Here is a 72,089-nt window from a genome sequence, read left to right on the forward strand (position 1 = left end):
CCCCACGGCCAAAAAAATAGATAGGCGCCTATGATTTTAACTATTCAAAAGTACTAACTTATAAACATGATTTATTTTTTACTTTTTTGTAACATTTTCTTTGTTATATTTTTTCTTCATATCTTAAATTTTTCTGAAGGTGATGCAACCTTGCCAAATTTCTTTCAACTCAATAACTTACTTCGGTCACAAGCACGTTTTAACGTTTGCGTTTTGTCGCTTCTACCTTTTTCTAGACCTTTGCTATGTTGACGTGAATTGTTTTTGATATCATGATCAGAAATATAAACAACTGAACTGAAATGACGAATTCAAGCACGTTTTAACGTTCACGTTTTGTCGCTTCTACCTCTGCTATGTTGACGTGTATTGTTTTTGATATGATGGTCAAAATAAAAATAACTGAACTGACATGACGAATTCAAGCACGTTTTAACGTTCGCGTTTTAATAATAATAATAATAACAACATTTATATAGCGCCACATCCACAGTCAAACTATGCTCCTGGGCACTGTACATGACAATGGTGATAATTAATACGGTAATTTCAGTCATAATGTTCATTGAAGTAGAACGTTTTCAAGCGAGTTTTGAATTCATTTAAATTTTCTGCTTCTTTCACACAAATAGGCAAACAGTTCCAGCAACTGGCAGCAACAACTGGGAAGGTACGATTTCCATATTGTGTCTTATATGAAGGATTGCACAAGAGCAATTGATGTTGAGAACGCAAAGTTCTGGCAGGTTTATAATGAACAAGCAAAGTGTCCAGATAGTTTGGAGCAAAACCATGGAAAACTTTATAAACTAATAGACATATTTTGAAGCGAATACGATACAATTCTGGAAGCCAATGCAGGGATTTTAGTATAGGAGTGATATGCTCACGTTGACGTGTTAAAGTAATTAGCCGAGCAGCAGCATTCTGAACTCTTTGAAGATGCAAAATAGTACAATGTGGAATGTTATTTAACAATGAATTTGAATAATCAAGCCTGGACGTCACAAGTGCATGAGTTAAAGTTTTACAAGCATCAACATTAATAAACTGTCTGATGGAACCAATATTTCTAAGATGAAAAAAGCAAGATTTGACAGTGGAACTGACAAAGTTTTCTAAACACTAATGTTGATTTAATGTTACACACTCAGGGTAAGGGTCATGTCATTAAACTTTGAAATACACCGTTTCGGAGAAAATACAATAAACTCACATTTTTCTTGATTCAGTTTCAACATATTATAAGACATCCAATTTGAGATATCAACCATACATTTTTGGAATTTTGACTTAATACAACACAATGAATCTTCATCAGTAACACGCAAATACAATTGTATATCATCAGCATATGAGTGGTATGAAAGCCCATGTCGCTTTATGATGTCAAACAGAGGTTTGATGTAGAGGCAAAACAGGACAGGGCCGAGAACAGAACCCTGAGCAACTCCAGAAGAAAGGATTGTTGCAGAAGACATTGAGTTTTCAATTGCTACAGATTGAGTTCGATCATAAAGATAAGAAGAGAACCACTCAAGTGCCATTCCTGTAATGCCAAAATCTGATTTGAGACGATTTAGAAGAATTTTGTGATCAATGGTATCAGAAAGATCAAGAGAAAGTAGAACAACGCTGTGATTACACTCAAGTACGGTAGCAATATCATTATGGATTTTTAGTAAAGCTGTTTCTGTGGAGTGATGTTGACGATAAGCAGATTGATTGATATCAAATAAATTTTGCACGTTTAAGAAATCATTTAACTGTCTGCCAACTACTTTTTCCAATATTTTTGACACAAAAGATAGATTGGACACAAGGCGATAGTTCTTGAACTCTTCTTTGTCTAGACTAGGTTTTTTTAAGTGTGGTCAAACAATGGCATGTTTAAGTTTTGGGGGAACAAGACCACTTGTCAAGGATTTGTTTACGATGGAGATCAGAAAAGACAGAAAAGATGATGAATGCTTTTTGAGGAGCCATGAGGGTACTGGATCTAGTTCACAAGATGCAGATGATAATGCAGTTAAAATGTTAAGAATTTCAGTCTTGTCTGTTTCAAGAAAACTAGAAAATGAAAAATCAATGTGAATATGGTTACAAGGATCTGCTGACTGAGTTCCTCCAGTTATATGGTGAAGACATGGAAGAGTATTCCTAATTAAACTAATTTTGTTTGAAAAGTATTGGTTAAATGATTCAGCAATTTCTTGAGCAGACTTTCCAGTTGGATGAACACTTCTGTTATCTTTGCCCATCAATGTTTTAGAAAATTTGAAGAATTGTTTTGGAGTTTTGCTTTCACTGATTTGCTTAAGATAGTAATTTAGTTTTGTCGCTTCTACCTTTGCTATGTTGACGTGTATTGTTTTTGATATGATGGTCAAAAATAAAAATGACTGAACTGACATTATGACGAATTTTAATTTAATAGTTCAAACATTTTATTTTTATTCCTTTCTGCACGATTTCAACGTTTAGCGACGTTAAAACGATGTAAAAACGGCAATTGCAATTAGGCTACGGTACCCGATAATTTCCTTTTAAAAATTTCAAAAACTTGCCGAATAGGGCACTCGCCGAAAAAGGCTCTTGCCGAATAGGGAACTCGCCGAATCGGACTCGCCGAAACGGGCCATTCCACCGCACTGAGGGGAAGGCAGCAAACGTTGGTGAATATTCATGTTATTAAATAGGATACAGACAACCATGACATCAGCAATGCGAAGGAAATATTGATTTTCGGAAATTTTCTGAAGCGATTACAAACTAAAACAAAAAATAAAATTTTTGGAAATTTTCCACTTTTTCTAATATTTCAACTTCTTTGGGGCAACCCAAGATATTAAAATTTTTGAAATTTTTTTTTTGTGTTGTGTTTACAATGTCAGTGCACAACTTTTCCGCGCTCTTAACAAGCGATTAAAAACTAAAACAAAAAATAAAATTTTTGGAAATTTTCCACTTTTTCCAATATTTCAACTTCTTTGGGGCAACCCAAGATATTAAAATTTTTGAAATTTTTTTTTTGTGTTGTGCTTACAATGTCGGTGCACAACTTTTCCGCACTATTAATAAGCGATTAAGAAAAAAAAGTTGAAAAACGATCCACCCTACTGAGCAGCTATCTCGGCGGACATATTCAGTCTCACGGCAGACACACCAGTTTTAGCGTCGATTGTCAATTCGTCATGCTTAATCACTTCATCTTGAAAATTCTTTGCCATTTGAGAAGGTTTAGAAGACTTTTCAAAATTTCAGCACAGTCACTCTGAAAGGCTTTCATTAGGCCAACGACGAGCGCTTGAAGAGTCAAAGCGCTGTGTAGCTGCTCAATACGAACGAGGTCGTGTGGCTTCTTGCGTCACAATGATCTGGGCACGAGTCGGAAAAACTTCTACACTAATTCGAGGCCTGATGTATGTTACTCAATATTACTCGGAGATCAATACCAGACATTTTGACAAAAAACTTGAACAAAGTTGTGCTGATTAGTGTGGAAGTAGGCCTACTCATATTCCCATCGATTCTTAGCAAAGAATTCACCTTTGTTACCCTGATTCAATGTCATCAATTGTTGAAGCAACGTAAAAATCGAACGTTTTCCTGCTTGAATGGAAGCTACCCAGACAACAAAATCTATCACTTTTACATTGATTCAACGTCTGTGTCTACATTGAATTGATATAAGAATGATAGATTTTGTTGTTTGGGTGAGAGATACATTATTCACATTTTCTAGATGCACGCTAGAATGCGCGGGAAATTATATTCTCGCAACAATTGTTAGTACTATGCAATAACGGTTTGTATCGCTAGTTCTTGTGTTATTTCTCGGCGGACAAATATGACCGATCTAGATGGTACTTTCCGCTGACATCACATGCTGCGACGGCGGACATGTCCGCCGTGAATTTCGAGGCCTGGTGTATGTTTGGCTAGAGTATTACCAGTACCTTAAACTGATCCTCTTCTTGTGGTCGATGTTGAAATATTATATTTGTCAATGTTTGTACCATCAGCCTTCAATACTTACAGCAGTGGTTTGATTGTTACCGGTACATGAAAAAATAATTTTTAAGGTAGGTGAAAGGGTTTGGACGAAAAGTTCAAAGTTTGTTTACTAGAGGTTATAGAATATATTATACTGTTGTATCCTAAAATCGAAGCTAAAGTCGGCTGCATAGCCGAGTGGTGAGAGCGCTGGCACGGCATTCGAAAAGGCGCCGGTTTGACATCGCTCATAAGCATGTAGCTGTGTTTTTGGCAGGATATTTAAAGGCATGTCTGAAGGTGGACACGAAGATTGGCTTCCTTGCCTTCCCGTCCACTTAATCTAAATCTTCAACCACCAGGTGTAAGCCTGGATACAAAAATAAAATCGAAGCTAAACTTAGATTTGAAGAATTACCCCACTTTTACCTTGCTAGACGTAAACCCCATTCAAATTTTCCAAAAAAAAATTGTCTGGGTTTTTACGCAATTTTACCAAAGGAATTAAAGTTAATCTTTTTTGCTTATACCTGCAATACTGTCATGTGTAGATTGTTTTATATTTTGGTATTACGATATTGTAAACATCAACAGCTTTCCAATAATTTTTTCTTAAAGATAATGGAATCGCCTGATCGTAACAAACATGCTGATGATGATGCTAACAAGCATTCTGAACTTGACTTGATCCCAACAAAAATTACAGCATTGATCCCTGATCCTGTATTGTTTGTTACACCTGAGAAAAGAACGTTGATAAAATTGAAGAGAGACAAATCAAATCCAGCTCCTGAATCTTTAAACTCTGATGTTTCAAAGAACTTTATTGTTTCTGACCCTGCACTTCTAGTCACACCTGAAAAATCACAAGATTTTCTAAAATCTAACCTAAGGGTTGCAGACAAAAGCCAGATCACTAAACCAGCTTCAAAAAATAAAGTGAGATTTAATGTGCCTGATTCTAGTGATGATACAACTGCTGAATCATTATCTCTTGAAATGAATACTGAGTTAGAAGAGACATCTTCTTCTACTGATGATGCTACTGACTTTCCAAGAAAAGCTGGATTGTACACTCAACGAAATCCATTAGCAGATATAACAATTGGGTCAAGTCAAACCTTTGATTCATCTAGCAGCACTGAAACATCCGAGGGATATTCTGGCAATTCTAATCAATTTTCCAGTACTGTTGACTCATCCGATTTTCAACAAAACTTTTCAAAAATTTTGGACATGAATGGAAAACGGTTTACCCAAAAAGGAGCTATCAAAGATGTTGAGCCCATAAAAGATCCAAATAAAACATTAATCACAATTGCTGGACGATCAACAGGCCATAGACAAAAAACGTCAGCACAGACAAAAATCGACAAACTGACAATTGCTTCACAAAAAAGTTCAGTGATAAATCAATTGGTTGAAAATGAAAGAAAAACCCCTTGTACATTTTTGAAGAAAAAGTCAGGATTGCAAAGACATCAACATTCAATCAAATATATGAATAGAGAAGAGCAAAATAAAATTCCTAGCATTCAATTAGAAGAAGCTCAGTACAACTCATCTGTTATCATAGGTCAAAAGTTGCAGGTACAGTGATTTATGGTGTTGATTTGGAATTGCTGCATCAATAGGTTCATATAGCGTGGTCTGCTACTATTGGGAGAATCCGATTCGGTGAGAAATGGTATGAGTAATCCCTAATCGGAGACAGCCTTTTTTGGAGAATTGTAAAATCACAGCGGGATAGGTATATTGAAAGGAATTAGCTTATTTAGAGAAATGAATGATCACCCAATGGCAGTAGTTTCCAAACACTTTTAGCCGTTTTGCAGCATACACAAACACATTCTGAGAAACTCTGGGCTATAGAATCGATATTGTTTCATCCACTTTCTTTGCGTCATGTTTATGTCATTCGTCATGTCATTCATTTCTTAAATAAGCCTTTTGCTGATTTTATATGATATTTCAATTAGAGATGTACCGATACCAATATTTTGGCCGATACCGATCCCGATATCACTTTTTTAGGCCGATACCGATACTGATACCGATATTTTGGCCGATACTTTGGTGTTACAAAAAGAAGCAATTTTGGTATTTGCAAGGAATTATATCAAATGCTAAGTTTTACCTTGTTTGCATAAAACTATTAAAAAAAGCTTTCAATTGGCATAATTTATTAAAGATTCAAGAATCCAATCTCAACCACATTGTTGTGTCATAATAGTAAGTTTTAGTAATGAAAGGCCACCGTAATTGAGGAGTGGGGTATAAGGGAAGAAACATTACATCATAATAAAGTGTTTGCGCAAACTCTCCAAATAGGCTATCACAGTGGTTCTTAACCGGGGGGGCGCGCCCCCCCAGGGGGGCGTGAAGCATCTCTCAAGGGGAGCGCGAGCTTTACAACAATTTCAATTTTTTTTAATTACTTTATTGTCCTAGGACCTATCCTATATGCTGTTTGTCATTTTTTGTATTTTATCTTATTTTACATTGTATTCAGTAATTCTTGCTTTATTAGTTAGACCAGAACTTTACAAAACAATTTTGCGCTGAACTTCAGATTTATCAAATTTTCTCGACGCTGCTTCATTTTTACTTTTTTGTTCAAATTGCTTTTTTACAGTTTTATTTACTTAATGCTCGATTGCTTTTTTACACTTTTATTTAATGTTCGATCACCTTATCAGGTCCCTAATTAGGTCACACGAGTGCTTAGCAATAAACCGACAAATATGCAATTTTTTTGTATGATACTTATTTAAAATCCAGGGGGGCGCGAAGCACATGACAATTATTGAAGGGGGGCGTGATAGAAAAAAGGTTAAGAACCAATGGGCTATCATAATTGATAATAAGATGTAAAATGTAAACCAAGTGATTTGTGTAGTTGTACAAAAACTATTTGACAAGTAATGTGCAACCTAAGGGCGCTTGTCGTGTGGTTGAAAAGCTTTTGCCAGGCCAAGACTACCCAGGTAGGCTCAAAATGAAAGCAATGGGACTACGAATCCTCACTAAACTAATCCATAAATGGTCTTGTTGCGCCTAAGATGACAACCTCATTGTGAAGAAAGGAGTGTCCTTCCCGGCTATCAGCACAAGGCTGAGCACTCATTAGTACAGCGAGCTGTTGCAATTCGCTAACCATAACGGTGTAGCTTCCACGCTAGCCATTTAGACCATCCAATCAACTATATGTTTCTCGGCAGCCGTTAGCTGCTGTTGAATTACTACATCCATTCACCGATCATGCCATCAGCACAGCACACTTCATGGAAGATACTTGGAATGCAGCGTTGTGCGCCACCGACACCAAACTACATGGTTTTATACCCCACCCGGTGGCGCGCCCCCCTGGTATGGACCTGCCTCGGCCGACTTGGGTCAAGCTCAACAGAATCCGAACCGGAGTCGGTCGCTTCCATGTATCCATGGTTTAGTATCGGCCACAGTATCGGCCAAATTTTGCCTATACCGATACTCAAAAAATAGCCGATATCACCGATACCGATATATCGGTACATCTCTAATTTCAATTATATCTCATCCAGTGTTTACTTTTGCCTGTAAGTTAGTATTTTGAACAGACTGTTCAAAATTGACGGGTTCAAAGCGATCCAAAAATCAATGAACATGGAGCACGCATGATAGCCGGCCATAGTCCGCCACAAAAGTTGAAAAAATATAGAGATGCTGACAGCATCAAGAAACTTGTCGTTTGCTTCGATGGGCATAGCAATGTTCCACCTCAGTCCATGTGGGACTTCGTATGTGGTACAGTATTAGCCATAATTTCCAAATGGACGCATGAACTGTTATTTTTTGTTTGTTTTGTTATTTGACATCGATTGTATCATCTCCAGCGTTTTTGTATTGACTTGTTAAACTAGGGTTTGGAATTTTCTAATAGTTGAGGATTTGAATATGCGACCGTTCAAATATTACGTAACGCTATCGAGGGGGAGGAGGGGTTTATAAAAAGCGTTACGTTAGCGTCACATCGGGGGGAGGGGGATCAAGCAAAACGTTATGTAACGCTTACGAGTACGGCACGGTAGGCCTAGTTTACTTGTGCCGGCTGGTATCGTCGTTTGGATACTAAATTAAGCTGAAATCATATCCAACAGCACCTATTCACCACCAACAACATCTCCATCAAGGGTAGCGAATAACAATTTCAGCCATTTTCAGAGCCCCATAACTTTTATTGTAATTGTGGTAGAAGACTAAAAATTGCTGTGCTAGTTCTTTATAAACTATACTACACAATTTAATAGAAAAAAACAACATCTCTTGATGCATAAGTGTTAGGTGGGTAGAGATGCACAATACAGAATACCTGGGTATTCTAGAATATTCTAGAATACTTAATTTCGAATCTAGAATTTCGAATCTATTCTGAAATTACACGGCAATTTTTTCCAAATAATATCGAACAAAAAGCAAAAATATTTGTACTTTATTTTGAATTGTATTAGTATCACATGTCAAACAGAGTACAACATATGATAAATCAAGCATCATACGATGCATCATCAAGCATCATCATACGGTCACACGGTAACGCACTGCGTGTCTGCAGTTCTGATAACTGCGCAAACCCTATGAAGGAAGAAAAAAGTCGCTTGGAACAAACAGTCCATGAAGAAAACAGTTGGCGCGCAAGACGTAAAATATCAACTTTACATTTGTTTAACGTCGCACACTGTTCATTTAACTTAACAGATTTATTTTTGAATCCTGATATCCGAAAAGAAACTGCAAATGCGATTCGAATACCTTGAGATTCGAATCTCTAAGAATCGATATTCTGTATTGTGCATCCCTATAGGTTAGGGTGCATAATCTCCCCCTTATTTTGGAAATTGAATTTGTTCCATTAATAAGTGGTGTCCATTTAAGGTCAAATATCACCAAAAAAAAATTTGGGGGTCAGGGGACCCCCCCTACCACCACCGCCTGACACCCCAAAATCAGCTTTTTGAAAATCGCCATAACTCAAAATCCAAACAAGATAGACAATAGACATATAGACAGACAATCGATAACAACTTAATAACATTGAATTGCATAATTCAAAATTAATACACAAATGAAATAAAGACATAATTTCAAACGTTTTCGGCAAAACTTTCTGCCCTCTTCAGGAAAATATCTTAAATCATCTAAACAAAACAATTATTCGTGAAATGTTAATATAATAAATGACTGAAATTCAATAAAACTGCACTGACCTGCGTACAAGCAACAACTGACGAACAAACACAAAAGGTGGTAGCAATTTGTCATAATTATGCGGGAGTGTGGTTATGAGACAAGATAGTGAGCGGACAACATAACATAAAATAAACGTTTAAGCTAATACAAGTTCAACAAAAAAGATGCCCCTCCAGCGAATAATTGTTTGTTGAGCCTGGGGTTGTGCTGCTTAATTTGGAGTGCCTCATGAATTTTAGTTTCAAACTCTGATTGACAGTTGCGAATTATCTTGAATGAATCTAATGTAAATTTGATGTTGGAACAAATGCTGCAGTCATAAATGTGGTCTTTGATTGCATTGTGTCTTGAAATTATGTCTTTATTTCATTTCTGTATTAATTTTGAATTATGCAATTCAATGTTATTAAGTTGTTATCGATTGTCTGTCTATGGTTTTTAAAAAGTACCTCTCTACCAAAGCTATAGATAGACATATGTTGTTTGGTATCAAATTTATTGTAACTACATCATTCAATTCAAATCTGCACAGAAAATGCATATTTTATTATGATATTGCATTTTTTATTTTGTAACCGAGCTTCCGGTTTGTATGTACAATAACCACAGTTTCAAAATCATCAAATTTTTCAATAGAACTTAGCCACGGTTTGTTTTGTTTTAATGTGCAATACTATGTATTTAGGCCCATGTCATTTAAATTCAAAGCATAAGTGTGTGGCCAAACTGTTAACTGGGTCTTACCAAAAACAAAGCGAATATGATACATGGCATTGATTTTCTGAACACAAATCAACATGAAATTTGTCAGCACACTACAGGCATTGAAGAATCTGTTGGATCTTATGTATGTGGCCTTTTCCTCAAGTTTGGCATGCTGAATTTACTTTTCTCCACCACTTGAAGTGTATTCTCAAAGTTTTTTTGTACTTGGATGTTTGAAAATCAGAAGGCAATTTGACTCCTTGTTCGGAGCAGTCGTTTACAAAGTCTGTTATAATTTTCAATTTCTTTCTTCCAGTGACGTACTGCTCATCTTTTGGCCAATCCGTAACATCTTTTTTCAAAAAGTCTGTTTCTATGTTGAGCAGCTGAAAGAATTACCACGAATCTTCTCCTGTTAAGTCGGCTAAGGAAGATTTTTCATTTAATAAGTCAGAAGTGAAGTCCCCAACAATACTCCCAACTAACAAAACGCAAAGTGAAGAAATAGTTCCAACTAAAATGTGGGAGGACTGAAATGATGTCACTGCCCTATCACTCAGCCAATCACATCAATGGAAATTGCATTATGCAGGAAGTATGTCAGTAATTAAGGTCACTATGTCTGCTGTAAATAAGCACAAACCTCGAAGTAAATAGCACAAGTTATCAACTGCTTGTTGCATGTGAGTTTTCTTGTTCACTACAATTATTATTTACACCAGGGGTTCGCAAACAGTGGGTCATAAAACGGTTTAAACTTACCATAAATATAACTTGTATGGCAAAAATAAATACAATCATATTATAGTCTTTGATGTGCTGAGTTTTGTACAATTTGGTAGGCTACAAGAAAATTTATACTTTCGATTGTAGTACAGTAGTTAAGCCCACGGTTATATGGCCTGGAAGACAGCTTGAGCCAGGGCATGAAAACTCTCTCAGTTTATCTCCAAAACTGGCAACTGAAACTCAGCGAAACCAAAACTTTGGCGGAAGCTTTCCACCTACACAATCGAGAAGCTGATCGTGAGCTACATGTTCAGAACAATAGAAAACCTCTGTCTTTCTGCCCCGAACCAAAATACCTTGGGGTGATATTAGACAGATCGTACACTTACCGCCACCATTTGGTGTCACTGCGCAAAAAATGACATGGCCTGGCAGGCTCTAGCTGGGGGGCTAGAGCTGACACTTTGCGTATAGCAGCCTTAGCCCTTGTCTACTCTTCAGCAGAGCACTGTGCACCTGTTTGGTGCTGCAGTGATAACTGCCATAACATCGACACTGCCATAAACAGCGCCCTGCGCACAGTTCCCGGATGCATGCGTCCCACACCATTGGACAATTTTGCCATTCTCGCTGGCATCCAACCTGCTGAGGTTCGTCGTGAAGAAGCCACTCTGTTTCTTGGCCAACGGGCACTAGAGCCTAACCATCTTCTCCAGCACAAGATCTCTGCTCCCCCAAACCAGCACCCCCGTCAACTAAAATCAAGACACCCATTCGTGCCAGCCGCTCAACTCTGATCAACGAAGCAGATGAACTTCATCTCTGCGGCTACTTGGGCGGATTATAAATGGAATTCTAAAGGGAAATCAAGTACAAAGTACCACCAGACTCCATTCGTTCATCCCTGAAGCCGACACATGCCCCATCGGCCTGACACTGCAAAGACAAGCATGGGTGCGCCTCAACCGTCTTCGTACAGGCGTCGGGCTTTTCCGCTCAACCATGCGCCATTGGGGAATTGGCCTCTTCCGATAAATGTGGTGCCGAGGAACAGACCACAGACCACATCATCAATGACTGTATCATCTTCAAGCCACCTAACGGAGTGGAAGGTCTGCGTGTCATGGATGATGAAACTAAAGACTGGCTGCTCTCTAGTAGCCTTCCAGTGTAGTCCGGGAACATCTTGAGTCTGAGGTGGTAAAAGGATAGAGTAGACCATCGGCCCCAAAGGCGTGCACGACGACGACGAAGCCAACTGATAACCTGCAAATGTTCCGGAGCCGACAGCAGGGTCTAAACATTGACAAAAAAATTTTTTTTTGCATGCCTTCATTTTTCAGGCATACACAGATATTTAGATATCCCCCAATTTGAAATTAAAAGTTTACCCTAAAAGGGCGCAGCTTACTGAGATACGGCTTTATTTCTTATCCCTGAACAAGGTCAATTGTCACTTTGCGCTGGAGATAGGGTTTGATTTGGATGCTTAACTTCTGTATACTTTAACCCATCAATGTCAAATGATGTGAGAAAATAATTGAAACTTTTTGTGCACTGTAGGCAGTTTGGTGCAATCAAAACTTGTATCCACTGTACATTATGGGTCTGCTACTATTCGGGTAGTTCCCTATTCGGCTACAGTCCAATTCGGTTAGTCCGATTCAGCTAATCCGATTAGTCTCTATTTTAGGGAGCAAGTCAGTTAGGCGCCGGTCAAATAGGCGCGCACAGCCGCACACTGTGGCGTCTGGGTTTAGGTGCAGAGCACTGTGGCGCTCATTCTTTTAGGTGTTATTCCTAGTAATAGGGGGGTGTGTTAATTGTCGATTCATACCGTACGCTGCTAAAAATTTGTGGAGCAGTATCAAAATCTAGAATATTTATAAAAATTCGACATACGATCCCCCTAACCCCCATGTACATGCCCCCTGAATATAAAGTACCCCTATTTTTAGAAAAATATAAGATTGTTGGCCTTTTCACCCACTATACTTGCGTTTTGGTGGTATCTATCTTACTCATGTGGCTTTTCGGGGTCTGTGTGTTCAAATATGACATTAGAAAATCCTAAGAATTTTCAATATGGCGGTATTTCAATATGGCGGCCGAAATGGGGCTTGGAATGGGTACTTTTGTAAATTTTGACCAAACATAGTTGTGTGATATGTCGAATTATACGTTTTCGAGGGCGTAGAATACGAATTTGATTCCAAAAGTAGGCTTATTCTTTCCTGGCATGCGCAATAAATATACCTGAGTATTTATATATGTTCATACTGATAAATTATGCTTGTTATTTTGCATTGTGTTTTGCAATATCCTCAGGATATGCAGAGTATCGACAGATCGCGCCAGACGGCTGTCTTAGAAAAATCATACTTGGAAGAGAAAGCAGAGATAAGTGGCTCCTCCGAACAATCAGCTGAAGAAAACCGAAGCGAGTATGAAGTAAGTGATTCCGAGGAAGTTTCAAGAGGACACAGAAAGAAACGAAAGCTCAATTTTGGTCTCAGTATATCTGATGAACATGATGACATGCCAGCGCAGTATCGTCACATTCGTATAGGTGAACTAAAAGTGCGTCCGGAGATTTACGAGGCAATGGACAAATTAAAAAGCGTCAACCACATGTCAGAAACACAGGCGGCAGCGGCCGTTGTGACCATCGGCAATATGGTTTTTGGTCGAAAATGGAAACTTCATAATGAGTCTCCCGATGAAATAGACAGAGATACGTTGCCTGATAAGCGCAACGTGAAACAGGTGGGGCAAAGTTTAGAAGCTTTGGCGTTAGATGAAATCGTAAAACAGATGATGGACAGCGATGAAAAATCTGCAGTTACGTACGCAGATGACGGATCAAAAAAGCAAGGAGCTCCTTCTCAGTTCAGGGTGTAACGGTAAATGGCATGTTTCGACCACTACCAACATTGCCAATTGCATCCGAGACTTGTGAAAACCTAGCAGAAGTGAAGATTGCCGTGTTAAATGTGTTATCAGCTGCTAGTGGAGTCAGCACCAAACTTCTGTTTGAAAAACTTGACTTCATTCTTACTGATCAGACTTCGCACAATCTAGAGGTAGAGAAACTTGCACCGTAGCTGAAAGACTTGAGACTGGGCACATCCCTGATCACCTCTTCTGTAATGTGCATCCAACATAGATGTTCAATAGAATAATTATGAGCTTATGGGCAGAGATAGAGAACCCTCTTGGAAAGGACAAAATCTATTCAAAATTCCTCGTTGAAGCAAGTAATACACATTCAAGTGTGACCGAGCAAGCACTCGATTGCATAACAAGGCTCGTAAACCACGACTTCAATCATAAGCCTTGGAACAGATCAGTGGATTTTGATATCTTCATAGCGCCGAAAAAGAATCTTTCCGTATGTTTAAAAGATGAAAGATTTAATCAGTTGACACTCACTTGCGCTGTAGTTGTTCACCATCTTCAAGACGTGAATAGATTTCTACAAAAATTTGAGCAAGTAACAAACCAGCTTGCTTGTATTGTAAGATGTTTTCTAGAACTAGATTTCATGAGAGTAATGTTTCTGTTAGCTTGTAGGAGCATTGATTGGATTGCTTCTGGTAGAACCTTTTCTATCCCTCACTACGGCAAAAACTACTACCGGTAAGTATTCAAAGCTAACAGAAGCTTTGCAAACACTGAATAAAAACCTTCGTGAAACCGATGCTCAGGCTTTGTTCAAACTCGAACAACCTGCATTCAATTTCATTTCCCTGGAACGCTTCAACCAGACAACATACAGCCAAGATATCCGTATGTCACTTCGTAAAGCAATTGAAGACACTCGTCCTGAAGTGATTAAGGTTCTTTTCTATGTTATTACCAAAACTAGCTGATGGTTTCCAACGCCAGAAAGGGGACATATTTGGATTTGGACTTTCAGATGAGGTATCGGAGATTGCTCTGTCAAGAATGGATTTGGAAAAACTAGAAAGTGCCCCTATATACAATCTGGATTCAGAACGGGCGGTAGGATTCATAAATTATGAACTCAAACAACGAGGCGCCAAGAACTTAAAGTGTGCGTCGACTGTTCAAGTAATGGCCAAATCACAGGACTTGATAGAATCCAAATCTTCTGGTTCATTCCGAGAATATGGCAACATTGCAAAGTTTACGATTCCCGTCATAATGAAAGTCTGGGATGAGCAACAGAAGCATTTGCAACAACAGGGCCTCGCCGACAAAGAAATATTTAAGCTATTTAAGCTATTTAAGCTATTAAAGCTATTTAGCTAATGTAACACTTGCTGATAAAAGACGAAATAATGGTTTAAACAAACTGAAAAAACATGGCGGTCCTTTTACGAAGGACTCTGATGTGGATGAGATTCTAAATAGTAATATAACAGAGATTGAGAAGCAGAAGCGGTTATACCTCGAGATCAGATACGCCCGTGACACTGCACTCTCAGTTCCAAAACAAAGTGACATTTTTCGTTTATTGAAAGACCATAAAAAGTTGCCATCTTCTGTTTATGGAGCCAATCTGAAAGCTTACCTGAGTAATTTGAGTTGCAAAGCGGCTGTTACGATGACTGATTTAAATTTTGTTCTTGACGACATGAATCTAACAAAGAGCTGAATACTGTGTTTTATACTAAATTACATATACGTCATAAGTTTGAAAATATGTTGTTATCAGCTTATTTTTCATTTGAAATAATCATGAATTCATATTCTACGCCCCCAAAAACCTATAATTCGACATATTACATGACTATGTTTGGTTACACTTTACGAAAGTACCCATTCTAAGCGCCATTTTGGCCGCCATATTGGATTACCATTATATTGGATTTTTGGAGGTAATTTCTAATGCCATATTTGAACTCACAGACCCCGAAAACCCCTATAGGAGCACCATAAATACCGCCAAAATACACGCGGTTTGGTGAAAAGGCTTAAAAACTCATATTTTGGTGAATTTATGGATACCCCCTTTTCAGGATGCATGTACATGGGGGTTAGGGTGGTCCAATATGATAATTGTTTTCGTATTCCGGATTTGGATACTACTCCACATATTTTAAGCACCGTACCACGTTGCCATCGTGAAATTCGTCAAATAACACACCCCCCTACTAGTAAAGTCTGCAGATTGTATCAGCTTGGTAGGTAGGGCAATGCTTTTCACACAAAATGTTATATTGAACAGAAAGATATATTGTATTTTAATGCGCGTGTTCGGTGTTTATTTGTTGTTAGTTCAGGTTTGCGTCGGTGAAAGCTTTATCAATAAATTATTCAAGTTTCCGAACATGACTGTGTTCACTTTTAGTGAGTCAAATAATAACTACACTGAACATCGGTAAAAAATATACCGTAGCCTATATTCAAGCGGGTGGTAGGCTTGAGTGGAGACTCTGAAGAATAACATAGTTTTCTGTCAAAATCACGACTAGGTTTAATAACGAGCAAAGTCGCACCATTATGCTTGCAACTTGTAGCCAGGGTTCATATGCCATACAGAAATGTATTCATGTAGTAGAGCGTTGTCTCATACGTACTCGCCACACGACCAATCCATCCCGAGTAGAAATAATTTTGAAAGATAACAGATTAAGTAAGGTTCCATCTGGCTGCAACCTGTGTTCAGGATGCATAGCAAATGTCCTGTAGAGATGTGCTAATATCAAGATTAGTAGAGCGTTGTATCGCACCTCATCTCCACACGCGCATTAACAAACCAACATATTTTTCTGTTCAATATAACATTTTGTGTGAAAAGCATTGCCCTACCTGCCAAGCTGATACAATCTGCAGACTTTACTAGGAATAGCACCTAAATGAACGGGCACCACAGTGCTCCGCACCTAAATATCCAGACGCCACAGTGTGCGCGCCTATTTGACCGGCGCCTAACTGTCTGCCCCTAAAAGACGTGGACCCCTATTTTAGATCATAAAATATGACTTCATTTTTACCTTAAAATACAAAGATGGAACCCGAGTAACTTTGTAAATGCAGTTCAAACAGCTGCTGTATACATTGAATAAGGAAGGTAAAGAGAGTTCTCACGCTGAGTCTCACGAAGCATTGGAAGCAACATTTTTATTACTTTCTGTAGCCCAGTATTAGCGCTTGCTGTTTGATGTTAATTTGCATTGTGACATCATGTTGACACATTATTTTGCAACACACAATAGTTGGCGTTGCGTACTAATCGATTCCTCTGCCATGCTATTGCTAAAGTAACAAGTAACGCCGAAACCCAGGTTTATTCTAACTGCCACTTAGGTTTTAACTTCATCTTTTATGTCAAACACTATTTATCAAAGAGCTATTAAATTTCAACGTCCAGAGCATTCCGCTCTTTGCAAACACTCTATAAACTCAGACCATAAAATTACTTGGACCAACGCCACCATTCTTAAAACTGAAAAGGATTATACAAAAAGATTGTTCACAGAAAAATGGTACATAAACCAGAAGGCACAACATGCTCTTAACCAAAAAGATGGTCAGAATTTCCCCTCTGTGTACAACAAATTACTTTAACTTTAGCTTCACCTTTTCCATTCTCAGTGCGTCTTCTCTACCATTGTTATTGCTAATCCCATTGCTTTCTGTCTTGTCTGATGTCTTTTCAACGTTTCTTGACAGTGGCCCAATAGATAGATAAATTTACGCTGCGGGAAGTAGCCTACTGGTTTTAGGCATTTACTGCATTTAGTTTAACCTCTAGGTATCTTGTTGCGTGTTTTAATTCTGATTCTTGCTGCTTTACTTTACTCATTTTATCAGTATGTTTTTGTGTTGTGCCATCGTTGCTGAACAGGTTGTATTAACCTGTTTTAGCCACCTTGATAAAGTCAGTCGTGCTGACTGACGAAACGTCGGAAAAAAAGCTAGTTATCATCTTTAACATCACGAGGTAACCTAGTAAATAGTCACCAGAAGAACGCAAATTAATTTTATTATCAAATGCCTGGTGAACAGTCTCTCTCTGTTTTTACTACAATTAGAAGAAAATATGGCAAGAAGCTATTGAGGAAGTGTAGAAAGTATGTCAGGAAGAATTTGAAAATTACTAAATTGTATCGTCATTTGAAATTTAACCATACTTGTTTGAGAGAAAGAATTCTGCCAAAAACATTGCAGTTTCCACCACCCATTCGCAGTCCACGAGGATTCCGTCTTGCAGAAAAACATGGTTTTGAGTTTTTAAAACTACGGATTACTGAATGCCACTTTAATATCAAGAAGATATCGTCTAATCTGGAACAATTGAATCTTGAACTGAAAGAGAATTTGGATCTCGACCACTACCAAGATCTTCTACATTACACCACTAAAGTAAATTTCTCATCGGAAGAAACCACTACACGTTCCCACGAACAAAAACTGGAAAAAATTAGAAAAGGCAAAATCTCATCTAAAAAATCGGAACATTTAAAAGAAAGGTGGGTTAAAAATCTTAGCCAAAAATCACTCTCTGTAAGTGAAACACAAGTTTTGCAAAACGGTCTAAATTTTGCTATGTCTCCAAAATCCATCCCAAAACTGGACATTGTGGCAGCAACGGAAAAAGGTTTAAAAGGCATCAGTGACCCATCAGCTACTGATATGGTCAGATCCAAGATCACTCAAATTTTAAAAACAGCTAAACCTCCCCCACCCAACTTGACTCCACAACACCAGCAAGCGTTGAAAGCCCTGCGATCCGATGAATCAATCAAGATTGTGAAAGCAGACAAGGGAAATACAACAGTCGTCATGGACAGTAAGAATTATGACTTTAAATTAATGACTCTATTAAATGACTGTAACACTTACAAAATTTTACCTGTGAAACCTAATCCTGTTGTGAACATAGCCAAGTCAGTTACGAAATTAGTTTGGCGATTAGCCACTGAACGAAAAATCACCATGCTTACCTATCGCAGTCTTAAATGTGATAAAGGCGTGACTCCCAGAATTTATGGTTTACCTAAGATTCACAAACCTAACATTCCTCTTCGCCCTATTGTCTCCTTTATTGGCTCACCTACCTATGAATTATCAAAATTTTTAATTGATATTTTATCTCCACTCTTCGATCATCAATATTGCATAAAAAATTCCACGGAGTTTGTCAAAATAATTAAAGATATTGACGTTAGCCAGGAAGACTGTCTCGTTTCGTTTGATGTTGTAAGCCTCTTTACTTCTGTCCCTCTGACAGAAGCCTTGGACCTAATATCCAACCTGTTATTGGCAGACGATTCGCTTGTAAATCGTACAAAATTATGTGCAGATGATGTGATTCAAGCTTTAAAAGTGTGTTTTCAATCTACTGTTTTTTGTTATAAAGATGTGTTGTATCGCCAAATTTATGGTACGCCGATGGGCTCCTGCATCTCTCCAGTTGTTGCTAACATCTTCATGGAATTCGTTGAACGCAAAGCCATCAGCACTTTTCACACTCCTCCACAATTATGGGTTAGATATGTTGACGACACGTTTTGCATCACCAAAAAAACTGCAGTTAATGATTTTCACAAGCACCTTAACAGCATTTCATCATCCATTCAATTTACCATAGAACATGAAGTCACTGGCACAATTTCATTTTTGGATGTTAAAGTGGTTCGCCATAGCAACAACAAGAAACTAACCACTACCATACACAAAAAACCAACACATACAGACAGATACCTGCAGTTCAACTCACATCACCCCAAGCATCAAAAACTCACAGTGGCCAAAACATTGTACAACAGACTGGACACACACATAACGGATGATTCTGAACGTTCACACCACAAGAAAAACATTCACAACACTTTAATGCTCAACGGATTTCCACGAAAACTTGCTTGCATACAGCGACCCAAACCGAAACCTTCGCTTCCTCCTTATAAATCTTTTACTTGTCTTCCTTACATAAGGGGGGTAACCGACAAAATTCAGCGTATCCTCTATGGCATAGGAATCAAGGTTGCGATGAAACCCTATCTGACAATAGGTAAATACCTTCCCTCGGCTAAAGACCCCATGAAAGAAGGTGAAGTTTCTGGATTGATCTACCAAGTTCCGTGTCATGACTGTGATTTAATCTACATTGGACAGACAAAACGTGATCTTAAATCTAGAATCAACGAGCACCAAAGAGCTATTAAATTTCAACGTCCAGAGCATTCCGCTCTTTGCAAACACTCTATAAACTCAGACCATAAAATTACTTGGACCAACGCCACCATTCTTAAAACTGAAAAGGATTATACAAAAAGATTGTTCACAGAAAAATGGTACATAAACCAGAAGGCACAACATGCTCTTAACCAAAAAGATGGTCAGAATTTCCCCTCTGTGTACAACAAATTACTTTAACTTTAGCTTCACCTTTTCCATTCTCAGTGCGTCTTCTCTACCATTGTTATTGCTAATCCCATTGCTTTCTGTCTTGTCTGATGTCTTTTCAACGTTTCTTGACAGTGGCCCAATAGATAGATAAATTTACGCTGCGGGAAGTAGCCTACTGGTTTTAGGCATTTACTGCATTTAGTTTAACCTCTAGGTATCTTGTTGCGTGTTTTAATTCTGATTCTTGCTGCTTTACTTTACTCATTTTATCAGTATGTTTTTGTGTTGTGCCATCGTTGCTGAACAGGTTGTATTAACCTGTTTTAGCCACCTTGATAAAGTCAGTCGTGCTGACTGACGAAACGTCGGAAAAAAAGCTAGTTATCATCTTTAACATCACGAGGTAACCTAGTAAATAGTCACCAGAAGAACGCAAATTAATTTTATTATCAAATGCCTGGTGAACAGTCTCTCTCTGTTTTTGTTTTTTTTTCGTTGACACGTTTTCGATGAGACTTCATCTCATTAAAGGGGTATTAAAGGAAAAACCTGACTTGGCGATTTTCCACGTTCTTTGTGTTTAACATGCTACCATAAAACGATTTTCAATAAAATTTTGCCCCATTGCGGTCTGACCACCATTGTGCGCGTGCTTTTGTCAGAGCTTTCAAAACGAGATTGGCCTGAGCAACGAAGCGTGCGACTGTAAAGAACGTCATAAAGTCTACGTCATAAAGTCTAGCAATCAACCGATCACGCAATAATTGTTACTGCGGGCGATTTGACTGTAGGCTATGTATGTATTTACATCAAAACAGCACATTTTAACATCAAAACAGCAGACAGTTTGCTCAAAACATCAGATTGGTAACGTGGCTTTTGTTATTGCTGGACTTTATGACGTATTCTTGAGCTGTGTTTGCACGTTTTGGTCATTTTGAAAAAAATGAAAATAAATGAAACACTGGACTTTGGGCCTTGCCAGCGCCATTGAAAACAAATTTTTTTGGGTAATTGTTTTTGAAATGTATTCTTGAATGTTCAGTTTACTCATTTTAATGCTTAATTCCGGTTTGAAATTTTCCTTTAGTATGCCTTTAACCTCTATTGTTAATCATGAAAAATGTTGTTTTAATGTAAACACTTACTTTAAACGAACCCAGACAAAAAAATTTGTCATTTTTACATTGATTCAAAGTCTGCAGACATTGAAGTAATGTAAAAATGACAGATTTAGTTGTCTGGGAAGGCACTCAAAGGTAAACACTGGATAAAATGCAAGAATGCAGAAGAAACAATATTGTGTAATAAAATACAAAATTCTCTAAATTAACAGAAGAATCGGACATACATGTTTCTGTTATCATTTTTAATGTAAAAATTCCTTTTGTGGTCCCTTTGTCTGGAACAAATCCAAACTGTGCTGTTGAAATTTCCGATTTTAGTTTTGGTTTCAAACTCATCATCATGATTCGGAGTAAGATCTTTGTTAGATGATTCACAAGGCTAATTGTTAGGCCGTTGCATTTTGAGGTCAATTTTTTAAAAATACAAGTAATAGGTTTGGCTAGGTGGGAAATCACATAAAACCACCCTAAAAAATTTTTGAGCAAAAAATATTAATGTTTAGGGATCCCTCTGCCTCCCCGAAAATGTCCGAGCCCCATTTATCCCTAAAATTGCATAACTTCTAAATCGCTTGAGGTAGAAACTTCGTTTTTGGCTCTAAAGACTCAGAAGTCACATGTTCCTATCTGCTCTGAGAGGAATGTGTTCTTTAAAGTGTTGAGAAAAACAGTTATAAGCCAAAAAAATGATTTTCAGGGCATTCGAGACTTTGAAAAACCATATTAACTGCCTAATCATGCATATTTAAAAAACAAATGTTTAGTTGCAGAGTAACTTGTGTTGAAAGGTGTTGTGTATACTATAACAAAGTAACTGTAGGAAAATATCAAAATAAATGTGAATATTCTAAATTATCCCAAATTGGTGTCATTCTACCGGAAAACATCTTTAGCTCAGGAATGCATTTAAGTTAAAATACAAAAAAATTCAGGTGTATGTTTATGAAATGCATGTGTCAGCTTAGTAACAAAATGAAAAGAACAATGTTAACTAGCAACATACAATAGCCTAATCCAATTTAGTTCCTAAACTGAGAGAGGAACCTGCTAAAGAATATTGAATGAACACAAACAAACACTGAAGGAATCGTGATGAACACTGTAAACAGCTAAAACTGCCAGCAACACTGAATGCAACAAATTCACATCACAACTGTGATACCTTCACATAAAGATACACTGTATCTAGAAATCAAGTAAGCCACATCGCGCAAAGTCATGAAGAGATATAGGAAGTACCAGACTCAGCAGGAATGTACGATTATAACGGTTGGGTATATTTCACACGAGCATAGCGAGGCGCAAGCTCGATAGATACACTATCCTGTGAATCAGACAAATGGCTTGCAATGAATTCAGGTCTACAGTCATGAACGTGACATAAGATCTTATGGAGTCGTCAATTTACTTCATCATGCTGCTTGGCATTGCATCGTCACTGTCTTTAACTTTTCTGTTCTGAAGGCATTGCGTTACATTCCCGATTAACCATTCATTAGGCATTTGATTGTTTTTGAATGATAGCCAGTCTCTTTTCTCACCATGTGTTAAGCACGGGGAGCACTGGTTTGTTGCATCAAAGAATGCAGCCAATGGCCGATTGCTTCATGCAAGCTTCTTGGTGTCTACAGATGTAACACATATTTTTCAAACATCTGCAATCAAAATTGGTGCATTGTTGGAATGGCACGCAACGACAAAGACAGTGACGATGCAATGCCAAGCAGCATGATGAAGCAAATTGTCGACTCCATAAGATCTTATGTCACATCCATGACTGTAGACTTGAATTCATTGTAAGCCATTTGTCTGATTCACAGGATAGTGTATCTATCGAGCTTGCGCCTAGCTATGCTCGTGTGAAATATACCCAACCGTTATAATCGTATATTCCTGCTAAGTCTGGTAACTGCCTATTTCTCTTCATGACTTTGCGCGATGTGGCTTGCTTGATTTCTGGATACAGTGTATCTTTATGTTTTCTTGAAGGTATCACAGTTGTGATGACTGATATGAATTTGTTGCATTCAGTGTTCACTGTTCGCTAGCAGTTTTAGCTGTTTACAGTGTTCATTACGATTCCTTCAGTGCTTGTTTGTGTTCATTCAATATTCTTTAGCAGGTTCCTCTTTCAGTTTAGGAACTAAATTGGATTAGGCTACTGTATGTTGCTAGTTAACATTGTTCTTTTCATTTTGTTACTGAGCTGACACATGCATTTCATAAACATACACCTGAATTTTTTTGTATTTTAACTTAAATGCATTCCTGAGCTAAAGATGTTTTCCGGTAGAATGACCCCAATTTGGGATAATTTAGAATATTCACATGTATTTTGATATTTTCCTACAGTTACTTTGTTATAGTATACACAACACCTTTCAACACAAGTTACTCTGCAACTAAACATTTGTTTTTAAGATATGCATGATCAGACAGTTACTATGGTTTTTCAAAGTCTCAAATGCCCTGAAAATCATTTTTTGGCTCATAACTGTTTTTCTCGACACTTTAAAGAACACATTCCTCTTAGAGCAGATAGGAACATGTGACTTCTGAGCCTTTAGAGCCAAAAACGAAGTTTCTACCTCAAGCGGTTTAGAAGTTATGCAATTTTAAGGAAAAATGGGGCTCGGACAATTTCAGGGAGGCAGAGGGACCCCTAAACATTGATATTTTTTGCTCAAAATTTTTTTTTGGGTGGTTTTATGTGATTTCCCACCTAGCCAAACCTATTACTTGTATTTTTAAAAAATTGACCTCAAAACGCAACGGCCTACTAATTCTGTGGAGTGAGCATTCTGTTGCTTCGGTTTTCTTTAGTAAAATTATGAATATGGAACATACCATATCACTAGGGATGTTTCCTGTGTCATCAATATGATTTAAGATCTCAGTGGTTAGGTCTAAACCCCACTCATCTAAAGCTTTGATAATTTCAACTATAAAAGAAATGATATTGTGGAATAAAATACAACATTCTCTAAATAAACAGAAGGCGTCGCTGGATTTGGAATTTTGTAATAGTTGAGGATTCTAATATATTCTAAGTTTGCATACAGACGGTGACTTAGGATAGCCTACATGTCGATTTTATGTGAGCAACTATTCAATTTAATAGTTCAAACATTTTGCGCTAAATTTCATTTCAATTTATTTTTTATTGTCGGAATGCAAAAGAAACGATATTGTGGAATAAAATACAAAATACAATTCAAAGCTGTAGCCTAATAGGGAACTAGGCGAATCGGACTAGCCGAATCGGACCGTAGCCGAATAGGGAACTAGCCGAAACGGGCCATTTCGGTTCATTATAGCAAGTTGCCAGTGCCCACCCAGTACTTCTGTAACTTGATTACATGTTTTGCCTTATTTGCATTAATTTAATACAAGAAGGCTGCATTCAATTTTAAGTAAGCTACAATGAGCTATCAGTACCTGTGCTAATCATTTAATACCCTAACCAAGAGCATTTAATGCAATTTTACTTTGCATGAATGTCGGCGGTTAGCATAAAATTTCCATAAAATTCGGGATAAAATCATAAAAAATAGGCATAAACTTTAACTTCATTTTGTCATAAATTCATCATAAAATGTAACTTTTTAAAGTGGCAACCCTTCCATATCGTTGAGGTAAAACCAAACCAGTTTATGTCCACTTTTAGGTTTTTTGTTTTATTGCAGTTTCTCGGTTTTTGAACATAGCTCTTTCCAGCACTCCAGGTTTCAGCCTTGTATGTAATCAAATTCAAGGTGAAGCTATGGACATACTCCAAAATATCTTGCATACTTTGAAAGCAAAACTGGGCTATTTGCAATTCTGTGGACATAACCCTTTTCTAGCTTGATAGTATAAATAGGTTTATGTCTAATGCTACCATAAATTATGGACATAACCCCCTTATAATGGAATCGTGCCAAGGATCTATGTTCTATTTTCCATTCAGGTCATGATGCAAATTAAAAAAAAATGCCAAAGATGCAGTCCTTTTTATAGAATTGTAACATATTTGAATTGCCAAACAACATTCGTGTGAAAATAACTTGTGCAGTGCACCTGAATTAATATGGTATGATAACTGGTGGATCATCATGTTATTGTTAATCCTTCCTTTTCTGGTCAGGTGGTTAATGACCAGCATGCCTGGAAAAGTAGGTAATCCGGGTAATAAAATTCCCGGGAAATTTGTCGGTTTGCAGGAATTTTTACCATAAAAATCACGTTACTAACGTCTTTCATTCACCGTCATCGTAATTTGCTGACACATTGCAGTTCCAACACTGGTTTGTATCACTGCGTATTTACGACCTCCAACTTGTACCTCAGAGCATACGCGCCGACTCCCGGGGGAGCCGGGGGCGGCGCCCCCCGTAAATTTATGGTTGAGGGGCAACAAAATGGCTATTACAAGTGGTGTTTCAAAGATAAAATACTTCGCAAAAGATTTAGATCATTTAAACGGACTTAGAGAATGCCGAAATAAAAAAACAGCCTACGTTGCTCTTGCCCGCAAAACAGCAGCTGATCGCATGGCTTTCTCTGGAACGTGAATCACTACTGAGATGTGCACGGCAGCCACAAGCTCACAGTCACACACTGCTTATCTTCCGCGCGTAAGGAGCATCTTCAAAGTCAAAACGCGTGGTAGCGTAAAAGCGAATGCGAGGTTGAATATTCTCATTTCACGAGTTATCGAAACGTCCGTTAGATTTTCTGTGACTTCAAACATGAAATCGAATTTAGCAAACTTTATCGAGTTGAAGATACGACACACCAAACAATTACGTGAATACAGCTTGGAAATCATACCGTATGGAAATTTCAAAGTAGAGCGTAGAGTAACTTACGCTGCTGGAATAGTCATGTAACTATTCACTGCAGTATTGCGTAAACCAGCTAAATTAGACGAGCCATTTTCAACGAGGTCTTCCCGCTGTGAGATCAATTATGATTCAACAGAACGCATTGTCTTGTTCGCAATGTGTGAGAATTAAATCGAAAACCGATAAAAGAAAAGGTGTGTTAATAGTCTTGGTCGCAGATATTGCCTGCATTAACGACCAGTGGCGTACCGTGACCACTTCGACAGGGTGTTCAGTGACGGCAAAGCAACTGCGGGGGGTCTGGGGGGCCTCCCCCAGAAAATTTTTAAAGTTAACATTGAATTTGGTGCGTTCAGAGAGCATTTTCAGCACAAATTCTGAACATGAACAGAACTGACAAAAACAATGTTGTCGGAATGGAGAAGAAAACAAAATAGATATTTATTTGACAGCGCATTGAATGAAAGACTTAATAATATCAAACATTAAGTTTCTCGGCAGCCGATAAACATATCGTTGATTGGAAAGTCTGAATGGCTTGCGTGGAAGCTACACCGTTATGGTTAGCGAATCGCAGCTGGTCGCTGTACTAGCAAGTGCTCAGCCTTGTGCTGATAGCCGGGAAGAACGCCCCTCTCTTCACATATCAAACATTAAGTTGCATTTCTAAAGTCACATACTTCAGTTCACTTTTTATTTCCGACCATCAAAACGAACAATATTACTTGCCATAACACAGCAGGAGTCTGAAAAAACGCGAAAGTTAAAGCGTGCTCGAGATGGAAATGATTTACTTCATGCAAGGATTAGGCACGGTCGCAACACCTTGAGAAATGTACAAGCAAATTAAAAACAAACAGGTGAAAGTTAAAACAAAAAACAATAGCAAAGCAACTCGATAATAAACAAGAAAAGAAAGTCGATTGCTATGTTGGTCGGCTGTACTTTTATCCGCCGTACTACTTAGTAAAAACGAAAATGTTCAACACCTCGACTACAGAAGGAAAAGTCATCTATATAGCATAATTCGATTCTTCTTGTTTGTGCAATAAATTTTTGAATTACATCGTCGTAGAAAGCTTGCTTTTGCTTCAGTTCTAGCAAAAGTTGTTTCCAGCGCTGATCACCTCAAACTCCAATCCAACAAGCTAAAACTTGCTATTGCATGGGATTCCCCCAATGACGCGCCAAGGTGTGCAGATCAGCGAGTGCACAGCCTGGCTGACCTAAAACCATTGCTGTTTTCGCTGCCTTGTGACGTCATTTTTCTTAATTGTTTATTTTAAATAGCACTCGCCAAGCTGTCAGTGCACACCCAGCTTAAAGGTAATGACCGAAAAAAATTAAAGGCAATGACCTCAAACGTTGGAGTATTAAAATTAGAAGGGGACGAGTTTTGCAATTGAAAAGAAAGCAATCAGCATGCAGCAAGATGTTAGAATATCATGAAAGTAAAGAACATCGACAACCGATGGAAATTTTCTTTTTTTCTGGATTTCTTGGGGTGTGCAGTGCACACCTTGAACACCCTAAATATACGCCACTGGTATATACGGTATTCGATAAAAGACATAAGAGAAAACACTTGGCCGTTGTTAACGCTTTGAAGGTAATTAATTAGCAAAACGAGGTTTATAAAACTGATAGCGGTTTCCACTCTGCTTGAGATCATGATTTTTTGCGTTTTATTTCGATAACTTAACGGTTTTGGTCGTTGTTATTCACTGGCACAAAAAGGAAATGAATCGGCTTGTTTTCCAACTGTTCCAACTATGAGCTAATAATATCAAAATTATTACGACTAGGCGTACTGACTACTGTATGCGTATACTAATCGTTTCAAGCAGCGGTTCTAATATATTCGGTTTGCAACCTAGGTGTCAATATAAACAAGACGGTAAGCTTAATCAAAGACTATTTTAATTGAGTAAAATAGCGTTATGGTTATGATGTCATCACCTTTCTCGCCCCCCAAGGTTTTTTGAAAAGTCGGCGCCTATGCCTCAGAGCTGAACATGTTTTTAAAAAAATTGCACAAATATATTGCAGTAGTCCGCTCGAAAGCATAGTGAAAAGCATGGGGTTTGAGAAGTGTCATTGAAAATATTTGAAATGTTTGCGGAGGTATACAAAAACATCCATAAAAAAAATAAAGACATTAACGACGAGCTGCTCATTCACTGGAATGGGCCACGCATAAGCAATAGCATACTAGCACAGCATCGTGAAACAGGCTCTTAATCTACATTTCAAAGGAAAAGTATTGCATTTTAGTACTAATGACGTTCGCTCGAAAATGTACAAAGTGTCTGCTGTGGTAGATAGACCAAGCAACAAGAAATCGTCACCATCTTTTATGCCCCGGTAATGTATTTGTAGTAATTTCGCATGGGCAAAACTTGCTGGCAGTTTCTTTGATTTCCAAAAACAGCTGTTTAGCGTCATAATTTTGATTTTGTTGTCAAGTTAATTAATGCGTTTTGTTACTCTTCGTGTAGTGGACTGGTTGTTTTATAGGTTATAGAAGTAATTTTTGCAATGTCCTGTGTTCTCGCTCAGTAAAACTTGTGCATTCAGCCGTCTGGCCGTTGTTGTGCTATATGCCTATATCGGGTCTGCTACTATTCGGCAAGTCCGATTCAGCGAGTTCCCTATTCGGCGATCTTTTGAAAATCCAACGATGCCTTCTGTAAAGCCAACTATTGGGTATTATTCAATATTCAGACATTGAATCAATGTAAATACCAACTGTTAGGCTAATTGGGTGCTTCGAACAAATCGAATGTCTTTTGTAAATGTTTCTCAGGTACAACCTATACCTGGTCAGCAATAGTTCCCTTTTGAATACGATTTTAACGTTTGGCCACGTTAGTTTTGTTTGACTTCAAAAATTCTTTGACTGCTTTGAGTTACAGCATCGTTTTGTGAAAAAGGTTGTTTTGATGTAAAATATTTTTGAAATATCATATAAAATCAACAAATAGCTTATTTAAAAAATGAATGACATGACGAATGACATAAACATGACGCAAAGAAGGTGGATGCCGTAGGATACATGTCAATTTTATGTGAACAAACATTTTAATTTTATAGTTCAAACATTTTTTGCTAAATTTCATTTTAATTTATTTTTCTTTGTCGGAATGCAAGAGAAACAATATTGTGGAATAAAATACAAAATTCTCTAAACAGAAGACGCCATTAGATTTTTAAAAAATTGCCGAATAGGAAACTCGCCGAAACGGGCCATTCCGCCTATATCGCTTTTCGTAATTGGTGATGCTATTTATGCACATTGCACATACTATCAACCCGTTCCAGCATGAAGTTATGTTATTGTCAACTTGGCAAGTACGTAACAAGCGGCTCGTGATGTTTCATGACATTGTTTCATGACAATCACACAGCGGTGGGTGAGTCAGTGGACCTAATTTGTAAGCATGTGGCGTCTAATTTATTAAGCCTATTGTTGTTCCAATTTATTCCGATCAAAGTGGACACATCAGGCACAAACAGTGCGCCATGCCTGCTTACGAATAAAATACGATACCAAGACTGTTTAGTGTTTATTGGAACTATGAAGCTACAGATGGCCGCCTATAATATATTTTTTGCGTGAGGCGTTTCGCCGGAAAACTGTAAACGGTGTAATTATGACGTCATTATCGTGATTGTAAGCCGCGGGAAATTTTTTCGCTAAAAAACAGATTCCCGGGAAGCTAAACACTTTTTCCAGCCCTGATGACCAGTCTGGTTGACAGTCAGTCACTATACTGATATTCCCGGAATGGCCCGATTCGGTGAGTCCGATTCGGTGAGAGCCTTTTTCGGTGAGAGCCCTATTCGGTGAGTTTTTTTTTTAAATTATTGCGCGCCGTAGCCTAATTATCATTGCCGTTATAGGGTTAGGGAATAGGGGTTAGGAGGTTGGGGGTTTTTGGGGTTGGGGGTTAGGGGGTTTTTGGGGTTGGGGTTTTTTGGGGTTAGGGGGTTGGGGGGTTTTTGGGGTTGGGGGTTTTTGAGGTTGGGGTTTTTTGGGGTTGGGGGTTTTTGGGGTTTGCGGTTTTGGGGTGTTTGGGGTTAGGAGTTTTTGGGGTTGGAGGTTTTTGGGGTTGGGATTTTTTGGGGGTTTGAGGGTTGGGGTTTGCGGTTTTGGGGTTTTTGGGTTTGGGGTTTGGAGGTTTTTTGGGGTTTTGGGTTTTTTTGGGGGTTTTGGGGTTTTGGTTTTTTTTGGGGGGTTGGGGTTTTTTGGGGGTTTGGGTTTTTTTTGGGGGTTTTGGGTGTTTTTGGGGTTTTTTGGGGTTTGGGTTTTTTTGGGGGTTGGGGTTTTTTGGTTTTTTTTGGGGGTTTGGGTTTTTGGGTTAGGGGTTAGGGGTTAGGGGTTAGGGGGTTTGGGGTTAAGGGTTTTAATTAGGCTACGGTACCCAATAATTTTCAAAAAAAAAATTCAAAAAAATCACCGAATAGGGCTCTCACCGAAAAAGGCTCTCACCGAATCGGACTCACCGAATAGTAGCAGACCCGATATTCCTGCGCTCATGGTTCGCTTTTGCTCAAGTCACACTGGTGGTAGAGTGACAGAAAACCTATTGCTACATTAAGACCTTAGCTGATACAAAGCGACATTTAATATAACTTATCAAACCGTTTTTTCTTTGTCAATTGTGAAATGATATTGAAACTAAAAACTTCACTTGTCCCAGATGGCAATTTAGGTATTGATAGAAGCTGCGTTTCTCCTTGATAAGAAGCTAGTACAGCAAGGCAGTCGACACTTTTTTCGAAGTGTCTTACTGTCTATGAACAAGCGCCACTCTTGAGCTCTATATTATGGTACTTCCATTTTCAGCAGAAGCCCTTTAATGTCTTTGCAGTAAACAAATTCATCTTGTTGGCAAAAATATGGAAGCAATTCTTTTTCTCTAGCATGGTAAAATGTTATGGAAGCTCCGATTCCAAGACAGTTTTTGTTTTTGAGTTGACATGCTAACATTTCTGCTGCTTCTTTGGATAGGTTAAGATCCTTGATGAGATCACTCAGCTCCTCCCTGTTTGAATGTCTCTGGAATAACTCAACTACTTTCAAACACACTTCCACCACTGTTACTTGCAGAACTTTCTACCTCTTCATGAAACTCATCATGCTCCATGGCCATTGGCCATGTACTTCCTCACAGTGAGGCACAGGTCATTGAGCAGATTCTAAATCTGGGTAATTCGAAGTGCTTTTCTTGTGACGATTAAACCCCTGTATGTCTACCAAACAGAAGCACCGTAGCAGTCATTGAAATGGCTTTTTAGTTCTCTCCGAACCATTGGTACACCAAAATTAAAATTTTTAAGTGTACCGTACCTTTAGTCCACTTTCTCAGGCTTTCTACACATGCTTTGCATACAATATGAGGTGCCCATGGCTTATCTTGGTCACCAAGTTTCACTTTAAAACTTAGCAAACGTTAAACTTAGCTAATTTTCTCTAGCCAAAATTTGAAAATATCGATATCTCAAAAACTGGAGCCAATTCAAAGAAACAGATGTTAATTTTAAATTCAGTGGCAAGAATTGTCCAGAAACTGTTAAAATATCTTCGGCACTCGAAAAAAAATTTTGTTGGCCAGTGTAATTTAAACACTGTAGAAGTAATATCACTATATCATTTATCCACTGCAAAACAAAGCAAAATTATTGCAATCTGCCGAGGATTACACTTACAAAGTGACATGCTACCAATGCAATATATTTCTGTTTGAAGGCACCACACAAATTGTTGAAATAGGCTACAAAACTCCATTTGCAGATGACTACATGATTGCAAACAATGCCATGCTCTTTCAAAAGCATCAAATCTAATCCTGGTAGTGTAACGGGCTATGTCCAGTTTTTGTTTTACAACCGGTTGTTACTTTGAGAACCTCACTGGGCTATGTCCAAAAAAGGTGTGTAAAAAAAATGGGAGGTGGCACACAATTTTGAAAAACATCTGGTTGTGTGCAAACCAAGGAGAGCGTGGTATGGTTGTAAGTATGTGGCACTGGTGTTTGATCCATTTGAGATATCAATAATATTCAAAAAAATAAATGTTTTTTTGCGTTTATCTCAGTTTGATGATTTTGGACATAACACCATTTGGTTTTACGTCAACGATATGCTCTGACATGTTTTTTATCTTTATTTGAACTCTTGTAACAACTTTATACTAAAATAAACCGTTGTTATTATTACAGTCGATCAGTGAACAGGAGTTTGATGCCAACAAGGCCGTGGCTGAAAGACTGGAAACTGACTCAGATCTAAAGGTAATAATATTCTTTTGCATTGTAGAAGAAATCAAACAAGTTTCATTTTCTGTAACTAGTGAACCATATCGACTTGAGAATTATTTCCAAATAATTCTATTATTTTCCATGCAACCTACTCCTTACAAATAGAAAAAGGGGAGCAGACAACAGAGTTCGCAATTGACTTTTGAACAGAAAACATTAAACTAATCTGATATTTCGTACGTATCATTTGGACAATTTCTAAAATGTTTTAATTCATAGTTACTGTTTCATTACAGTGCAATGTTTGAATTCATTTTGTTAAACCTGCAAATTTGTGAATATCTTCAGATAAATTTCAATATGTAATTAGACTAGAGGTATGTTTGTTGTCATAGTTAATTAGGCAGGATTTTTGTCAGCCAGTCGGATAATCTTAATTTAATCAATTAGCACATAAATGAGGTGCTAAAATTAGCATATTTTCAAGCAAAATGGCCCGTTTCGGCTAGTTCCCTCTTTGGCTGGTCCGATTCGGCTAGTTTCCAATTCGGCTAGTTCCCTATTCGGCTACAGTTTTGAATTGTATTTTATTCCACAATATCGTTTCTTTTGCATTCCGACAAAGAAAGATAAATTGAAATGAAATTTAGCGCAAAATGTTTGAACTATTAAGTTGAAATGTTTGCTCACATAAAATCGACATGTATCCTATGTCACCGTCTGTATGCAAACTTATAATATATTAGAATCCTCAACTATTATTACAAAATTCCAAATCCAACGACGCCTTCTGTTTATTTAAAGAATGTTGTATTTTATTCCAAAATACAGACAAAATCGGTTAATAGTATACCGCTTAAATGTATCAATCGTTTATATGAATCAAAACCTGAAATCCTAAACCAAATCCAATCTAATGTTAAGTAAAAACATCAGATAAGCGTATGCCGTTTAAAAGAATAAGTTGGATAAAAGCATCAGGATTTGCTTCTCGTTTGCATACTTCATTCATTTAATCGTATAATTGTACCCGTAAGCGAAAAGAGAATGTCTCTTTTTTGCTTTGCAATATTCAAAGGCGAAATGAAGCAAAGGTGAGACAGACGCATGCAATCAAAACAAAGGCAAGTGTCTGTAATTCCAGACGATAATCTTATGCGCTAGACATTGCACTGCAAACAACCAATTTTTGCACAGCTGGGCTTCATTAAAACAGAAGAGTAGACAAAAGGAATAATCACACTTCCCAATAAAGAAGTTAAAATGCTTTTGATGTTATCGTCGGCGACTGGCCTTCCAAGGAATGGACAAGGACGAATTATTTCGGCTTGAGAGGAAAGCAAGCATGTCCAAAAGTTTAAACCAGATTACTTTGGAGAATTTTTTTTAATGCTGAATACAAGTAGCCTACTGTTGTGAAATAAAGTGCGTAATTTCATTTGTGCAGTTTCGTTCAGTTAAAGAACATCGCAAATTAATTATTTTACCAGACAGCGCAAAAGGTTTGAAAAAAAAACCTTTGCGATTTCAAAACAAACAATGAGTGTGAGCCCCGTGTGTGAGTGTGAGCCTACGATACCTCTCTTTTCGTAGGCCACGTTCCATACTCAAAACTACACAGCAGGTAGAGAGCTAAAAATAGCACGCTTGAATCAGAAACTTCAAGTCAAAGTTCGCGTTATGACTTCACAGAGTTCGGTGATATGAATGATTGCTGATTTGCAGTCCGATTGCTGCAGTTTACAGAAAAATGCTTTGATTGTACATGCTCTCGCAGTCAGCAAAGCTGGTCTTTTTTACATTGATTCAACGTCTGCCAGACAATGAATCAATGTAAAAAGGACCAGTTTTGCTGGCTGGAACATACAGCATAGTGTTTATGTAACACAAAACTAGCAAACTCTTCAAAGTTTAACCAGAATTGTAAACAGTTGTAGGGAGTATCAGTTGCAATGTGCGTTGCAGCCTAGTCAGCACAGACGTCTTCTCAACAATTACGCCCATTCATGATAACCCTTTTTTAGCAAATTGGTTAAACGAATCAGTCGTATAATCGTATCAAAACGTCTGGCAAATGGGTGATACGATTAACCGATTTCGTCTGTATATCGTATTTTACGGACCATAAAGCGCACCCGATTATAAGGCGCAATGTCAATAAATTGCTTTGATTAGTTTTTTGTTCATACATAAGGCGCGCTGGGCTATAGAGCGCAACGTATTTTAAAGGAGTATGGGTGATGCATAAAGATGATGCAACTGAAACAATATCTGATGCATTATTTTGAAGTAATGCAAAAATGGTCATAAATCAAGTCTGGTCTTAAAATTTTGGCCACAACTATGTGCACATTGTGACGTCACAGCGAACAGCGTCACAGCTTGATGCGCGCGAGACCTCGCAAACGGGTATCAAACAAAAGCGGCCTTAGCGAGATGAGGGCAACAAGATTTGGATTTTTTTTGCTAAAACGCATGTTGTACACAATGACATCACGCTGAAACAAAAAACTCGCAAAGTTAATTTGGGTTTCCCCGCCCTTTAAGATCTCAATGGTTAGGTCTAAACCCCACTCATCTAAAGCTTCGACTATTTTTTTCTGCACAATTTCAACGTTTAGCGACGTTAAAACGATGTAACAGCGGCAATGATAATTAGGCTACGATACCGACAAATTTTCATTTAATTGTTTAAACATTTTATTTCTATTTTTTTCTGCACGATTTGAACGTTTAGCGACGTTAAAACGATGTAACAGCGGCAATGATAATTAGGCTACGATACCGACAAATTTTCATTTAATTGTTCAAATATTTTATTTCTATTTTTTTCTGCACGATTTGAACGTTTAGCGACGTTAAAACGATGTAAAAGCGGCAATCATAATTAGGCTACGGTACTCGATAATTTTCAAAAAAATTTTCAAAAAAAATTTCAAAAAATCTCCGAATAGGGAACTCTCCGAAATCAATGTTGTCTGGGTTCGTTCAAAATAAGTGTTTTACATCAAAACAACATTTTTCATAATTAACCATAGAGGTTAATGAGATAAAGTCTCAGCGAAAACGTGTCAACGAAAAAAGCCAAATAGCGTTTGACATAAAACCTAAGTGGCAGTTTAGAATAAACCTGGGTTTCGGCGTTACATGACCTGGAATTAGTTTGGTTAATTTGTTCGTTAGACTCTCAGTTGATGTTAGTTTATCATGGCAGAAAAAGATTGCAGCCGAATAAGGAACTAGCCGAATCGGACTAGCCGAATACAGGGCTGCGATTTTTTTCTTTTTTGTCGAACGACCAAAAATTCTGCATTTGTTTGTCGAATAGTAATATGACGTCATAAGAGTCAGATTATAAGCGTTTGGCCGCAAATTACCGCACAAGTTGTGTGGTATCAGAGTCACTTACGTTTTTAATCGCACGCTGGTTGAGTGATTGCAAAGGAGTATCAAACGCTAAGTTATGTACCTACCGGACATACATGTTTTGTATATTATTTGTTTTGCTCCATGAAGAGAACTGTTGTAAACGCGAAACTGAGGATCGCAAAAGAAAAAATTTCTTAGGCTATACACCTAGCATAGCCTACCGTGAGAATTTTTCCTTTGGCATCTCTTTAGTCTCGCTTAGTAGGGTCTGCTACTATTCGGTGAGTCCGATTCGGTGAGTTCCTAACTTCTAACTTTAACCCTAAAACGGCAATAATAATTAGGCTATGGTACCCGATATATCAAAAAAAAAAAATTGCCGAATAGGGAATCAGACTCACCGTATTGGACTCACCGAAACGGGCCATTCCGTGCTTAGTACATAAATGGTTAGGCACGTACCCGCACGCAAACACAGTTAGGAGCGAAATATGCAAGTTACCAAGAAACACAGCGAAGATAAACCAAAAATGAACTGCAGATAAAAGAAAACAGAACAATAATACGAAACAATGGCGTAATGTTACAGCATTCAAGGTGTGCCGAGATGGCAAACAAGCCCCTTCGTACAACATTGCAACTTCAGACCGAAACCCAGATCTATCGATTGTTTGTGGTACTTCAACATGAGAGATCGTTTCAACTTCCTGATGAGCTTGAACATCTAGTGAAGCAGTGCTATCGCCAGGGCCTGACCTTGTATTTGCAGATGGTAGCTCACCGACCGAACTGCTTGTGCAAATTCAGAAACGTCATCACTGTCTCGTCGAGAAAAGAATGTAGGCTATCGATGCATTGTTCCTTATGCACTTGAACAGGTTTATCTATAAAATTTTATTGTTGAAAAGTGGAAACGTAGTAGGCGCATTTTACTAAGCATGCTTTTGCTTACAACTATTGAATTAAACATGTTCAAAATTGAAAATGTTTTGCGATGTTAGGCTACTAAACGCTATTAGCCGGAACTTTACCTTAAGAATGATAAGTTCCAAAGTGACGTGGCAATGCTTCTCTTGATAGCTCCTTCAAACAGATCCCGCACTTCACTCGCTGTTTGCTGAACCTTAACCACTTCTCGGTAAGACCGACCGAAGCTTTTGCCATCCGTGTTGTCGGAGGATTCTTTCGTTTTTTAGTCATTATAGGATACTGACTAACAGAAGACTATCCTATCTGTAGTTGGACAAAGCTATGCTGTTCTTACAACTTGCCTATTACTTTGCCTTGTCCACTCCCAGTGACTACCTACTATTCTTCTAGAAGCGAACTCTAATATCTAGCGACCTTTCTTATCTGTGTTTCTGATTCTGAACATCTGGTCGGAGACTAGGCTATTTTCTTGATGTAAAAAACTTGCGTAATATGTAGGCTTTATTGTGTTCTTTTATTGTGTACTTCTGCGATTATTTTCTCCTGTATCAATCACCTGCATTAAGTTATATAACGGAAAGGAAATCTTAAATTTGTTTTCGTCATCATGCACTGGCTACATAAATCCATCATTGTTAAATCTTTCAAAGGATGGCATCTCGTCTGGTGCGAGACAAATTTCCTGCAGATGTCCAGACTTCCCAGCCAGCAAACTTGTTTATACATGTCATGCATTGTGATTCAACGTCTGCAGACGTGGAATCAATGCAAAATGACGGATTTTGCTAGCTAGGTTGTGTACTTTTGTGAATGTGCAAAATCGCCCATTACGTAATCACAGAAACTCTTTTAGTGGATGGAAGTCGAGTTGCAACCGTGTTTATCTGTCTACTGTTCTTTATTCACAATTGCAAAACATTTCTGCAATCTTGGAACAACAAGTACATAAGTCAGACATAAATACAAACTTGCAAACACGTTGACAACTAAAAGTAGCCTACTTCGGTTATTTCATCTATAAAAGAAACCTGTTGTGTTGAATAGCACGAAACCTCTGGGACCGAGGGTCTATCCTTTTACCACCCCAGACTCACAGTTCACGTTTCTGGATTACACTGGAAGGCTACTAGACAGCAGCCAGTCTTTGATTTTATAATCCATGGCGCGTAGACCTTCCACTCCATTAGGTGGCTTGAAGATGGTACAGTCATTGATGATGTGATCTGCGGTCTGTTCCTCGGCACCACATTCACAGAAAGAGGCCATTCCCCATTGGTGCATGATTGAGCGGAAAAGCCCGCCGCCCGTACGAAGACAGTTGAGGCGAACCCATGCCTGTCTTTGTAATGTCAGGCCGATGGGGCATGTGTCGGCGTCGGGATGAACGAATGGAGTCTGGTGGTACTTGACTTCCCTTCAGAATTACATTTGTGGTCCGCCCAAGCAGCCGCAGAGATGTCTTGTTTATCAGCTTCGTTGATCAGAGGTTGAGCGGCTGGCATGAATGGGTGTCTTGATTTCAGTCAATGGGGGTGCTCGTCAGGGTTGTCGGTATTTAACCCGACCCAAAAAACCCGGGTGGTTTTTTTTTAAAAAAACCACTTAAAAAAACCCATAAAAAACCCAGAGCATCATATTTGTCCAGTTTTTAATAGAAAATTTAAAAAATAAACAAAAACACTACAAGGCACTTAAAACACACTTTAAATTAGGACTTAAGGATATGATTGTGAAGTAAATTTCCAAGAATAAACTGAAAACGCAGTGGATATTGTACAGTGCACAAAAATCAAGTAATGCGCCTTTGTGTATACTACACTAAAACTCATTTATACAAGAAGGCCTTATAGTTAAACTGGTTAAAGTACTACTCTATTGTAGTCTGTATATATGATGTGAAATGCAATTTATGAGGCTATTTACCAATTACAGATTCTGGATTCTAACGCATGGCTGTTTCAGAGCATTTGCCTAAATGGCCATTGGCCACGCAATTGCTCATCCATTAGTCATTACTATTATTTATAAATGATAAAAAATATTTAAACATGATGGCATAAATGCTCCTTGCCTTCAAATCTAAAGCAAATGATGCAATAATGTGATATCTACCACGGTAGCATCAACTTGGTATAGAAATCAGTGGATGATGCAACATCCAACTTGATCTTGAAATTAATGGATGATGCAACATTCAAGCAACAACAGCCCTAGTGCATTATTTTATTGAGTTATGCAAGCATGTACTGTGAGTGAAAGGCACTTCATTCGTAAAAAGTAGTTTTTATGATAGGAGAAAAATCGGGAGTAATTACTCGAATTAAGCAGTTGGCTGCAGAATGGGCTTCAACCATGGCGTACTTAACAGAGGCCAAACCAACGTGCGTGCTGGAGTCTAAACTGGAGGCGAACATTTTCATTGCCATATTGCATTGCAAACACAGTATATTTAAACCTAAAACGATTATAATGAAAATTTTGCTTTCAAATTTCAAAATGTAAAATACATTTTCATCCATGGCATTTCATATGCTTGACATAGTCTATTCCAATGAATAGTTGTTCCCGTGTGTGTTACAATAATAAAAACAATTACAATAGATGTGTAAGGTTTTAACTTTGAAGTTATTATTTTGTATAGAGCTGATTCACAAAAATACAATGTACCTACATGGTCAAAACTACTACATGAAAGGACTGTGGCCAGTAGCGCAACCAGAATTCTAGTAAAGTGGGGGGGGCTAAACCAAGCCCCCCTGGTTGCGCAACTAATGTGGTGCTACTTTAGCTCAGATAATGAACGAAAAAATTATCTGTTACGACAACTTTAAATAATATCAGTGCAAGGACTTCTCAGGTATGAAAATGGACATTTAAAGAAGTTCTATAACAGTCCTTACAGAAGTCTCAACAACAAAGAAAAACAAACAAAAACAAGTTTTTAATGCATAAGTTTTAAAATCTTTTGTTTTACTTCCTTTTCTGATACAGGTGAAAATAGACAACAATAATTTTTAAACATAATATTGGCCAATGTAGCTGCATACTTTTTGTTCACAGATAACTGGTATTGATCTGATATAAAGTGAAAAACACGACATAACGAGGTTCTGCAACAGTGGTTAACAACTTCATGAAACATGATATAACCATAAAGTACCCATTGGCAAACTGTGTCACCTGGTATATGCATATATATGGTATATTTCTCTTCAGGATTTCGAGGTAAACGAAAAGTTGTTTCTTTGTTTGCCTCATCATAATTTCCATGGCAATTAGTCACACATATATATGGTATATTTCTCTTCAGGATTTCGAGGTAAACGAAAAGTTGTTTCTTTGTTTGCCTCATCATAATTTCCATGGCAATTAGTCACACAACATTTTCTACCCATCTTAATTAAATATCAAATAACCTCTTAACATACTGTGAAATATACATGAAGATGTAATGAAAACTATGCCTGCACTAACTATCGGAATGGCCCGTTTCAGTGAGTCCGATTCGGTGAGTCCGATTCGGTTAGTCCGATTCGGTGAGTCCGATCCCTTAACGGGGGATTTTTTCAATTTTTTTTTTAAATTATCGGGTACCGTAGCCTAATTATCATTGCCGTTTTAGGGTTAGGGTTTAGGGCTTAAGGTTAGGGGTTAGAAGTTAGGAACTCACCGAATCAGACTAACCGAATCGGACTCACCGAATCAGACTCACCGAATAGTAGCAGACCCCTAACTATAGGCTACACTTTGCAATGGCACAAGTTTGACAAAATTAAGGTCACAAATGATGCTTTGAGACCGCATGAACTGACCAAATTCAACTTATCAAACTTTAAGCAGCACAATTTAAATGCATAGTTTTTATAAGAACAATCTAAACATGGTAACGTTTTGCTTTTTTTTAAAAAACTTTGCTGGTCTCAAAATTGGAGACTAAATTTTTATTAATGCACACAAACTTAAAAGCGTTTGTTAGACTATTCCTTCTTATACCACATTAGACCATTCCTATTTATACTACATGCACAGTATAGAACAATCGGGTATTTTAGACGGCAACAAAATTTTAAAACCAGGTTCGAAAATAAGAGTGTCTCTTAATTCCTGGGTGCCTTCATGCCACATTTTTGCTGTACTGTTCTACAGTGTAGCAAAGTATTAGCCTGCACAAGTCTAGCCAGACTAAGCAATTATTTTTTTAAAGTAGAATTTCAAAATGCTGCATAGGATTTCTAGATTTGTCTGAGCCATGGCGACCTTGAAATACTGACCATGCAAGCAATTTTAGGCTCAAGAGCTGAAGGCTGACCCTGCAATCATGCGTTTAATATACTACACCTCTACTAAAAATAAAAACAGCTACACCAATTTGGAAAAAAAAAACAAAGCTAGCCTCAACAATTCCCATCATTCTCAAAGGTACCGTACAGTAAGTTACTTTTCACACAATTTCATAACACTTCTGGGTGTGCCCTCAAGTAGCCTAACATTATTTTACCAAAACCGACGCGGCTACCGGCATTCGCTAGCTAGCCTTCAGCCTCGGTACTCAATATTTGTTTGCATGGCCAGTATTTCAATAAATCAACATTTCATTTATCCAAATATCCTACCCTAAATAACATTTCAACAGCAAGCACCTTAAAAACCACCGCAAAACCTAATTCAATTATTGAACACAATATCAGTGTTGCCAGAAGTTTAAAACAATTAACTTTTTAAAGGAAATGCCATGAAAAGGAGTGCAATTTTCAAAACAAAGCTGAGTAAAATTAAAAAAATTGTTCAATATATAAATTATAAAAACCGCAGATAAAGCTGCTAAATGAAACGTTTAGTAAAGTTTCATCACATAGGAATTACATTAAAATTGAAAGAAAAAAAAAGTATTTTAAAAACTAAGACTTTTCTGCGCTTTTGAAAAGTAAAGATAGTTCTTGTAGATTTTTCCTGTTCAAAGAAGGGTATGTTAAAACAATTCTGCAAATTCAATAACAGAACAACGGGACAGTACCGATTAAAGCACACAGATATCTGTTGGGGTTTTCACACCTGGCAACTCTGCATCGTTTTAGTATGCTTGCGCAAATGGCGAATGAATATACAATTAAAAATTGATTTTCTAGCAAACTTTTTCATATAAGACAAATATTTAAGGTGAAAAACGTTCACTTCAACTTTTTATACATATCTTTTCAATATGGTATGTCAAAGTCATGAAAGCATGTTCGCCTCCAGTTTAGACTCCAGCACGCACGATGACATGGCCTCTGTTGAGTACGTCATGGCTTCAACGCATTGTTTCATTCATAGAGAAAGTCTTGCAACCAAGAAATTGTCAACGAAGTTAAATGATGTGCTTTGCGAGGTCGTAAAAATTGTTAATTATATCAAAGGAAGTGCAGGTAATTCAAGACTATTTGCCGTTTTATGCGATGATATGCAAGGGGATCACAGGCAACTATTACTTCATTCTAGTGTGCCTTGGCTGTCGAGGGGAAAAGTTTTATCCTGTGTATATGAGCTCCGAAACGAACTGGCAGTATTTTTGCGTGACAGAAAGCCAGATTGGGTGAAGCTATTTCTAGATGAACAATGGCTTGCTTTGCTAGCTTACATAACTGACATTTTTGTTATTATGAATGGCCTTAACACTTCAATGCAAGGAAAAAATGCTTCACTTTTTGCAACAGCAGATAAAATTGACGGCATGTAACAAAAGCTGAAAGCATGGAAGATTCGAGTCTCGAACAATTGTTACAACATGTTTCCTACGTTAGCTACTGTTATTGACGATGCTGGAGATAATTTGGACGTAAAATGTGTTCAAGATACTGGCACAGAACATTTGTCAAATTTGGTGGAACGAATTCAACATTATTTTCCGGAACAAAAAGATCCACGAAGAGGAAATGAATGGATTCGAAACCCATTTGCACCACCTGTAAACGTAGAAGAGTTAATTATAAGTGTCGATTTAAAAGATAAATGATTGGATCTATCTGCTGATGAAGGTTTTCGAAAATCTTTTGAATCAAACTCCCTTGCAAGCTTCTGGGTCAAAATAAAAACAGAATATCCGAGACTGTGTACCATGGCTATTAAAACACTGCATCCATTTCCTTCTACATATCTATGTGAAGCTGGCTTTTCTACCATGAGCTGTTTAAAGGGAAAACACAGAAACGCGTTGGATATCCATGCTCCTCTTCGAGTAGCATTGTCTTCCATTGAACCGCAATTGGATAAGCTGGTTGCAAATAAGCAAGCGCACACTTCGCATTAAAAATTGAAAGACCATTAATAAAAGTGTTTTTTTACTTCTTTTTTTGTGTATTTGTTACAAACGTAATAATGACTTTGCTCTCGTCTTTTTTTGCAAATTGACCGGGACGCCAAGTGATGAAAGATGCTCAGCCGGTACACGGCATAAACAAGTTTGAGTAGCACTGGCATAGCAGACCTGGACAAAGTTACACTCACCTAGCTTTCCATCACCTGCCCTGACATCTGAACAATCTTGTCTCACGAAAGAAAATGCATAAAATCACTATTACATTGTTGTAAAATCAAAAAACATGCATGAAATAACTCATGTCATAGTTTCTACCAAGCAGTAAGAAGCATAAACCATTTAAAACAAAGCTAGAGCACATGAAGTTTTGTAGCAGAAAGATGAGGTAAAAAAGAGAAAGAATATTTTGAAGAACTACACATAAATAAAGATACTATCAATTCAATAATGCACAGACAAGTTCAAATACACAAAAGAGGACACGTTAGTCAAAAGATGGGTTTTTTTTTCAGTCATTTATCAGTCATTGACCAACTTTTTAGCAAAATGTCCAAAAAAAAAATGTAGTCAATTCGGTCAAAATGTCCAAAAAAATATATGGTCAATTCGGTCAAAACGGAAATACTTTCGTCAGAAAAAATTACCGAAATAAATAAAAAACGACCGAATGTTTTCAAGTCATTTCGGCAAATGACCGAAAAGTCTCAGTGAAAAAAAAAAACAGGTCAAAAGAGGACAAGGTTGACAAAAAAAGACACGTTGGACAAATCGATGTGGAGGCAGGGTGTGAACTGTGAAGGTGATTTGCGGCACTTAGAGGTGATTCCGGCTACCCTCGGTAACGGGGACATCACCCAATTGAAACTGGACTATTACTACTATTTGAATAACGTAACATTTGTTTTGTAGGCCTATATTATGTTTGCATGAGAGAGTGCAGGTTCGAAGAATTTTTTCGCTTACCCAGGGCCATATGCATCGATTTTTTCTTAGAAGAGGGGAATTCTGGGTGGGCGAGAGTTTTCAGACAGATTTCATAGAATGTGTATGTTCACAAATTCGCAATGGTTAGTCTTTCTCACAAAGACTGCGTTTAGTGTTGCTGCAGCAATTAAGCGTTAATAGCACTGCTTTCTTCATCAATGTCATCTCTACGTTCATTCGTGCTGGACGTGGCTTCTTCAGCGTTATCATCTCGACGCCTTTTGGAAGCTGGTTTTAAGAATGTGCAAATAGATGTTTGACTTTGCTTCATGTTTAACTTTTCAATAATGAAATGACTACATCGCCCGGTGCCCCAATTTATACCCAGCAACAAGTTTGTGAGGAAAGATTTGTAAAATGCGATTGTTTTAATACGTCTTTAGTTTATATCGGTTATTTTATCGTCATGTTTATTATGATGTCATATTCATATTCCCTTACGCTGACCCGGAACTGAAGTTTGATTGTGACGTAATAAAAGTGAGACCATTCGGAGAAAAGATCAAACGAGGCTTTCACTCACAAGGAATTGCCAGCGTGTGGCGGTTGTTGCTGAAGTTTGCTTTGTAGCTTTCTGTCAAAAGTGCCGACTCATCCAAAATGTCTTGAAAAATGTCATTGTTGTATATACAAATGTTTTAAGTTTGTCCCACATGCTTGCAACTGCACATCGGACACAGGCCTACGATGAAATTTTCATGAAACTTCAAACTCATTGACGATATCTTTGAGTTTGTTGATAGGCCTACATTACAATACATCTGTCAATTCCAACAACCACCGAATTCTTTGCAATGTATGGTAGAATACATTTCGTTCGAATGATACAGCTAGTTAAGTGGAGTTATAAAAGCGTTCTCTCCTCAGGAAAATAAAATCATCTTCTTTTAAATTTATAATTGCTGCAACAACTTTAGTTTGCGAGAAGCAGCCTACTCTTCTCAGTTTTCTTTTACTTAAATTACATCTTCCTTTAACTTCATTAAATTTATCAGTGAATCTTGTTTAGGACCGTAATCCACATAATGCAAAGCATTCACAAATTTAAAACTGCCAATTGTAGGCTACTTTAGCACTGACTCAGCTTCAAATCAAGCTCTTGTTGGTTCCAACTTGATGCATTTAAGTAACATCTTTTGAGCTTCAATTGCAAAATGGTAATGTAAAGCATTGGGTTTGATAGCACCACGCCTTGATTACCTTCTCAAAGTCAAATTTCTTTGCAAAGATGATAGCACAGCTTTCTTTAGCTTTTTAGAATTTTCCCTCTGACTGGGCTATAACTTTAAAAATGTCACAAGCTTACAGTCGTTCAATTACTCCAAAAAAGATATGACATTTGAACAACGCTGTAGGCAACACTATGAACTCCAACCAGATTTAAGCAACAACATCTGTAAACAAAAAATAGACATGGTTTACTTTCTTTAATCGTGCTTGGAATGAAATGTTTCACTTTTCCAGATATGTTGGATACAACATCATATATGCCTGGCCGACGCAGATTTTGAAGTTAAAGTTCAGTTGTCAAGCAAAAGTAGTTCACGCTTAGTCATATAGCAGCACCAGCTTTAAGTTGAAACTATCAATATAATCGAAACCGTTCAGTGATGCAGAAATCATTTCAGCTTTAGATTTTACATCTTGAAGCTGTTCAACATCGCCTACCTTAACATGAAAATGATTTGTTCTTGATGAGAAGCATCTGGAGTGACATTTACAATAATTGAGAAATACTTGGAAAACTTGGAACTAATACGCACTTCATTTAAGAACTTGTTTATTTCTGAGTTAGTACGTTTTTATTTTAGTAGTAAAAATGGGTCCCCCTCAAAAGTGCAAAAGCAAAAAACTACTCGTTTTTCCTTTGCAATGTTTTTTAGGGGGGAAACTTGTCCGACTTCCCCCCTCTTGTAGCCCCTGGTTGTATGTTTTGATTCTGCATAAGATAATTTCAACTGTGTGGGTTTTATTACTTTCATCTGCCGTTAATTGTTACTTTTCATGAATACTATCTTGAGTCGCATCTAAAAGATTTCATAGTAGGTTACGATTAAAAAGTTGTGTGGCCCGATAACTCATGTGTACTTGACAAAGTGGCCCGTGACTGCAAAAAGGTTCGTCACTCCTGGTTTAGAACCTTACAAGCAAAACCCTAAAAAGTAGTTTTTTTCAAAATAACTGCTTTTCTACTCAAGATAAGCATTAGGCATATTCAATGTTCAGAAAGCCTACAGAAAACCTTGTCTTCTGCATCTTTAGACACCAAAAGCACATCTCTAGCTCAAGCGGTTTTCGAGATATCCAAATTTTGCATTTTTAGGGGGATGCAGAATTTGAGGGGTCACGTGCACCCTCTGAATCATGTTTAAATGTAAATTTTTTTGCAAGACCTCATTTTTTGTAAGGAGGAAACTTTTTAAGGGTTCATCATCATTGAGTTCCTTCCTCTCGTCAAGGGTTGGAGGCAATGAAACGCCAAGTTTCTCTGTTGTAAGATTTTTCTACTGCAGTTTTGTAGTTAGGTCCTTACCAGTCTTCAATATCATTAGTCCAAATTCTTGGTGGTCTGCCCCTATTTCGTTTGTCGTTCATTTTTTCTTCTAGTAGTTGTCTTTGAATAGAATTATTGCGAATCATGTGGCCAAAATATTTCAATTTTCTTGATTTAATTGTTTGTAGAACTTCTATGTTGGTTTGTATTCTGGATAGTACATCTTTGTTTGTGATTTTAAGGGTTAGGAGCAGTAAATTTCAAAAAAATGATTTTTAATGACCACCCTAATATATATCATACACATAATGCTCAACAGGAAACTTTTGCAAGTCATCAGTGACATTGAGAGTACGTTGGGTCCTCAAAAATTATATTCAGCATTCCTGGTTAAAGCAACGACAACACATGGAACAGTGTTTGAGCACTATGTTGATTGTTTGACTCGCTTTATTTCCCTAAATTTTGATCACAAGTCGTGGAATTATGCAAATGAATTTAGTTGGTTTATTAAACCAAAGAAAAATTTGGCCCAGAGAAAAATTTGTGATCTCAATTTGTTGTTTGTTGGTCCTTTTAGTATTGCTACTGATGTTGATGCATTTTCAGAAGTGGGTGTTTATGATGATAAAACCAAAGAAAATGTTATGTAGGCTACTACCAAAAATGATATGCTTGTGATACCTGTTTGTAGTGATGTACGCGCTTACAAAAAATATTGATACCGTCATCGTAAACGCAAACGTTCGAAAAATCATACAACGTATGCGTCAACGTAACTTGTAAAAAAATTGGCGTCGTCAGCGCATACACTAGCGTAAACTCATTGTGTTTGATAGGTGCCATTGCCAAACATTCACACGGTATAAACCATTCGAAACAAACAAGTTTTATTTTGAATTTCCACAAAGAAACACAAGCATCTGAAAGTATTCATCTGAGATTTTTCTGTGTTTTGGTTCCAATATGTCTTTGCCCATTGAAAACATTCTTTCAACTGCAGCGCGGGAAGGTATTGGCGTGTTGTAGTGAAAAAAATACATTAAAAAGTATGCGTTGATTGACCCTACGCGCTAAAAAATCGCGAAAACTTTACGGCGTAGCCTCAAGCGCAAACTATCCAAAAAAATGTGGCCGTAAGCATTAGCGTAAACAAAAAGTCTACGGTCTAAAAGTCTAAAATTTGCGGTGTATACGTACATCTCTGCCTGTTTGTCACTTCCTAGATCTAGTAAACTGTTTAGATTGAAAAAGAACTACAAACGTTTGCCTATGCAAACATATGCCAGAACCTGAAAGTTTACCTGAGTAAACTTCAGTGTTCCTCAACCGTAACATGGGAAGATTTTGACTCTGCCATTAAAGCATTAACCGCATATAATGTTGAATGAACTTTCTGGGAGATGGTGCTCGAAGTATTGTAACTTTATGGACTCTATCTCTTTACACACTAGCACTGCAACACTTTCCTGTGTTTAATGCGTGTATTTAGACATAGAGGTTATTTTGCGTACTTATTTGTATGTATTTTTACGTACAGTATATATACTTTACCCAGTTTACTTGTTATGTTTCTTCAGTTTAAGACCATAGAAAATTTTAACTGTTTTTTCCAACATTACAGAGGAAGAAGGCTGGCAACTGTTATTATAACTACTCCGTCACTAGTCTAATTTGGTAAATTGTAAGCATATTTTTTCATTCAAAACTCTGAAAAAATGCAAAACAAAGTTTTTTAACCCTATTTCCTGTGGGGGGGGGTCGGTGGGGACTTGGTAGGCTACTTTTCAAAGCAATATCATTAAAGAACTACGCGATCCACAGCTTTAAAATTTCTTGACTTTTCCTAAAAATTATTCAAGTATTTATTCCGCTTTAAATGACGTTGCTATTGTCTATAGTTTTAAAGATATGGCATGATTTTCATAACATACTCTGATATTTTAGCTAGCTACTAGCTAGCCCTTTTGTTTTCAAATTATACGGATTAATAGGATTACTGAGCGCCGCCGTGCGTGGAACTGCGACGCAGATATCTCATGATTTGGTTTTGTTGTAAAGCTTTCAACCGTAATGATTCCGCCTTTTGTTTGCAAACTCGAGTTTTGAGTTACTTTGATTATTCTTTTAATAACATTTGAGTTGCTTTGAAATTATCAGAGAGCATCCGATATGCTATGCTGAAAAAATGTAATTTTACGTTGTTTTCTATGGCGAATACATTTTGTTTTTAACTTACAACAAGAAGCAGTAGGAAAATTCTTGCCAAAACTCTGTGTATCTCATAAAACAAACAGACTGATGTGGTAAGTTTCTTGATTTCTTTTCGGAAAGCAAGGAGTGCGTTCTTGACCCGCCAATAAACTTTTGCATGTACCTGTACACTTATATTCACATGAATATTTATGGATGTTGTGAAAATGTTTTATGAAAACGAGAGATTGATGGATACTGAAAAGAACTTGACACAGACTATCTAAACTGCTTGGCTTTTGTCGAAAAACACGCGCAGCTAAATTACTGTGCTTTGACAACCATTGTGCATATTGTATCATCACTGAATCTTTACCTAAATAGTAATTTTGCAGTTGCTTGAGAGATTACAAAATTATTTTTTTATACGAGGATTGAAAAGTTTTGATATATCTCAGCAGAAACACTATTAGGACCAACTCAATAATTTCAAACTTTTCATTCAAATGTTCGTCTTCAAAAGCTTATTTTCACAAAACGGTGTAGGCCTATATCTTTTTCTCCATAAATTTGGACGTTTGTGTCATTTGGAGCAAAGTTGTTTGTTGGGTTGAAATAATCTGAAATCAATGCCTCGTTTTTGTAACATATCGTAACGCAATCTATCAGTCAGTGCTTTTGTGCCTTTTTGTTTTCGAATACATTTCCGTGACAAAAGATTGACTTTTGTAATAACGCCATCAACCATAGAGTTGTATTCTCTGACTGCATCTCAAACGCCATACCATACTCAGCAATTTTTCTAAAGCATTGTTACACAAAGTGCATATCTGACAAAATAAGGAAAATGTGTTGAATTGAATTATATTTTATACGGATCGTTTTCTCTGTCCTTGAAAAAAAGAAAGAACGATTTTTATCGTTTGGCATAAATTATGTGTATTGAGGTTCACCTTGGTTTGCATAATGAAAATCACCCTAAAGAATTGCTTGAAGTGATTTTCACAGCTATTTGATCCTTTGCGATGATATCAATTATACTTCTATCAGATGAAACCTGTTCAAAGTATTTTTTTAAACTATGGTTCATTCAAGAATATAATACTTTGTAAATATAGCTTACTTCATTTTTGTGTTTTTACTTCGTATTTTTCACAAGCAAGACTTTACACAAAACAAGTTATTTGCAACGTGAGTTGATTGACCATAGTAGCCTAAATGGACCAGAAAGCTGTGGCCTAAACTTGATTACTTTTTATCAAAATGTTTGCACATTGGAAACAGCAATCACTTTGTTTCAAATCAGCAAATCACTTTTTGTCATTGGTTCAACGTCTGCAGACGTCATAACTAATATACGACAAAATTGTTTTTTTGGGTCTTCGATTCGGAAAAACATCATTATGATGTATTGTGACGTGGTCTATCAGCCAGCAGTAGTTTATGCGTCTTTTGTTTTTGGATGTGTGTCAATTACTAAAGATGGCTTTTGCAGTAACGCCATCAACCGCAAACTGCATCTAAAATGCTATTTCAAAATTTGAACAGAAAGAAATCTTCTAATGCGTAATAAATAACTTGACACAAAATGCATGTCTAACAAATTAGAAAAAAAATGTAGAAAACGTTATTTTGCAAATCTAGTTAACAACATGAAAAAAACACTTCAATCATTTTGACACAAACGTGCATTTTTAAAATATCAATAACCTTCAATTTTGCCCAAGGAAAAAGTCAACACTTAAGTGATTTTTGTTTTTTTGCGACAACAGCACTCGGCCTGAAAAAAAATTTTTTCTATTTTTTGTATCGTTATGCCACGACTTTGAGTTTGTCACGCAGAACGGGAGTTCCATTTGACAAACGACCTCTTCTATAGCCTACCAACACGATTTGACTAAACAATTATTATCACTACATTTTGTCACAACTGTTTGCAAAATTGTTTCATTCAAAGTGATCATTGTTGGTAAGTATTGAAACATTTCACTTTGGAATGCATCGTGACATAGTTTATCAGTCAGGAATTTTAGACGCTCTTTGTTTTTGGAGTGCATGATGGCCTAAAATGGAACAAGCTCCTATCGAAGCAAGTGACTACCTTTGGATAGGTTGTTGTTCAAATACCACGTGACACCATTAGGCTACCTTACTTTTCTGTATTCAACCGCTACCCAGACAGCAAATCAGACACTTTTTACATCGATTCAACCTCTTTAGACGTTGAAATAATGTTAAAAACGAATAAATAGCTTCCTGAGATGTGCTGTGAAATACAAAGTGTTTCTTGATCATGCATAACCAAATTCGACAGTGTGAATGTGAAAAAAAATTTGCTTGATTTAATTCCAATATCAAGTGATGACAGTACGTTTGAAAAAGTGTAGACTATAAACATGTGGCTCAAGAATAACTTGAAATAGTTTTTTTGCGGTGATTTTGTCTCATTCTCTGCAAATGTTGAAACAAAGCAATTTTTTTTACAATGCCTCCGGCAAAACAACAAGCGAACGCGAGTCGGACGCCAATTACGATTTCTTTGAAGCGTGGACGACGTCTCCGCGTAAGAGATTAAAATCTACACAATGGAATTAACCCGTCACACTCAATTATAAGTTAATTACGAAGCAATGTCTCAAGTCAAATAAAAAAATATGACCAACCATCAAATTATTTGATTTTTCAAGTTGCGCTGTTGAACAAATTGCAAAAGAGTTTCGATGTTATGTTGTCAGATAAATTATCTACACCATGTGAAAATTTGATTGATCTATCTTGCGTAGTTTTTGAGTTACATGAGCTCAAAGTGATAGTGTCGAAACGACCCCCCCGTCCGCAAGTCAACTGGCCAAAATACGTCACAGGAAAATAGGTAAAGGGAGAGAAAAAGAAAAAATCTCACTTTATAAAGAAATACATGATGTTGATTTTCTGTTAGATTAAAAATAAGGTCTCAAACTGCTCAGACTGTTATTCTGCATCTTTTAAGACCAATTGCAAGCATTTCTGACAAGTGGTTCTAGAATTACCTCTGAAAAACTATTTGCGCCCACCCCTTATTTTTGATATCTGATTGTTTGGAGGGGTTTGCAACCAAACTAAAAAAAAACATTGGTAGTCAGGGGTCGACCTTAACTTTTTTTCGCACTGGCCAACCGGACCAGTGGCTCACCATTTGCACTGGTCCGCACGCGATCGCACTGGTCCGTCCCGTTTACTGATAAAAACAAGATTGTCGTGGGAAGCACGGAGAGACGTTTGATTAAGTTTTCGACTTGACATAGCTCCCTTTTGACTACAATATCGCAAATTATGACTGACCTGCTTTCAACTTTATTACTGACCTGTTTTAGCATTGCAGATGAAACAAAAGATGCGCATATTCCCCGCCTTTGATCGGGTTTCCATGGCAACGGTCGTGTGTGCGCCATGCAGTTTGCGTGAGTCCGTTACTGCGTTGATTATGTCGTGTGTGCGCAATGCGGTTTGAACCAGCCATTGTTGTGTTGGTTGGTGGTTACGTCGTGCCGAGACTTCAAGTTCATTTTCACAGCGAGCGATTCACTGCCGCGACAATTCACTGCAGACGTTTCGACTTTTGAAAGCAACATCGAGTCTGTTTGCAAGCGCATAAAGCTAAACGCACGCTCCGTCTACGTAGCAAATTATGTTGTTTTTGGGTGCATTCAACATCTGATGACATTGAATCGACACAAAATGGTAGATTTTTGCTATGTCGCAGGCAGCAAAATCAGTCACTTTTACATTGATTTAACGTCAGACGTTGAATCAATGTAAAAATGACAGATTTTGTTTGGTGTGGAATTGTAGCATCCTACTCGTTCTAGTGATTATTTATCGCAAAGCTGCTGCGGTTTGCTTTCAAAAAATGTTGTCCTGCTGCCGATCGCTAGTTCATCTATTGTTTTATGCATCAATACAGCATAAAAAGTTGGCGCCTATGTTGTAGCTAGTCAGGAAGAGCAAATTTTGGTTTGTATCAGCTACTTGAAAGGAAATATTTTCATCAGAAAAAATGACCGAAATAAATAAAAAATGACCGAATTTTTTCAAGTCATTTCGGACAAATGACCGAAAAGCGTCAGCGAAAAAAAACCCAGGGTTGAAATGATGTAAAAATGGCTACTTTTGCCATCAGCTCGTTAACCACGCCACTTTAATGTGATCTTTAAAGCAATTGCCTGTACTATTATTGTTTCAGCTCCGTATTTTATTGCGTTAAACAAACAATTGTAACAATTCAAATTTAAAATATATTTTTGCAGCATTAGCTTTATTTTTGTCAAGAATTTTGCGGCGGTCATTTATGACCAACCAATGAGTCGGCTTCGGCAGACATTCGAGTTCATTCCGGCGGTCATGTCCGCCGGATATTTCGAGGCCTGATGAATGGTGGCAATAACATGAAAATATACAATGGCAATAACAGTAACAACAGTTTATCTAGGCAAGACATTCAATCTACTGGGGCTGGGCTACCAGAGCTCACGTGTTGTTGCAATTCCCCTTTTTCTTTCGATTTAATATCGTCACGTGATGTTGCGATTGCTTTTTTCTTTTGATTTAACACGTGATGTTGCTGCCTTTTTCTTACGGTTTAACACGCACAGATCACGTGTTTTCTTGTTTGAATAGAAGCGCAAACGAGAACCACGCACTAAACGATCAAACGACATAATGCGATGATGTTTTCGCACTGGACAGTCGGACCAGTGCGAAACGATTCGTACTGGTCCGCGAGGAACTCGCACTAGACATTGGCCAGAGGACCAGCGCTAAGATCGAACCCTGGGTAGTGCTTCAACATTGACCCATAGCATAAAGTTCACGTGTACTAATTATTGAATTCTTGATTTTGCAATTTTGTACCCATTCCTAATGTAGGTTACTGTGTTGTGCTTTGTACGAAAGGTATTTATTGACATACTGAAGCCTACCCCTGAAACTACCATTTATAGGGCTAGTCCAGTATATTTATTCTTACCGCTGTTTTATTTTTATGTAACTTAAATAAACTGTTCACCCTCTGTTACAGCATTATTTGATAAAGTTTTCTATTGATAAGGCTGGAGTTACTCTTAGAATGCGCACTTTTAAGGTATTTTTTTTCAAAAATTTATGGGGGAGGCCCACCAGACCCTTCTTGCAGCTACTCATTTGCTCCTCCCGGGATTTTGTGCTAGCTACCCTCCGCTCCGCATTACCAGACAAAAAATACCTTTCAAAGTTAAGTTTTCATCATCAATTAAATTGTAACTTTTACCTCAGTTTTAGAGCAATTTTTATCGCCTTTGTTTATGACGTCACTGAAAATGTTGCTTCTCCTGGAAAAAAGCTTTGTCCCTTCCAAAATATAAAACTTACACAAGGTTACGAACTTGACCACAGCCACACACAGCTCCGGGACTTCGCACTAGAAATATGTATCGTGCGAAATAAATATCGCACAAAGAAATTAGTGGCAGGTGCATCGTTTCATTGAAAAGATTGATTAGGTCATACATTTAAGTTGTACTAAATCTGTTTTTGTTCTAATCCGTATTGTTTAGTTCAAGGTACTTAAATTTCAGTTATTTTTTTCCAGAGTCATGTTTTAGTAAAAGCCTCGGAAGCAACCAATGTTGACCCTGATGAATGTGTGTACAAAAACTTGATCAGTGTTGACGCCTCACTATTGGATGTAGTACAGGTTCCAGAATTTAGAAGAATCAAACGTCTTCCTCCTCCAAAAGTAAAATAGATATTATTTCTAGCACAGAGTTCAATTTAAAAATTCAATAATTTAAAATGCATCAAAAAAATTAAAAAAACTACTCTTGTTTCTGGTTCTTATTCGTTGAAAAAATTATTTCTTCTGGAAAAACATTAAATTTTATAATTTGCAGAAGTTTTAGATGTTGCTACCATTTACAAACTCCATAATTTAGTGGTAATTATTATTATTTATTTGCATCAGACCAATATGTCGATATTTACTATCAAACATCCAAAAAACAAACAAGTAATAAGCACAATATCCCAGTTAACAGATAACGCTGTTGCGGAGAATTGTCAACAAGTAAACTGCGAATGGCAGAATTGAAATACGACGATTTGACAAGAGCATCAGAATTGTAGAGAGCAGCCATGTAACAATTTTTTTGAAGATTGACATCTACACTAAAAGTTGTAAAGAGATTTGCAAAGTACTGCATCAAAGGTCAAGATATTTTCTTCAATTTGAATAGTGCGAGCACTAGCATAGCGATGTGAGCCATGCAATATACGAAAGGCATTGTTGTATGCAACACGTAAATGATTGATGGAGATACGGAAGAAATTACACCAAAGTTGTCTTGCATAAAAAGAAACACAACAATGTTCCTGAAATAAGTTTTTGATGGAAATTGAGCACTTCGAGAAGTTAGCCCTTAACTTAATTCCAACACAATAAAATAAAGATGTCTTGTTTGTCTGTTTATGTCATTCTCATCTTTTAATGACGAGTTGATATGAACACCCAGGTCTTTAATATTATCTTTAAAAGCATCAAGTTGATTTGAAATCACGAGTTCAGGTGGAGATGGTAACTTAAAATAGCGAGGAGAGAATAGCATTCCAGCGGACTTTGTAGCATTGAACACCATTTTGTGCTTGCTAGCAAAATTTTCACACACATTTATAAGGTCTTATTGACGATCTAGGCTAGGTGAAAAGCAGCAAATGTCATCTGCAAATAGAAGGTGATTTAAAAAAATTGTGACCTACTGTACATCCAGCATTGATTTTATTCAACTGAATAGATAAATCATCAACACATATTGGACCGAGATTGCAACAGATGTGGACCGAGAACTCACCCTGTTGCATAGTTGCATGAAGCAGGGGAGCAAGACAAGCACCTTCACGTGGTCCCCTCGTCAGTAACATACGAAACGCAAATGAAACGTATGCGAAACGAAGCTTGTCAAACAAGAGCTAACGAGACTGTGCAGGGTGGGTAGGGGAATGCCCTTTTCAGGGCACGGCAGTGCTCGCACTGTCGAAAAGTACCGATGACCCACCGTACTGCAGCTGAACACCGAGGACATTACGACCAGCAAGCTCAGCATCATCGAGCACCTGGCCACCAAGCATCAAGCCCTCATCATCCTCCTCCAGGAGACCCACTGCACATCTGTGGATAAGTTGGTACTAACCAACTTTACACTTGCAGGCGCAACCTGCAGCAGGAAACACGGCCTTGCCACATTTGTCCATGACCGGCTGAGCTGGTCCTTGGTTGATCAAGCTCAATAGGAGATCGAGTGGCTTTGTGTAGATGTAGCAGGCTACAACATCGTCAATGTCTACAAGCCCCCACCTTCGCGGATAACATCAATTACCATCCCAGTGTTCCCACACCCCAGTCTCTACGCTGGTGACTTTAACTGCCACCACACTGACTGGGGCTACAACTCCATCAATAACGACAGAGAAAGTCTGGCCGCTTGGGAAACTAACAACAACCTCGCCCTCTTATAGTATGATCCTAAGGGCGCAGCGAGCTTCCTCTCCGGTCGTTGGAACACTGGCGCACAAACCCAGACCTGGCTTTCGCAAGTGATGACCCCGATGATCGCCTGCCGGACAGACGTGTGCTAGAGAAGTTCCCAAGGTCTCAACATCGACCCTCGCTTATCACGTCCCCCTTGCTCACCACACCTATTCCGAGAAAAGCCTGTCAAGCGATGGAACTTCAGAATAGCCGATTGGGAATACGACAGCTTCCTCACAAACGAAACTATGCAGTACTTCCCATCCCCACACACCATCAAAGTGGACGAAGCCTACCAGGGCTTCTGTGATGCAATCATATCTGCAGTAAAAGACTCCATCCCGCGAGGTCGATGGAAAAGCTACATACCTTGCTGGGATGTGGAGTGCGACAGGCTCTACCGCGACTTCCTTCGTTCCCCCCAGGGCACCTCCAACTCAGCAACAGCTCTGTTGGCAAGATTGGATTGAAAGAAGAAGGAGCGCTGGACAGAAGCCATTGACTTCACGCACTCCAGCCGCACAGCATGGAGTACCCTAAACAACCTCACTGGCAGATCACGTGCCTCTCAACGCCAATGCCCCATTTCAGCAAATGCCATCGCCTCACAACTTGTGAAAAATGGAGTGCACAAAGTGAGAGACCGTGAATCAGACAAGTCCGTCTTCAAGGAAATGACGGACCTCTGGAAGGTCCCAACACCTGTCGAGGGCAACATCTCTGGTGAGTTTACCCCAGAGAAATTTGCCTCTGCCCTCCAGCACCTAAAGCCTGGCAACTCCCCGGGCCTTGGCCACCTATGCCCGGAACTAATACTCCAAGCTGCCCCCACTATGAGGTCCTGATTAAAAGACTTCCTTTCCTGCTGCTTGCGTCACCTGTGCATCCCAAGAATCTGGAGAAGAGCGCTAGTGGTTGCAGTCCCAAAGCCGAAGAAGCCCCCAGGGGACCTGAAGAGCTACCGTCCCATCTCTTTGCTCTGTATCCCCTTCAAGATACTCGAAAGACTAATCTACGCCCGTGTCGAACCGATAATAGACCCTCAGCTTCCTCGGGAACAAGCCGGCTTTCGCCACGGAAATTCAACTGTAGACCAGGTCACTCTGATGACCCAAGACATCGAGGACAGCTTCTCGGCAAAAAAGAAGGCTGGCTCTGTGTTTGTCGATCTCACGGCTGCCTACGACACTGTATGGCACAGCGGCCTTACCTGCAAACTACTCCGTCTCCTTCCTGACAGGCACATGGTCCAATTGGTCCATATGATTATGGAACTTGTGCAAAACCGCAGCTTTACCCTTTCCACCGGTAGCGGCCGACGAAGTAGACTACATCGACTCAGGAACGGCGTCCCACAGGGCTCTGTCCTGGCCCCCTCCTCTTTAACACTTACATCCATGACCTGCCTGACACCATCTCCAGGAAGTATGCTTACGCAGACGACCTGGCTCTCCTACATCCAGCCGGAGATTGGCAGTCAATGGAGAGGAACCTAAGCCAGGACATGTCAAGTATATTAACATGTCTCCAAAAATGGAAGCTACAGCTCAGCAAGGCAAAGATAGTGTCGGCGGCCTTCCATCTGAACAATAAAGAAGCAAAACGTGAGATCAACATTACCACCGATGATGAACGCCTGCCATACTGCTCCGAACCCACCTACCTCGGCGTAACCCTGGACAGGTCTCTCACGTACCGACGACACCTGGAGTCACTGCGCAAAAAACTGTCTGTGCGCGCTGCACTTTTGAGGCGGCTTCCGGCTGGGGAGCTGATGCGAAAACCCTTCACACAGCTACCTTGGTTCTCGTCCATTCTACCGCTGAGTACTGCGCTCCAGTGTGGTGCCGCAGCTCTCACACCCGCCACATTGACACTGCCATCAACGACGCACTGTGACTGGATACCTGCGTCCCACTCCAACGGACTGCCTTCCCATCCTTGCAGGCACCCAACCTGCTGAGCTTCGCCGTAATGAAGCCATGATTTTCCTTGCTTGTCGCGCACTAGACCCCGACCACCTCCTCCACAGTACATTCCAGCGCCTACCTGGAGAACAGCAGCGACTGAAATCAAGACGCCCATTTGTGCCCGCCGCACGACAGCTTCTGAACATCATTGAAGATCTTGGAATAAGTGCGGCACACTGGACGAACTACACATGGAACATGGAGTGGCAAAACAACACTTCCCGACTCCGTGATTTCCTACCCGGCGTCGATCCCCACCCTCCGGGAATGTCCCTCGCAAGACTTGCGTGGGTCCAGCTTAACCACCTACGAACCGGCGTCGGTCATTTTCGTTGAGACATGTGCAGATGGGGCCTGGCTCCCTCACCGGGATGCGAGTGTGGTGCCACAGACCAGACAGTAGACCATGACTGCCCAATCCATCAACCACCACATGGAACGCTTGGACTGAAGGCCCTGGATGACGAGACTGTCGAGTGGCTGATGACCTCATGCCCTAACATATAGTCCGGAAGCAAGCTCATACGACGAAGAAGATGAAGTAGGGTAATGATGTCTTGCATAGATTTCCTCTTTCTTTCACTTCCTTGTCAATAAAATTCAGAACATAATTTTACCAAGACTTTGGTAGTCAGAATTTTCATATTTTGGCTTACAAAGCAGGGTAATGAATCTACCACTAATTTTGGGGTGTGCACTTGAGCAACGCATTTCAGGATTGCACTTCATTAAGCGGCAACTAGTGGATGGAATAATTCCCCGGCAACAATAGGAAACTTTTCTCTGCCAATCTTGGTAACCGGCCCTGCGTCAAAAGCCTCTACAAGTATGCAAAATTACCAGGAATTACCTATCAAGGCTTTGTCAGTCCGAGGATAAAGATTCAAAACCAACCAATCATCAGGATTGTTTAGTTTATTAGCAGTAGCTACAATTAGTTCGATAAGTCAGAAAGTGAGAGCAGAAACAAGCCATTTTTTTTTATTGAGGCTTTGCTCGCCATGACAACATGCAATCACAGAGCGGATAGCATACAATATAAGATTTCAAAAACAACAGTTAAAATAGTGGCAAAAAATAAAAACAGTGATGTATTATTTTTTATACAGATTCCGCAAACAGATGAGCCAAATATCATGGACTCTTTCCCCAGGGATTTAATTCAAGAAAAAATAACCCTCGACAGTAGATGTTACAACTTGCCTTCCTCGACACCCACATTGGCACCTCTAGATGCTGTCATGTCATTGTATTCTCATTCGCTTGGTTGGAGCTCTTTCTGAAATGTTACTTTGTACTGTAGTAACTGATAGATTCTAGTACTTTTTCTGTACCACATTGGTAAATTGTGGGAACACAAGATGATATATCTTTTGTAGCTCAGTAACACGTAATTGAACCCCCTTCTAGTAACACTACTTTCCCGTTGCTCATGGGCTTATTTCGTGCTTTAATGTGTTTATGTAGCAGTATTAAATATATATTTTGCAATAAAATTACTGATTCCCAAAACACTATAAAAGCAATAACTCACTTGGCAAGCAACGAGCAACTGTTAATATAATAATATCGTAATACGATATCGCGTGACACATAGGCCTACATTACGCAGGCCAACAAAAGAATTTTGGCACAAAAGGTGAGGGTCATTTTAGAGTATTTCAGGGCCCCTGATTCCGAAAATGCACTTGGTTTTTTCGAATTGGCTCTAGTTTTCGTCTTTTCGAGATATTCGACAATGAAAATATTTTTGAAATCGTTAATCAAAAGCTTTCAATTGGCACATTACTTATTTTCAGCCCTGCTTACCATTGTGATGTCATAATTGCACTTGTCTAGTTCAATTGGTTGATATTGTACGAAACTTCAAAACGCAAGCAGGGGTTGAAATGAACTGTGATTATTGTAATGGGGACATGAATATTCAATGAAAACAGTTGTGAATCAGTACTTTCACAACGTATTCTGGCCGGCGCGACTCATCCGAATTACCGGCTTTCGCATTGGTTGGAATGGCTATCTGGAATACAAGCGGAATAATTTCGTCAAATGACGATCACTCATATCGTGAGCAGTATCGAGAATGAGGAGTCAGAGAGAGAAAGCGAAAAATCAATGAATGTCGGAGGTTGAAGCTATCGTACTTTATTTCAAGAGCTCTGTGCCCCTGCAAAGAGCAATGTTGGTGCAGTGGACCTCGTTAAAAGATTTATATATATGCTACACCATCACAGCACGCTTGGAACAGTGATACCTTTCCGAGTAAACGTTTTCAAGGCTTGTTTTTGAAATACAATACACCAATACCCAGGGATATCTAGAGAAGGGGATACGAAGGCTCGCAGCGATTGCCTTATTCTCATGACACTACCAGGGCGGTAGTTTGTAGTGCTTTAAACATGTGGTTCTTTTTAAAATCAGAGAAAGTTTTGTAGTGCAGCTGGTACAATGAGCTACAGAAGACAGTTAGCAAATGTTACGTACCCAGCAAACATTGTACTTCGGCCCAACGTAGTGTGACAGTTGGTAAAATAGTGCTCCTCCGTTGGCACTACGTTGTGGTCGAAGTTGACCCAACGTATCTGGCACCATTCGTCGCAGTTGGGCCAACTTTTTTTTGAAATCTTTGCGCCAACGTTATCCCAACTCTACTGCCAACGTAGTTCATCGTTGGCAACTACGCTGGCCCAACGTATCTTGCATCATTCGTCGCAGTTGGGCCAACTTATTTTTAAATCTGTGGGCCTACGTAATCCCAACTCTACTGCCAACGTAGTTTATTGTTGGCAACTATGCTGGCCCAACGTATCTTGCACCATTCGTCGCAGTTGGGCCAACTTATTTTAAAATCTGTGGGCCCACGTAATCCCAACTCCACTGCCATCGTTGGTACAACACTGGCTCAATGTATTTTGCACCAATCGTTGTAGAGCAACGTTGATTAACTTAACCTACAATTTCAAATTGACACTGTCGTGATGACCCATATGTCAATACGATGACCATTTTCTTATACCAGCAAATTTAAGTCAGTGATGTAAACAAACGTAAAGTTGTTGAAAAATACATTTATTCAAATGGTGCTGGCAAATTTAATCCACAACACTTTTCATTAGGCTGTCATTCATTACTACATGTGTGCTTCTCTCTGTTTTTGTTTTATTTTTTGCTATTTGTTTTTGGGTTTTGTGGCCGTGCTAACTACTGATAAATAGCCTTGGTCACAGTGGTAAACTATAATCTCTTCGTGGGAAAATTGTAACATAAGATTCCGGATCCGTTCGTCTGTATGTAATGACCGAAAGAAACACTCGTCTGGAAACGTCTATTTGAGAATTGTATTTCTGTAAAAATAGCCACTGGCTGTTGAATTTGGGATGCAACGCGATACACCACTAAACTTGTCACTACAATGCAAATTACTTGGATAAAAGAGGGAAATTTTGTCCAGCTGGCAAGCACTAAGCAAAACAGTTAAATACGCGACCAACTTCTTCAAGCAACAATTTTAAAATGACGAGAATAAATTACGATATTTCAAACGCACGTAAGCAGTTACTGTGACGTAATAATGATAAGCAATGATAAGTTATTCAAGCACCTGTTCAAGTTTGGCTTACAACTGTTCAAGTAATTAAAGATTTAACGATGATGTAATGTTATGCCGCAGCTGCAATGCCCCACAGGTCCTGCAATCTACTCATTTTTTAGAAATATCCCATTACGTAATAACTGTTTTAGTTGAACTGTTTTAGATTATTTTAGAGCAACACCAATGTATTGGTGCATGGCCGGTCGTTTGGTCGACAGTCAATTGGTCGACAGGACATTTGGGTTAGGGTTACAGAACTCTAACCCTAAAATTAATCGTTCTGTCAACTAAATGTCTTGTCGACCGAACGTCCTGTCGACCAAATGTCTTTCGACCAAATGACCGGGTACCGTATTGGTGACAGCAAGCAATATAGCCCACTGTACAAAAACTTCTTATCAATGACATTATTTTAAAGAAAAGATTGAGCTCTTCCGCTTACAGTATGTGTGTGTTTCTATACATCAGGAAGCATTCATAAAATATCTATAACAGATAACAGTATCATTGTCTACAAACTTACCCCAGCTTTTCGCTAATCACCACGTTCATTGGTAGACACTTCCGAAAATGTATTTATTGAGAAATTTGGATCGTGCATTTCATTATCTTCAAAAGATATGTCTTGCAAAGCCATTCTTGCTTTTTTGGGAGTGGAAGTAAGGTAATCTGGTGGACTTCGTTTTCTTTCTTGCAAGTTGCAGGTCACACCTACAGATTGTGTTGATACCAGGGCATTCGCCTGAGTTGCTGCAATAAACATAACTTATTTCAAATCAAGCAAAGCAACTTTTACAGTATTATTTGGCATCACTTCTCTTTCCAAAGCTTTTAAAATGTACACTACTGTTATTTCATAATGTGTCATATTATAGAGTTAAAGTTTCTTACCTTTCGCCGCACTCCTTGGCTTCAAGGCAGCTTGGCATCCTTTTGATGAACAAACACGGAAATCTAACACGTCATATTAAGTTGCAGCATCACAAGTAACCATTTCTGTTTGGCATGACACATTATAATACCGGGACAACTATGAACAGAAGAACGCACAATAGCACACTACAACAACAGTAACAAATACTGTAAAACCCACATTTATACACTAAACATTACCATTGCATCTTTCTGCAATTCAGTGTGTTCAGCTTCTTCATTGTTAACACTAGTGCTAGCCAGTGGGTGCAACCTAATTCGTACCCTGAACAATTTGTACCCTGAAAAGATTGAGAGAAAAAATAAAAAAAGCGCTGATCGGAGTTTCCGCAAACAAACAAACTGAAAAGATCGAGAGAAAAAATAGAACAAAGCCGAAGTCGCTGATAGCAGTTTTCGTTTTTCCGCAGTTTCCGCAAACATTTTAAAATTTCCGGTAATGATCCTAAGAGTTTGCCGAAGTCGCTGATAATCGCAGTGTTCGTAAACATTTTAAAAGGGTTAGGGTTGATCGGGGTTTCTGCAAACATTTTAAAATTTCCGGTAATCATCCTAAGAGTTTTTGTTTGTTTGTTTGCGGAAACTCCGATCAGCAACTTCGGCTTTTCTTAATTTTTTTCTCTGGATCTTTTCAGGGTACGAATTGTTCAGGTTTCGAATTTGGGTGTATCCCTACCCAGTAACTGAAAAAGAAAACAACAATGTATAAATGAAGGACTTTTTTTGTTAATGCACTTGGTGAATTATACATGGAACGTTTTAAAACTGCATGTAGCTGGGAATCACTATATCAGCAGGTAGCATATATATTGTAAACTGTATGGAAAACTGTAGTGTAAAGGCATAATACATGTTATGCCCTGAGACGCCACGCAATGGTCGCAGCACCGTGCGCATACCGGCCGTTGGGCGACGCAAGGGCTGCTACGTGAGCGATGACTGAGGTTTTTGTGGTCATTCGAGACTAACTCAACATGGTGTCAGAAGTGAGATAAAATGTCGCATCAGATAATGTTACCAGATGCGTTTAACTGGCAACATAACGAGTGGGGCCAGTGGATTAAAAGATTCGAACGATATAGGCAAGCATCCCAATTAGCGTCGAAACCTGAAAAAGTGCAAGTCAACTCTCTAGTCTATTTGCTAGGAAGCAAAGGCGAGGATGTGTTTTCTTCATTTAATTATCAGAGGCCGATTCGATCAACTACGACGTAGTCAAGGAACGCTTCAACAACCATTTCAAACTGCGCAATAACATAATCTTTGAAAGAGACGTATTCAACCGCCGAGATCAACTGCCATGCGAGCGCTTTAATGACTACCGTATGTTACTTCTCTGTATGGCATGATAGAAAAGTGTGAGTATGGCGATATGTCTGATTAGCTACTGCGAGACAGACTCGTCGTAGGAATTACAAATAAGTCGCTGTCCGAACGCATGCAAATGAACCCAGAGTTAACTTTACAAAAAGCTATCGACGCCGCACGACACGCAGAAAGCATTGCAGAGCAACAAGGTGAACTTCAAGGTAGAGCGGAGAAAATTTTCGACTACGTGGACGGGGTTGAAAGAAAACGTCGCAATAAGTTCTTCCCGAAGCGAAAATGCTGCCAACGATGTGGTAGAAATAAACATTACGAAAACGAAAAATGTCCAGCTGAATTCATTACTTGTTTTAAATGTTCAAAGATAGGCCACTTTGCAAGACAATGCCGCAGCAATGTACTAGGAAGTCTCGTCGATATCAGCTGATAAAGTCGTAACTAGTTACGAAGAGGAAAAGACGTCTTACTTACGTGAAATAAATGAGTCTTCAACGAGTAATTGGACCGTGCCTATTAAAATTTACAACGACGTCATTGATTTTAAAGTAGATACAGGAGCGGATGTTACAGTTATACCAAAAACCTTAATTAAAGATTTCCAAAAGCTTCAATTGATAAAACCTGACCAAAGGTTAGAAGGACCCGATGGACAAACATTGTCGGATACTTCGACTACTACGTAGTACAAAAAACGTGCGGCATGGCAAAAAATTATGTTACATATTCAGGTAGCAGAGCCTTGCTCGGAAAACCTGCCATAGAGGAATTAAATGTAGTTAAATTTGTGGATAATCTTGACCTAGAGTCAGATAAATACAAAAAGGCATTCCCATACTTGTTCGGAAAATTGGGATATCTCAAGGGGGAGTACAACATAAAAATTTGTGACAATGCCGAACCTTACCAAGTGTCCGTAGCGAGAAGAGTCGCTATCCCTCTACTTCCAAAGTTAAAGGTGAAATTGATCAAATGGTAAAAGATGGTGTCATATCGGAAGTTAATGAACCAACGGATTGATGTTCAGGGATGGTCGTCGTCCAAAAGAAAAACGGCAAACTACGCATATGTGTCGATTACACTCAACTCAACAAACGCGAAAAACAACCGTTACCCTATGTAGATCAAGTTTTAAGCCAACTGGCAGGTGCAAAATATTTTTCTAAATTAGATGCAAAATCGGGTTTCTGGCAAATCAAACTATCAACGCAGTCAAAACTGTTGACAACGTTTATTACACCGTTCGGACGATTCTGCTTTAATCGTTTGCCATTCGGGATATCAAGTGCCCCAGAGTATTTCCAACGACGAATGTCCCAAATCATTGGAGGTAGCCTATTGAGGGAGTGGTTTGTGAAATGGACGATATTTTAGTTTTTGGAACCACCAAGAACGAACATGACGACAGGCTGCGCAAAACAATGAGTAGAATACAAAAGTGTGGATTAACATCAAACGAAAAATGCGAATTTTGTAAAACGTCGGATAAAGTTTCTAGGTCACGTCATCGACAGCGAAGGAATCCGTGCCGATCCAGACAAGGTGAAAGCCATAGGCTACACGATATGGGTGCTCCAAAGAACGTAAGCGAAGTTCGAAGATTTTTCGGTATGGTCAATCAATTAGGGAAGTTTTCCTCAGAAATTTCAGAAGCAGCTAAGCCGCTGAGAGAATTACTCACCAAGAATTCTGTGTGGGCTTGGAAAGAGGAGCAAAATTCAATTTATTTTTCTTTGTCAGAATACAAAAAAAAATGATATTGTGAAAAAGAAATACAGTAACAAAACCAACAAAAGGAAAAGGTGGCAAAACCATAATGGTTTAAGACGTGCATAAAAGGATCTAATATTGCGGTATATGCATCGATAAATATAGTTAAGCACGGCCACCAAACCGAAAGAGAAGTCCTTTGTTAAAGTGAAGCAGTTATGTTGTTCCACAAAAGTATTGTGTTTTTACGATCCAACAAGAGAAACAATTTTGTTTCAGCAGATGCTAGTTCATTCGGATTAGGGGCCGTTTTGCTTCAGAAACAACAGAAGGGTGATTGGCGCCCTGTATGCTTTGTTTGTTTGTTTTTGTTTGTTTATCTTTATCCTGCATTTCGGGAAAGCGGACTTGAGAGCTATGCATCGGTGTACGCCTTCCGACATACACCTGACCCACGCTGCAGCCGACGGCAATGTCTGTTTCCGGTTGTCTACACTACTTATGACTTAAATTTGGTACTAGGCTACCCATTACTCGAAATCGATCACTGGGTAGAGGCAATTATCGTAAAGTTTCTTGCCCAGAGAAACAACAGCAAGTGCGGGTGGCTGGAGTCGAACATGCAGGCTCTCGACTGCGAGCCCAACGCGCTAACCACTCGGCCACTGCTGCCGACTTTGCTTCGCGTTCTTTGAGTACCACAGAACAGAACTATGCTCAAATCGAAAAGGAGGCCCTAGGTGTCACTTGGGCATGTGAGAGGTTTTCTGATTACGTCATAGGACTGAAGTTTGTTGTCCAAACTGATCACAAGCCATTAGTTGCAATCTTAGGAGCAAAGTCGTTAGCAGAATTGACGCCACGACTGCAACGGTTTCGGATTCGCCTAATGCGTTTTTTTTATTCTGTTTTGCACGTTCCAAGAAAAGACCTAATCCTTGCAGACGCACTCTCTAGAGCTCCGGTAGAGCCACCTTCCAAAACAGACGAAGATGACTGTCAGCAGGTCCACGCTTTCGTCTGTTCTCTTGTTGAATTGCTGCCAGCTACGGAGAGTTGTCTAGAACAAATCAAAGAACGTGAGATTATGCATTATTGCACAAATAAATGGCCGACCTTAAATAAGTTAGGCACAAAACTAAAAGTATTTTATCCCTTTAGAAGCGAATTGTCCGTACACGAAGGATTGCTACTTCGAGGAACAAGACTAGTGATTCCCGTTTCATTACGATTGGATATCCTGGAGAAAATCCACAAAGGCCTCATGGGAATCGTCAAGTGTCGCCAACGAGCTCGCGATGCAATTTGGTGGCCAGGAATGAGTAAACAAGTCGAGGAAATGGTGAGACCGCTACCCACCCTCCATCCAGGTGATGAGGTGTTTGTTAGAGACAGCAGTGCCACGCAGAAGGGGGTCGTGAGAAACGAGTATGACGCCTAACGGTCATACATCATAGACACCAATCAAGGAACATCAGTTCGTAGAAACCGCAGAGTATTGGTAAAAATACCACAGGCTGGTGAATTTGATATAAATAGTAGGCCTAACGTGAAATGTGAAATCTTTCATTCCATTGACAATCACTTAGTTAACAACGAAGCAAATACGGAGGCCAGCGACGTCCAATCTACAAGAACAAGATCCGGCAAGATCTCAAAACCACCTGAACGTTTGTCATATTAACTACTTACGTCTTGTGTTTTTTGGAGGGGGAGATAATGTAGGACTATAGTTGTGTCTTACTAGTGCATATTGTTTTAATTTACCATATTTCCTTGAAAGTGTCTTACGATAGGAAAGTTGACAACGTTCCGCGAAGTTTCATGATTGTTTAACTTGTATACATGAGACTTGCTCACAGAAGCTTAACTGATCTTATTTAATACCGTATCCTATTATCTTCTCATATACCGTGTGAAAACTTATTCTGTTTATTGTACTGTATTTGCAATGTGTGGTTATAGGGGAAGTGTGGGACCTATGGAACGCCGGGACCTATGGGACACCAGATTTGCTCCCAAACCAAAAGTGGATTTAAAAAAAGATTTATACTTGGAAACACCGTTTTGACATGTAAGCAGAAATTAACTTCGAAAATTCTGGAAAAGGCTGTTTTGAAAGACGCAAACGCTTTTTTATGTTTTTGAGCTTGAAAATGTACCTTTGAGGTCTAACTTTGTAAGAATTCTTCTGGAGTTTAGGGCAAGCAGGGCTCTTAGCGCTGAATCTCCGGTGAAACCATTTATTTAGACAGTATATAGACAAGAATGCAACACACTGAAGTGCATCATTTCAAACTTACAACCAGTTATCTAAACATCATGGCTATGTGGGACCTATGGAACTATTGATTTGTCTTATGTGTGATCTCTAAGGGGCGCTATCATTATTCTGGCTGGATTTGTCATTTAAATGGTAAAAAACTAAGAAAGAGACACTGCGGTTTTAAATAAGCTCTGTATGCAGTCGTTGCTGAAATGTTACTGTTCAATGTGAACCCTATTACCCAAAATTTGTTAGTGGCAACACTGTTCAATATATAATGTTCGTTGCATAGTGTTTCTACTGAAAACTTCGGAATAAGGAATTCACTTTGAAAGGTGATATCTTGGAAACGCCTGCACTTCAGTAAGAAAGTTTAAATTTGGAGGGGTAGAGTTATTAGGTTTTTAATATTTTTAGTAGCCTAACAACTTTACCACGTGAGTTTATTTTGTGGGTTTAATTTTTTGTTATTTTTCTGTGTATTCGTTTTTTTTCGATTGGTGTTGAATGTTTTCCGTGGTGCTTTGTTAAAAATCTAGATTTTGCTTGACAATGAGCAGTGCTTTTAGCTCTAATGCAATAGCGTTCCATAGGTCCCATCGGGTGTTCGATTGGTCCCATACGGGTGGGACCAATGAAACATTTTAAAAAAATTTTGTTTTTTCTCGTAACAAGCTAACCAATCAACATATTTTAATTTCTCTTTATCATAAGTTAAAACCACCCACCAGCATAATATAATCCAAAATTTAGGTTGTTTGAAGTTAAAATACAAAATTTATGACCATTTCAAAAAAAGTGTTCCATAGGTCCCACACTTCCCCTACACCTGTTTCTGTATGGTGTCTTTACAGTACCTCGATGCTTGGGCGGACATGTAGTGTAAAGGCATAATACATGTTATGCCCTGAGACGCCACGCAATGGTAGTTACGCAGCACCGTGCGCGTACCTGCCGTTGGGCGACGCAAGGACTGCTACGTGAGCGATGACTGAGGTTTTTGTGGTCATTCGAGACTAACTCAAACATTTTCTCAAGAATGCTACTTCGCTACTTATGTACGGTACTTTGTAACAAACATGTAGTAATATAATTGTTAGCTTAAAATTACCTCAAGAACTTGACGCTTCCTAGCAGCCGGTCGCATGGATAAAGTGGAATTTTGTTGTAGAGTTGTCTCTCCACTGGACTTTGAATCCAACGGTTGCAAAGTTGTTGAAATGTTTTTGTTTGGAAAAATTGAAAGGGCATGCATTAAGGTTTAAATTAAGACGTGTGGCATGACCCATGTCAAATTGACAAAGATTTTGAAAATTTGTTTCCTTGAAATGGAGTCGACATATTGTGCTGGACTCTATTGATCCTAGCCACACTCTTGTGGTGTTTACAGACTTGTTCCATTTCTTTTTTATGGTACGATTTTTTGGAAAATGGAACAAAGAAATTTTATCAGTAGAAGAACTGCCATATGAACAGTCATATACAACACACCGATTTGGCATGATGAGTACCAAATTGTAACAGGTTTAGCTTAGTTTACTCACACAGCACTGGGGAAGAATGCATATTGATCCCTGATTGAGATATAGGCCTATTTGTCTAGCCAATACACAATCACAAATTGAAATACATGAGTAAATACTGAGACTGGTAGGTAGGCCTATCGTACACACAGCACAGGATGCAGCACTGACTAATCATGATGTAAAAAATAAATGCAAATCTTTGCAACCCTTGACTGTCTGAACCTCTTGCTGTTAAATACCATCAAAACTATACAGTATATGGTATTGTGGCACTGAAGGAAAATAATGGCATTTGTTTGTTTGCTATCGTGCACAGAGCACTAACTAATCATGAAGTAAAAAATAAATGCAAATCTCTGCAACCCTTGACTGTCTGAACCTCTTGCTGTTAAATACCATCAAAACTATGCAAACACTGCAAGGTCTAGCCCAAAATGTTTAGGTTAAACGTCCAATAAAAAGTTTATTGCAGTCTGTAAAATTATGTAAGCTAGCACCAAGGCTACAATAAACTAAGTCTGAACTTCACTTGTAACTTGGAATAATCTTATCCATTGCTGCAAACGCATGCCACATCTCATACAAGCAAAATATTTGCCCAGCAGTACTCTCATGACGTCACCCGAGAATTTTTTTTATTTCGACAACAGTTGATGCGGTGTGTGTTCGAATTGCAAAACCAAAACTTTGTTTTAAGATTGCGTGAGAACAAATGAGTACTTTTTCATAAAAACAAGTTCAACGTGTTTTTGAATATCCCCTTGATGTATTTCAACAAGAATGAACAGCAATAAGAATAATTCGCGACGATACATGTGTTCCAGCCAATTGTTCACCAAATCAAACGTCATAAAAACCGTTATGGTCTACTTAACCTAGCTGGCATCTTACGTCATGGAAATTGCTAGAAAATGTCCAAATATTGCACCATCGGTCGTAAGACCTGATGAAATATTGCATCATTGCCTTTCAACACCGGTTTAAATTGCGTGACAATGGGTTTCACTATTGCGTCACAGTACTGTGTACGTGCATTTGAGATATTGCTATCTATTCTGGTCATTCGTGAAATGGTTGCTTGAGAGTTAGTCGCACATTTAACTGTTGGCTTAGTGCTTGCTAGCTGGACAAAAATTCCGTCTTTTATCTAAGTAATCTGTTCGTGACAAGTAGTGACAGTAGTGACTGTAGTGACAAGTTTTAGTGGTGTACGGCGTTGCATCCAATTTCGACAGCTTTGAGGCTATTTTTACAGAAATACAATTTTGAATAGACGTTTCGAAGGAGTGTTTCTTTTTCGGTCATTACATGCAGACGAACGGATTTGGGAATCTTATGTTACAATTTTCCCACGAAGAGATTATGGTTTACCGCTGTGACCATAAAAAATAAAAGACGTTGCTTGTTAGCTGGTAGGCCAAGAAGCACTTGAAGGCATAAAAAATAAAAGACGTTACTCTGTCTAGTGTTTGGTACTGAAGCAAAGAAATAATAAAAGAAGGTCTTGTTGGTTGGTAGTCTACAGAAGCAAAGAAAATTAAAGACATTTCTTCTCAGTTGGTACTGAAGAACTTTAAGCTAAAAAGTAAAGGCGTTTCTTTGTTGGTACTGAAGAAAAAATAACTTCGACATTCATTGGCAAGAAAGAAGATTAAAGACAATCCATCTGTGCTTGAAGATTCAAGTGAACGAATCCAAGCAAGTTTTGTGGACTTTAGGACTTCATATACCCGTACAGCTACGGTATCGTGCATTTAAATTCTTTTTGTATTTTACGGTCTTTGCAGCAGTTAAGTTTTTTATAACTTAATTTTGTGTGTTTGTGTAACTTAATTTTTTAATTGTTAAATTTAGCCCCAACATTTAATATGTCTACACTCGGTGGCGACAGGGACTCGACCGCCGTCGACTCGACTGAGTTTAAGCCTGATGATGTTCTTTGCGGTCGGGCAGGCCATTCTGGGGAGGGACCCAGTAACGATGAGGCTAAGTCAGTTCGAGAGGCCCGGCATCTTAGACGGGATATTTTGACTCAAATTGGGGAAATTTCTGTAGCCCTTGGTTCTTTGAGTGATAAGCAGGAACTGTTAATTTTTAGATCTAAGTTCTCTACTTTGGAAGAGGATTTACGGCATTTCCATGCTCTTTTGACTAAAATTTTTAACTCTGCAATCTTGGCAGAACTTCGTGATAGGGTAGACCCCGAATTTAACTCGTTAAAAAATAACTTTGAACAAAAAGAAAGTGAGTTCTCAGATATGTTAGATGCTGACATACATCCTGAGGATAGCGCCTCAAATGTAAGCACTAGGATGTCTAGGAGCTCGTCACGAATAATTGCACAAATTAACCTACAGCTAAGACGAGAGGAGCTCCAGATACAAGCCGAGGCCGAAGCGAGAGCTGCTGAGGCCGCCGCGAGAGCTGAGGCCGAAGCGAGAGCTGCTGAGGCCGCCGCCAGAGCTGAGGCCATACGAGCTGAGGCTGCCGCGAGAGCTGAGGCCATACGAGCTGAAGCTGCCGCGAGAGCTGAGGCCGAAGCGAGAGCTGCTGAGTTCGCAATCAAAAGCGCTCAGTTGAGGGCTGAACAACGTAAAGAGGTAGTTTTAGCTGAATATCGATCAGAGTTGGGCTCCCGGCGTAGTTCTAAGAAGGGCTCTTTTAGCCATTCCAGAAATGAACATCAATCGCAGTTTAATTTACATAACCTTTTCCAGGCGCCTGTTCAATCTGTAAGTGGACCAGTGCAATCCACACGTTTTCCAGCT

The 72,089-nt window shown here is 38.6% G+C and overlaps 1 protein-coding gene and 1 pseudogene across 1 annotated transcript; one reads left to right on the plus strand and one right to left on the minus strand.

The window, feature by feature from the left end:
• The first annotated feature begins 4,594 nt into the window (after window positions 1-4,594).
• LOC145765096 (uncharacterized) lies at window positions 4,595-60,344 on the plus strand. Its single transcript, XM_082576849.1, has 4 exons — window positions 4,595-5,586; window positions 32,161-32,232; window positions 54,070-54,216; window positions 59,081-60,344. The coding sequence occupies exons 1-4, from the start codon at window positions 4,618-4,620 to the stop codon at window positions 59,252-59,254; spliced, it is 1,362 nt and encodes a 453-aa protein (XP_082432975.1). The 5' UTR covers window positions 4,595-4,617; the 3' UTR covers window positions 59,255-60,344.
• LOC145765662 (uncharacterized) lies at window positions 30,765-31,761 on the minus strand (annotated as a pseudogene).
• Window positions 60,345-72,089: the final 11,745 nt, after the last annotated feature.

Source organism: Aplidium turbinatum, chromosome 2, assembly GCF_918807975.1.
Source record: "Aplidium turbinatum chromosome 2, kaAplTurb1.1, whole genome shotgun sequence".
NCBI lineage: Eukaryota > Metazoa > Chordata > Ascidiacea > Aplousobranchia > Polyclinidae > Aplidium > Aplidium turbinatum.

Bases quoted from the DNA above. Each gene is read 5' to 3' on its own strand.
- LOC145765096 (XM_082576849.1), top strand. From the start codon at position 4,618: ATGGAATCGCCTGATCGTAACAAACATGCTGATGATGATGCTAACAAG. The intron at 5,587-32,160 runs GTACAGTGATTT...TTATTATTACAG, and splicing joins TCATAGGTCAAAAGTTGCAG to TCGATCAGTGAACAGGAGTT. The intron at 54,217-59,080 runs GTAAAATAGATA...TTTTTTATACAG, and splicing joins AACGTCTTCCTCCTCCAAAA to ATTCCGCAAACAGATGAGCC.